Here is a 72,089-nt window from a genome sequence, read left to right on the forward strand (position 1 = left end):
ACAAACAGTAATAGTTCAGTACTGAACTAGCTTTCAAAGTGAGAACATCTCAAATAACTGGATTATATTGATTCAAGTAAAGGATTTGGTTTGAATTGGATATTTATGAACTGTGAGTAAAACCGGTCTACTTTAGTATGACTAAATTTATGTAACTATATGAGCGGATTAGTGTATTTGAACTGAATTGAATAAATTTGTTTCTTGCTCAACTATATCCTGTTAACGGGGGACAGTCACACACCTCCTTGGCTTTGAAGATCTGAGTGTCCGTACCGCATAGACGTAGTGTGTTGCAAATTTAACCTGAAGGATTTTATTGCATTATAAGCTTAATGGAACTGTAAATGCGACTTTTTTTGCCGTATTTCTTTTGGCCTTGCTTATTTAGCCCCAGACCTAAGGAGTGAGAAATGTCAATATTTATTTGTCCTGGCTGTGGTCGATCTTGTGGCAAGGGGGTCACCCTGCAATGCACAAAATGTCTCGAGATTTTTCATCCACAGTGTGCAGGCATTTCCCCAACTGAGCGTAAAGAAAAACCGAATTGGATTTGCTTAATCTGTTCAAATAACGATGAAGTTCATAAATCTTGGATCTCTAATAATAATTCCTGTATCTCCCCGATAATCAAACAGTTCGTGGTAGCGAACTGTAGTAAGGAGCGACCCGGCTCAATAGTAACCAAAAATCTAAAAATGAAATTTTAATATCAATAGTTACACCAAAAGAATCGTATTTTAATGCTAATTTTAAATATATAAGTTTAATCAAGTTTAGACTTACCCATCAAAAGTTATGAGCCCGAGAAAATTTGCCTTATTTTAGAAAATAGGGAAAAACAACCCTCAAAAGTCATAGAATCTTAATGAAAATCACACCATGAGATTCAGCGTATCAGAGAACCCTATTGTAGAAGTTTCGAGCTCCTATGTACAAAAATGCGGAATTTTGTATTTTTTGCCAGAAGGCAGATTACGGATTCGTGTTTTTAATTTTTTTTTCGTTTGTTTGTTTTTTGTTTTGTTTTTTTTTCCCAGGGGTGATCGTATCGACCCAGTTGTCCTAGAATCTTGTGAGAGGGCTCATTCTAATGGAAATAAAAAGTTCTAGTGCCCTTTTTAAGTTACCAAAAAAATTTGAGGGCACCTAGGCCCCCTCCCACGCTATTTATTTTCCCAAAGTCACCAATCCAAAATTCTGAGATAGCCATTTTATTCAGCGTAGTCAAACAACCTTATAACTATGTCTTTGGGGACGACTTACTCCCCCACAGTCCCCGTGGGAGGGGCCACAAGCTACAATCTTTGACAAGTGCTTACATATAGTGATGGTTATTTGGAAGTGTACAGACGTTTTCAGGGGGATTTTCAGGTTGTGAGGGGGGGTTAATAAGAGGGGGATATGTTGGGGAAACATTCCATGGAGGAATTTATCATGGGGAAGAAAATTTTCATGAAGGGAGCGCAGGATTTTCAACTATTATAAAAAAAAACAATGAAAAAATAAATGTGAAAAAGTTTTTCAAATGAAAGTAAGGAGAAGCATTAAAACTCAAAACGAACAGAAATTATTACGTATATGATGAGCTCACCTCCTCCTAATACCTCGCTCTTTACGCTAAAGTATTTTTGTAATTTCAACTATTTATTCGAGTGCTTTTGTCATTCAGGGGTCATTCTTAAGAAATTGGGACAAAATTTAAGCTTTAGTGTAAAGAGCGAGGGGGTGAACCTCTTCATATCTATATGTATAAAAATAAGTGGTCTGTCTGTCTGTCTGTCTGTCGAGTGACGTCATTATAAGGATTGAGCTGTATGCAAACTGAACAAGAAATAAAAAAATAAAAAAAGGAAAAAAATGAAAAATAAAGGAGAAAAAGAAAACAAAAAAATGAAATCTATATATATAAAAATAAGTTGTTTGTCTGTCTGTCTGCATATGACGTCTAAATTATTTTTAATTACGGTTCCGTCAATCACGTATCAAGGTCATTTGCTTATTCTATCCACCAAGCTTAATCCCGATTCCTCCACTCCAAGTGTTTCCCAAGATTTCCCCCCTCCAACTTCCCCCAGTGTCAAAAGATCTGGTCGGGATTTGAAATAAGAACTCTGAGACATGAATTCCTTCTAAATATCAAATTTCATTAAGATCCAACCACATGTTCGTAAAATAAAAATACCCCAATTTTCACGTTTTCCAAGAATTCCAGTTTCCCTCTCCAACTCCTCTTAGTGTCACAGGATCTGGTCGGAATTTAAAATTAGAGCTTTAAAGCGCAAAACCCTTCTAAATATCAAATTTCATTAAGATCACCCTTTCGTAAGTTACAAATACTTCAGTTTTCAAAATTACCCCCCCCCCCTCCAATTCCACCAAAGAGAGCAGATCCAGCTCGGTTATGTCAGTCACGTATCTTAGACAGGTTTCTATTCTTCCCATCCAGTTTCATCCTGATCTCACCGCTTTGAGTATTTTCTAAGGTTTCCGGTCCCCCCAACTGCCCCCCTCAAATTATGCTTGATCCGGTTGAGATGTAAAATAAGAGATCTGAGTTACGAGGTCCTTCTAAATATGAAGTTTCATGAAGATCCGATCACTCCTTCGTAAGTTAAAAATACGTCATTTTTTCTTATTTTTCAGAATTAGCCCCCCCCCCCAATAGAGCGGATCCGTTCCAATTATGTAAATCACGTATGTAAGACTTTTGCTTATTTTTACCACCAAGTTTCATCCCGATCCCTCCAATCTAAGTGTTTTCCATGATTCTAGGTTCCCCATCCCAAACTTCCCCCAATGTCACCAGATCCGGTCAGGATTTAAAATAAGAGCTTTGAGACACGATATCCTTCTAAATATCAAATTTCATTGAGATCCGATCACCCGTTCGTAAGTTAAAGATACCTCATTTTTTTCTAATTTTTCAGAATTAACCCCTCCCCCAACTACCCCAAAGAGAGTGGATCCGTTCCGGTTATGTCAATCATGTATCTAGGACTCGTGATTATTTTTCCCACCAAGTTTCATCCCGATCCCTCCACTCTAAGTGTTTTCCAAGTTTTAGGTTTCCCCCTCCCAACCCCCCCCCCCCCCAATGTCACCAGATCCGATCGGGTTTAAACTAAGAGCTCTGAGCCACGATATTCTTCTAAATATCAAATTTCATTGAGATCCGATCACCCGTTCGTAAGTTAAAAATACCTCATTTTTTCTAATTTTTCAGAAATAACCCCCCCAACTACCCCAAAGAGAGCGGATCTGCTCCGTTTATGTCAATCATCTATCTAGGACTTGTGTTTATTTTTCCCACCAAGTTTCATCCCGATCCCTCCACTCTAAGTGTTTTTTTCCAAGTTTCAGGTTTCCCCCTCCCAATGTCACTAGATCCGCTCGGTATTTAAGATAAGAGCTCTGAGACACAATATAATTCCAAACATCAAATTTCATTAAGATCACATCGCCCGCTCATAAGTTAAAAATACTTCATTTTTTCTATTTTTCCGAATGAACCGCCCCCCCCCACTCCCTCCAGATGGTCAAATCGGGAAAACGACTATTTCTAATTTAATCTGGTCCGGTCCCTGATACGTTTGCCAAATTTCATCGTCCTAGCTTACCTGGAAGTGCCTAAAGTAGCAAAACCGGGACCGACAGACAGACAGACCGACAGAATTTGCGATTGTTATATGTCACTTGGTTAATACCAAGTGCCATAAAAACTGAATATTTAAAGCTTCTGAAGAATACTTTCAGAATTTGTGAAGAAGACTCGGCCAGCAAGAATAGTTTGGTGCAGAAAGTAGAAAATCAAAGATATATAAATAAAGATTTAAAGGAAATGGGAAACTTCTGGGAGGGTGTTAAGAGGGAGGCTTTAAATAGATTAGGTTGGAGGAGGAGCGTGCGTAGCTGTGTTGGCCTCAGGCGGCTTGGTGCTGCAGTGAGTTATTAGTAGTAGTAGTAGTATTATCAGTTTTTCATGGTCAGAAGCATTCAACTGTAGTTTACAGTCCCGCAGCTTTAAAACCAAGGATCATCACATTTTATCAAACAGTTCGTGGTAACAAACTGAAAGTAAAAAGTGATAGAGGTGATAGAGGTCAATAGTGACCGGAACTCTAAAAAGTGGGATTTTGATACAACCAGATATATCAAAAGAATTGGCTTATTAGGCTGATTCCAAATATGTAGGTATCATTAACTTTAGTTTTATGCATTAATGGCTACGAGCCTGAGAAAATTTGCCTGATTTTTGAAAATGCAGAAACAGTCCCTAAAAGTCGAAAAATCTTAATGAAAATCACACTATCAGATTCAGCGTATGAGAGAACGGTACTGTAAAGGATTTAAGCTCCAATATACCAAAATCTTGAATTTTTTTGGCCAGAAGAGAGATCAGTTATGTGTTTTTATTTGCTTTTTTTCCAGGGGATTCATATCAACTCAATAGTCCTAGAATATCAAAAGAGGACTCATCCGAGCGAAAATGAAAGGTTCTAGTGCTTTTTTAAGTGACCAAAAAGATTGAAGGGAAACTAAGGTTCCTCCCACGCCTCATTTTTCTCCAAAATTGTTCAATCAGAATTTTGAGATAGTCATTTTATTTAGCATAGTTAAAAAGTCTGATTACTATGACTTAGGGAATAACACGGCCCTCCCCCCAGCTCCTGGGGAAAGGTCTTTAATTCATATAATCTCTCCATTGTTTACGTATGCTATTTATTATTGGAGAGTATGCATACTTTTTTCGTGTTGGAGGGGGAGAATGTTCTGCGAGGACATTTTCCATCGGGAGAATATTTCATGGAATCGGAAGTTTCCAGGGGATCAATGTTTCAGTGGAAATTTCACACTAGGAGAATTTGCCTGAATTCCTAAATAAAATTCTTTTTATACGTCTTGCTTTCTCTTTGCCGACTTTATTTTGTACATGGAGATATTGAAGGTAGTTGTTCGGCGTAAATTTTCACCTGGCACGAATTTTACAGGCGATATCTTCTTGGAGAGGGGAATATTTCCGTGGAGGCGGATCCAGATTTCTTGGTACTATTTATGAAACGATCAGAAAGTAAATATAAAAAACTAGTTTTTTTTCAAATAAAGTAAGGAGCAACATTAAAACTTAAAACAAAGAGAAATTATTTTGCATATAAGGTGGGTTTCCCCTCCTCAACATGTCTCTCTTAATACTAGAGCTTAAATTTTGTCCCAATTTCTTAAGAATGACTTATGAAACACATGGGTCGTTTAGTTAGAACAATACGAAACTTTTTTAAAAGTACTAAAAAACTTTAGCATTAAGAGCGAGGTGTTGAGGAGGGGGCAACCCTCATACACATGATAATTTATTACTTGTTTCAAGTTTTAATGTTGCTCCTTACTTTCAGTTGAAAAAACTTTTTTTTTTGTTTAATCACTAATAGCTAAAAGCGACTAGCAAGGTAGCAAGGTAGCCGTTCACATTTAGTAAAAACACCAGCAGTCGATTCATTGGAACCAGTTTTATATGTAAATGTCTATTAGGTAAAGAAATAATCATTTTTGTTAATTTTTAGATCAATGTCGCTCTTTATTTCCGTCAGAAACATCCGGTTGATTTTTGATTTGTAAATAATGCAACTGATCTGCATTTCTTTTAGGCAGGTGTTGAGAGTGCCAGAGAGGGACGATGGTACAATAACTGGATAACTAAATTATATAGAAGTATCGAGGTATGCATATTAGCTAAAGATAGTATTTTCTAAATTCCATTCGTTTATCTTTTCTTTATTGTAACTCTAGACTGTGTTTCTTTTTTCGGAAATACTTAAACGGTGAAGAAATCTACCTGTCAGCTGACTCTACATTCCTATACTTGCACCAGCCGAAGAAGCAGGAAAACATAGGATCAGACTCTAGACCAGGGCTTCCAAGCCGATTTTGAGTCATGCCCCACCTAGGAATTTCTAAAATTCGGATGTCTCCCCCATGAAATTTAAATTCTCTTATTCAAAATTTCACATGTTTTCACCTGAAGGAAACTTATAAGGGCATTAACTTAGTATCTTTTTTTCGGGTCGTCATCTAGGCATGTTGTATACTTATGAAATGTTTTGTCTGAATATAACATCCTGTATAGTTTTGCTCTTTAAAAGCATTTGAACGTGATACCATTCAAATGGCGCCCTTTTAAAATTAAGATTTTTAAGAGCCGTTTTAAGATTAAGATTGTTCAGACTTTTAAGATTTTTTTGTTAAGATGAAGGCTCTAAGGTATAGTCAGCTGAAGGGTGCACGTCCTGCCCATGACTCACCAGAATATATCCGTACCCCACCGATGGGCCTCTGCCCCAGGCTGGGAGCGGCTCTAGACTAATCAAATTGACGAATCTATGAGAAATTTTATCAGCTTCTCATAAAAATAAAGTCTTACCAAGATGTACCATCTTTGACTGATGCTGCAACTCACCTTATGCGCTTCTAATGCAACTTTGTGGCATCTGTTCGTGGTGCTAGCAGGGCTTTCACTTCTAGGGGGATTACCCTATTTTAGGGAGAAATCACTTCTTTTGTGGACACTTATTTTAAATTTAGGGATAAAGGGAAATCTGGGGTAAAGTAAGGATTTTCAGGGAAATCTAGAGTAAAATAGGGATTTCAAGGATTCGCAAAGAAAGAATTTGACCAAAAGTTTGTTGACAAGTGGCTTTAGTTCCAATGTTTAAAAATTGGATAGATAAAAGAGTGTCAAACAAGTAAAATAAAATACTTATGTACCATACTGTAGGTTATGTTTGAAATGTGAATATTGTGGGAAATCAGAGATGACCAGGCATGCTCTGATCAAGCAGCATATAAAAGCAAGCAATGAAATTGAGACGAAGGTAGGCAGCGACAGCATTGAAAAACTTTTGACTGTAGGCAGTAATTCCAAAAGAATTGAACAGCACATCTGCATATTTTTGGCAGAACATAATCTGCCACTACGTCTTGCAGACAGCTTGATCCCTCTCCTAAGAAAATTATTTCCAAAAGACCAGGCTCTAGCACGAGTCACTCGGTAATAAGAAAGCTAAGAACATTTTGTGACAGAATTTTCCTTTGGCAACACAGCCAGTTAGTTGAGTTCCTTAAAGCTACATTTTCTCTGTGATAATTGATAAGACCACAGATTATGGTGTTGACGAGCAACTAGCTATCATAATATTATTTTTTTTTACCGAGAAAGATCTAAAACTTCATGTCGAAGTATTGGACATGGTTAAGTGAACTGATCGATCAGCTGAGGGTCTGATTACCTGCATAAAACAAGTCATTGAAAAAACAAACAAAAAAAACTCGATTGTCTCACAAAATACTGTTGGATTTTGTGCGTATACAACTAACAACATTTTTGAAGCCAATAGATCTGCTTCAACGCTAATGAAAACCATGGACCACCATGTCACGAATGTGAAATGCTAACGCCATCTTATTCACTTATGCTCATCCTATGCATGCTTGTCACTTCCCAAGACACTAGAAAACTTGGCACCAAATATCTATGCCCACTTTTCCAGAAGCACTTCCAGGCGAAATAAGTGAGCTGAATTTCAGAAGTTCTTTTAATGCAAAGCACTCTCAATTCTTACACCAGGACAGACCCGTTGGTTGTTTCTTCAGGCATGCATAAAGAGACTTATTGAGCATAGGGTTTCTCTAACTCAGTATTTTACAGAAACCACGTTTGACGACACAACTGCAACCACTGACCTTTTTTGTCAACATTGCAAAGCGAGTTGACAAAGTCATACCTTGAATTCATAGACTACTCTCTCGGACTTTCCAACGAATTTAACACAGTTTTTCAATCTGAGCTTCCACTTCTTCTCTCCCTAAAGGCAAGTGTCAGCAAACTTGCGAATGATATTGCGTCTAACTTCGTGAACCTGGACTGTATTCGCGGAGTTGGTTTGTTTATTGAAATGGAAGTTTACCTTTCAAGTGAGTACCTGCCTTCAGACAAAAAATATGTGAGGATAGCTGCTACCGATTCAATGCAAGAACTCGTAGATGCTCAACAGCCAAGTGATAAAAATTGATCTTTTCTCTCAGTTTTGTCGAAAATACTATATAGTCTTAATCAAGCAGTTCCATGACCATTTCAAGCTCAAAGACGAAATTTATGAAATTTTTGCTTTGGTTGAACCAAGGAAGGCAAGAAATTTGAAGCCAAAATCTCTAAGGCTACTATTTGCGAAATTTTCTGTTCTAAGAGAAAAGTGTTGGCTCTAGAAAACGGACGTAGACCGGAGGTCACAGACAATGACTAATGGCACTGAGCTTCATTTGGGAGCTGCCCAAGTTCAAGACCTGTCAGTTTAACAACACTGGATGAAGACATAAAGTCTGGAGACTCGCAGTGGCGAAAACAAGTACCCAGAATTGCAGAAGTGCATATCACTGATCTTCTATTTACGTTTCAGCAATGTATCAGCTGATCATTTGTTTAATCTCATGAAATTGATCAAAATAGACATCCGAAATAGTATCAAAAATGTCACACTAGTCTCACTTATTCGAATCAATTACTGGTTGAAAAACGAAGATAAAACTTCATCAACTGTCAGCATACCGAAAGCTGTCGCTGGCTTCAAGACGGAGACAGACGCTACTTATGATGAAGCGCGGAGATGATACTTTTTTGTTTTTCATCCCACCTAGCAACACTATACTTAGGTGAATGAGCACAAAAATATTCCACGGCACAAAACATCAAGGGAGGTTGTTTAGACAGTTTAAGCTTTCAAATAAAAACCAAAATTACTTTCTGGACATTATTTAAACACATAGACAGAGAATGTAATAATGTGTATTATTCTTGTTTATACCCTGTCAAGAGATTCCCAGGAACTTGAGAAGTCTTGACACTTTTCCCGAGGCAAGAGTAGGTGCAGAATTGTAAAAAGGTTAAATTTTTATCAAAAACAGAGGATATTTATGACGGAAACATAAGTAGTGAGATGAAGATTGTTTTAAAAGGTGTCCTAGACGCTACTCTTTTCTTCCTTGATGGTTTAAGATCAAGAAGAAGTTAAACAGCAATTCTCTCAAGACACAGGTGTTGTTAATTTTCTTCAAGATGCGGGTGTTTGTTACATAATAGGGTTTTTTCTACAAGATGCAGGTGTTTGTTATATTAATTACTTAAAAAACCTACGAGAGCCAGGAATAAAGCCGCAGGGCCCGCCAATCGAGGTGCAAATGCTGATGTTACATCTTAGTTTTCCTTTGGTTGTCAATAACTTAAAAAACCTAAGTATGTAAGGAAAAACCTTCAGGGCGTCTAAGTGGGGAACCTCAAGACACTGGGCCCTAGCAACCAATCCATCGGGTGCCCTAGCGAGCAATTCCACATAAGCCCTAGCAACCAATTCCAGCGGCGCCCTATCATCCAATTCCACCAGGACCCTAAAATCCAATTTCACCGGGCCCCTAGTAACCATTTCCAATGGGAGCCCGCTAGTCAAGTTGAAAACCCTCGCTAGTAACTGAAAATGACGTAATCTCGCTTGAAGTGTTAGAGCTTCGGGCTCAATAGTCAAGTGTGGAATCCCTGCCTGTAACTGATGACGGTGCTAATTGGGTGCTACGTAGTGACGGGACACACGTGAGTGTTACGTAAAAATTTGATAGATTTATTTTCAAAACAGTGTTTTTTCTCTTCAAGGTGTTTTCTTTTCTTCAAGGAGTTTTTTCTTCAAGGCGATTTTTTCTTTCAATGAGTTTTTTTTGTTCCAGATTTCATTTTCTTCCAGATGTTTTTTCTTTAAGATTTTAGTTTTTCTTCAAGGTTTTTTTTTAAGACATTTTCTTCAAGACTTTTCCCTCAGGGAACATTTAAAATCCGTCATCAAAGATTTTGTCTGCTGTAGGAATCGAATGTAAGACCAGAGTTTTCCATCAATGGAATGCTGCTTTAACCACCTGTGCAAAGAAACCCTTCCTAATATTATGATTCGGAAAATACTTTGTAGTGGGAATGCTATGATTGTTTCCGGAAATCTCTTTGCACAACCCCAACAATGTGCATTGCGTGATGATATTGCTTAAATCAATTAGATTCCCTATTGCCATTCTCGAGTGAGGAATGGATTGCGTGTTTCTTATCCTTGGAAAAATAACTCACGTGGAGGGGGAAATTGATTACTGGAATAAGGTGTAGAGGGTATTAGTGTTACACATTTGGAACACAAGTGAATGTTACAAATGAATGTTACAGTGAATGTTACAGTCCCGATTCCACCAACGTCGCTCGAGTTCCACCAGTTCCAGGATTTCTTAGGTAGGTGCCCTCGTGGTATTATATGGCTGAAAAATCAACACTAGTTAGTTTATTGAACGTTTTCGTACAGTTCTATTTGTACGTTGGAAGGATAAACACTTACATCTAACTGTAAAAAGTGAGGATGAAAAACTTCAAGAAATTGTGCGCACATGATACAGTTGTTGTAGCATTGAATGTTGACAAAGAGAAATATTTGAACTATGAAACAAGCATTAATGGAGAACTTATTGGAAATGTATGCGTTCATCCTCATGACAATAAGGTGTTAAATTCCTTTGGAATGCCCAAAAAAGTTCAACATTACTGGTGGTGGTGGTGGATATGCCAGAGTAGCATTTCCAGAGATAATAATGCTCAAAGAGAATGTAAACTCAAAACTTTTAGTTAATGACGGAGGCCAACTTCTTGCTACTGCTGCTTGTAACATGTTTCTTGTTTATAGATCCTATCACCGTGATTCTGGTATTAGCATTCAAAAGAAGACAAGAAAAAGAACAAGCCTACTCCATCACCAAAGCCATTTGCCGTATCTTATCTACGTGCCGAAACTGCAATCTATGTAAAAATAATGTCGTAAAAGACAGCGAAACCTTAATTAAAATAAAAGGGGCATTGACAGACAGTACCATCAAGGAATTAAAAGATGAATTGATGAACAAAGCGCTGGCAAACCTTAGTACTACCGACGAAAGTTTGCCAACAGTGACACATTTAAAACCATAATAACGATTACGAAATGTATGGCGAGATTGTCAAAAGTTGTTATGACTGCAAATGGAATAAGTGCCTCGTCAAGAGAGAACATCATGAAGCGTTTTATGGATTGGATTCAGAACAATCATTTTCTTATGATGGTATTCCAAATACCTTTATTTCCATAAAAATATTCTACTGCATTACTTTGTTATATTATCATTACTTTAGTGTACGCTAGCAACTCCAACGTTTTGAACGTTTATTCAAAAGTCAGAGATGCAAAAAAGGAATTTTCAGAAACAAAGGTACTACTATCGGGCTCATAGGGGATATACTAGAGTCTGAAATAGTTTAACGGGGTATTTATTGAAGTCTGAGAGAGATGGGCAGGATTTTTCCCCCAAAGTCCACACACAGAGACAGGCAAACAGACTTTCAGAGATAAAAACACGCAGAGAAAGAGAGAGAGAGAGAGAGAGAGAGAGAGAGAGAGAGAGAGAGAGAGAGCGAGACAGAGAGAGAAAGAGAGAGATAAAAAACTCACACAAAGTCAGACACACAGGTACAGTGACAGATAGAGATAAAAAATCACACACATACACAGACACGAAAAGACCGATACATAGGCAGGCAACACAGTCACACACAGGCACGGTACAGGCAAAGAGAGAGATTAACGAAGAGACAAAAACACACACAAAAACACAGAGCTTTACACACACGCACACACACACACACACAAACACACATGCAAGCACACAATACAAATACACACACACAAACCCAGAGAAAGACATAGAGACAGGCAAATACACAGGAAGACACACAGGCCCGGTGAGAGAGAGGAAAAAACACACATAAACACACAGAGTTATGCACAGAAACACACAAAGACAGAAGCAGATACAGGCATGCACACAATTAGTCACACATGCACGGTGAGAAAGAGACAAAAACACACACTAACAGAGAGAATCAAACATACAAAGGCAGACAAAGAGACAGGCTGACACACATTCAGAAACACAAACATGGTGAGAGAGGGAGAGAGACAAAAACAGACACAAACTCACAGAGTCAGGCACAAAAACACACAGAGAAAGAAATAGAGCCAGGCAAACACGCAGTCAGACGCACAGCCACAGTGAGAGGGAGGCAAGAACACACACACACACAGAGTGTCATATAAATAAACACACAAAGACAAACCACGAGATAAGTCAAACACACAATCAGATAAACAGGTACAGTGAGAGACAGAGAAATACAGAGTCAGATAAACAGGTACGGCGACAGAGGCAGACAAAAAACACATGAACACACAAATTAGGACACAAAGAGACAAGACAGACAAAGTGACAAACAAGGATACAATAAGGCACAGAGACACAATCAGAGACAAAAACACACAAACTCACAGATTGAGACACACAATCACACAAAGACAGACACAGAAAAAGGCAAACACACAGTCAGACATTTAGGTACGATGAGGGAGAGACAAAAACACACAAACACACAGAGTCCGACATAAAAAAAACACAAAACCAGATATAGAGATAGGCTAACACACAGTGAGACAAACAAGCACGGTGAGAGGGAGACGAAAACAAACAGAGTCAGACGTACCAACAGACAAAGAGACAGGCAAACACGCAATCAGACACACAGGCACAGTGAGAGAGAGAGAGACAAAATACACAGAAAGACACAGAATCAGATACATAAACACATAAAGAGAGGAACAGAGATAGGCAAAAACAGAGTCAGACACATAGGCACGGTGAAAGAGAGAGATAGTAAGTGTCTTACAGATAGTAAGAAACTCAAACACACAAAGACAGACAAAGAAAAAGAAAAGCACACAATAAGACACGCAGACACGATGAGAGAGTGAGAGAGACAAAACACACACAAACGCTCTCTCTTTGAGAGAGCGTTTGTCTCCCAGAGTCTGACTCTGTGTTTGTATGTGTTTTCTATCTCTCTCTCTCTCTCTCTCTCTTTCTCTCTCTCTCTCTCTTTCACTCTCTCTCTCTCTCTCTCTCTCTCTCTCTCTCTCTCTCTCTCTCTCTCTCTCTCTCTCTCTCTCTCTCTCTCTCTCTCTCTCTCTCTCTCTCTCTCTCTCTCTCTGTTTCTCTCTCTGTGCTTATTTGTCTGACTCGGTGAATTTGTGTGTTTTTGTCTCTCTCTCTCTCTCTCTCGCCATGCCTGTGTGTCTGACCGTAGGTTTGCCTGTTTCTGTGTCGGTCTTTGTGTGTTTGTGTGTCTACCTGTGTGTATTTGAGAGTGTTTTTTCTCTCTATCTCACCATGCCTGTGTTTCTGACTTTGTGGTTACCTGTCTCTGTGTCTTTTTTGTGTGTGTTTACCTGTCTCTGTGTCTATCTTTGTGTGTTTATATGTTTGACTCTCTATGTTTGAGTGTTTTCCGTCTCTCTCTCACCGTGCCAGTGTGTCTGACTGTCACTGTGTCTATATGTTTTGCCTCTCTCTTTCACCATACCAGTGTCTCTGACTTTGTATGTCTCTCTCTCTTTCTCCCTCTCTTTATCTCCCCCTCTCTCTCCCTCTTTCTCTCTCTCTCTTTCCTTCTCTATTTCTCTCTCTCTGTGTTTGGGACTCTGAGTGTCTGTTAGCCTATCTCTGTGTGGGGCTTTGGGAAAAAATTCTACCCGTCTCTCTCGAACTTCGGTAAACACTCTGTTAACCTATTTCAGACTGTAGTTAATCCCCTACGATTCCGCTAGATTCTAACTTCATAATTTTTCAGTCCAAGGATCAAGTTGAGTGGATACATCAGTCCATTTTAATTTTCTTGTTTATCTTTACACTGTCTTTCTCATTCTTAAGAAAAAAGTATTCTTATTAAAATGATTTTTTTTCAGGATCCAGGCAATTCGCAGAAAATTGAAGATTTGGAATCCAGAGACCAATTAACAGCTAGTAACAGTAGTGCCAATGCTAGAGTGGCTCAAAAATATGCCACCAAAGGAGCCATATCCGCCATCATTTCTCCACAAACAAGGAAACGATCCGGAAATCTACCAGCGAAACGTATCATGGATCAAAATTTACAAAACGCAATTTTGGCTAAGATCACGGCACTCTTACCGAAAAGACCTAATCCACATGATACTTCTAGAACGACAGACGATGAACTGAAAAAACATCTGTTAATCAGTTCGATCAAAACAGGTCAAAATATCAATTTTGGTGCCAAGATCGCTGAAGATACCACCACAACTTCTGCATATTCTAGCAGTACTGTCGACGATACTGGTCAAGAGACAACAACTGAATCTTCTACAACTTTTCTATCATCATCTTCATCCAACCCCCTTCCCTCTGACAAAGAAGCTACGGTGAGTCAAACACTTAAAACAACTCAGTAGATACTGTATCTTAGGATTTATTCAGCCAAACAGAACCATCAAATTAAAAAAATAACTCAAATTAAATTAAAGAGATTTTAAATTTAAATAAAATTAAAATTAAATGAGGGGGTTACCTTCTTCTGAATCTCTTTTCTCCGAAAATACATGAAATTCCATATTTTACAGACAGTGGCTTTGGGGTTCTCATACCTGTTTAATTTTATTGCATAGATTCACCAAGATCATATTTCTTTTTGATAAAAAGAAACTTAAATCTGTTTTCATTTCCTAATAGCTTTTGAAGAGATACTATTAGATAACAAATTTTGAACAGTAAAAATCAGCATAAATATTAGATTTTCTTGTTGAATTTATTGAGCACAAAGCTACGTTTTCAGGGATTATATTCCAAGGGTTGCTCATTGCTTACAATTGTTTTATTACTTTGCTGATCCAAGACTCTCTTCATCAATCCTAATCTTTTTTTTTTATCAAGTTTATTATTCGTATAGCAATTATGCAGCTCAGTTCAATGAAGCTTTAAAGTAATTATCGATATTAATCGTTTATCAAACAGTTCGTAGTAGCAAACTGTAGGTAAACCAAATAGTAAAAAAAAACTATTGAAAAAAAGAATTTTGATAACAATTATCACACTAAAAGAATTGATTTTATGATGATTTCAAATATATAAAATTCATTAAGTTTTTGTATATGACACCATCAAAAAGCCAAGTGATCTTAATGAAAATCAAATCATCATTCATGGTGACGTTTTTGTTAGTTGCTTTTCCTTTCTAGGGATGATTGCGTCTAACCAATGGTCCTATAAAATTGGGAGAGGGCTCATTCAGCCGGAAATTAAGAGTTCTTATACCCTTTTTAACTGAAACAAAACTATTGGAGGGCAACTAGCCCCCCTCTCAAGATCTCTTTTTCCCCAAAGAAATCCAATCAAAATCTGTGGCGGCCATTTGTTTCAACATGTCTAAAAATCCCCTCTGGGGATAAGATGACCCAAACAGCACCTGGGGAATGAGCTGTAATGTCTATGATTTACCAATTTTTTACACATAGTATCTGTTATTGGAAATATAAGGCAAATTTTAGAGGGGAATTTTCAGCAAAAGAAGAATTTTCAAGATGATAAGTTTTGTTGTCAGGACATTTTTCAAGGAGGATGTCCCGGTATAATTTGGAAAATTATCATGAAAAATAGATAAGAGTAAGGAGCAATATTAAAACTTAAAACGAAGAGACATAATCCTGTATATGAGAGGATTACCCCACCTGACTTTTGTACCAACTCTTTAAGAGCGACTGCTGAAACACAAGGGCAGTTTAACTGGAGCAAATAGTCTTTTAAGGCACCACAAAAATTTAGTATAAGAAGCAAGGTATTGAAGAAGAGGCAGTCCCCCTTGCGCACGGAATAGCTTATGTTCGTTATAAGTTTTAATATTGCTCCTTAGTTTTAGTTATAAAAAATCTTTTTCTTTTTTTTTGTTTAATTTTGTGCGGACTGACTACGTACATCCTTATAAAAAACTCCTGCACAGAGTGACAAAATGGCTTCATAAATTGGGAAGCTTTATATCTATTTTTTACAATTTAAATTGATTTGCAACGTCAGAATTTTCCCTTGATACCATTTTGGCACCCTTGAGGAAGAAATTGTTGTTTTATACAGCAACACAGCAGAACGCGCAACTTTGATCTATTACCATCGCTTTACTGTTTAAGAGCCTCTAAAACTTTTAATATCCATTCGAACGAGCCCTCTGTCGATATTCTAGGATCAATTATCCAGTATGGTCACGCCTGAAAAAAAAATTATCAGGCGTATGTGATCATCCTACTTAGAAAAACACAAAATTTCGAGTTTTTTTACGGATCTTCAGTAGAGTTCTCTGGTACGCTGAATATCGAGATTATTTCCTGTTTTGTTGAGTGTTTTCCCGTTTCTTGGAAAATTAAGTAAATTTTGTCAGGCTTATAACTTACAACGGGTTTTGCGTTTTTTAAGTTCTTCCTGCAAAACATCCCAAAAAATGTCCCCACCTCAAATAAAAATCCTGTATACAGCTCTGGGACTGGGCTTTGAGCTCCACGTCCTAAGTGTAGAGATTAGAAATGGCGACCTAACACTGGATTGGGGATTAAAACTCATTGATCCAGTCATTCTGACTTGGATGCTTAGTGGGAATATATTGGGCTCTTTCCCCTACTATAAACTCCTATATCTCATTTGGATCATTTGCGAGATTCTCGCTTTTGTAGGCAATATAATCTTAATCTGGCCTGGCCATAAGGCCAGGTTAAGCGACCAACCGGTAGTTTATGACCCCAGGTGTACTTTTCGTACAGGAACAGATTAGGTGTTAACTCATAGAAATCTGAATTTTCTTTTGAGATCCGATTCCTAGCTGAAATATTTTGAAACATTTTGATCATAGTATTTTGTCGAACGCAAGCTATACTTCCAAAATAGCTGAAAAATTTAAATGTACATCTTTAAACATACAGTGAAAACATCAAGTAAAGTGCGTGTTTTTCTTATTTGTTTGTATATCTGTCTGTCCAGACAAAACAAGACATTTATATAATTAGATTTTTTTTCAAAAACTATATTAAACCTCAAGAAAAAATTCTTAGCTTATATTTTAGTACAAAAAAGAGGATACACTAACAAAACCACAATTGGCTTTACATAAATAGATAAACGCTAAATCATTAAAATTTAGGAAAAAAACTTTTGAAGTCGACACATTCAGGGCTATGCCTTGCATGCTATATTTTGCGTTTCAGAAAAAGGTAATAGCCTACTGACAGCATCACGACAATACCCGCTGCCTCAGGCTGACAATAATCTTTCACAGACTTTGTCTGATTTGAGATCTCTGTCAACTTTCAAGGCACGTGTTGGCTTCTTGTTCTCTCCATCTGCTCATTGATCTGCTCCATCATTTGATTGCTCGTGCCGTCCATCGTAGAAAACGGACTTCGATTTGCTCGGACGATGCTCAATCCTTAGGCCCTCATAAATATGGTTTCATTTTGTTGAGTCTCTGTACTGACATCCACCCCTTACAAATGTCCTCGCTTCATTTTGGCAGTTATTGGTCCTTCAATTCTCGTGAACTATACCCTTGCTTCAAACGAGAAGAAAATAGACGTTCAGTCCTCACGGTTTGGACTTTTTAGCCTCTGGAATTTTACCTTCCCGCTCCACTTCCTTTGGCTCTTAGGATCATGAGCTTGTAGTTTTAGCTATTTTTAAGTGGGGATCCAAAACCACAATACAATCCTCAATTTCGCATAAAAAAGTTAATATTTAATCGCTGAAAAACTAGGAATAATGTCCAAAGTTAACATTTAAATGACTATACCTCAGCCTACTTCTTCAACACTAGCTTCTTTGTCTTCAGCAAACTGTAATACTGACAGCCTCTCAACAGCTCCTACTTCTTTCAGGTATGATAATAATTTCTCAAGTACTCTCTCTGATTTGAGCTCTTAAACAATTTTTTAAGGATGACCCCAAGGGTCCTCCCCTCTCTCTTTGAATTCACTAACACTTGGAACTCGGACACGGGGCCATAGCAAAAGACCCTCACTTCGCTCAGATGGTGCAACAGCCCTAGGCCTTCAAAATATTCTCTCAGCTAGCTCAATGAGAGCCAGATATCCAGCTCTCGCAAATAGCCCTCAATTCATGTGGGTCCTTGGATCCAAACATTATGTCCTTGCCTCACCTGGAATGTGAATAAGCCTCCAACCCTATCAAAAGTCCTCATTGCACTTGGCCTTTCAGCCTTTGCGCTTTCTATCACTTCTTACTACTTGCTTTACTCACCACAGTCAAAAGCTCGGTCCTTTGTCCATAATAACTTCATCTCAAGTCAATTTTTTCGTGACAAAAGAATATTTGAATAGAATTCACTTTTCTGGCTTTAATGTTTTAAGTGGTTTTTCGGATAAATAAAATCTTGGTCCTAAATAAACACTTGATTTTACTTTTCTCGGATATATTTTTTTTTTTTTAGGACGAGTTATTCATCTCAGATTCAACTGTAGGGGACGAGACCACAATATCATCCACAAATCTTCGGGAGTCAACAACAATATCATTGACATTAACAGCAGATGGGAATGTCTCCACAGAGATGCAAGACATTTCAGTAACAAGTAGCACAGACTATCCCTCGACATCAGGTTTTACTAAACAAGAAACCAAAAGTGAAACCTCCTTTACTGATAGGACAATGTCTAATTCTGTAGATTTTTCTTTAAGTACTAGCACTTTTAGCCCCACTCTGGATAATCAATTGAATGGAACTGTAAGTAGTAATAAAAATAATGGTGAATATCCCACTTCTTCTAAACTGTCGACAATTATAACAGAATCTTTAGACTCTAATAGTATACCTGATGAATCGTCTGTTACAAATATATATAACAGCACGATTACAGGTGTTGATACAACCCCTTCTTATTCAAGCTTTAACCCTACTTCCTTGAATCAAACTTCTTCGCAAATGATTACAATCTCATCATCTTTCCATAGCAGTACTACCAAACCACTCTTCTCAACCACCTTGCCTTCTTCTGATTCTTCTTCATTTCTAAGTGCTGTAAATGATTCTAGTGGACGCACAGAAACAACTTTTGAAGTTGACACTTCCACGGCTACACTTTTTTCTGTTTCTGTGACACCTACTTCTTCATCTTCTATTAATACTATGATTTCAGAAACAGCTTCTGAAGCTGATATTCCATCCACTTTGTCTTTCTCCACTTCTTCGAAATTAGCTTCTTCATCTTCAACAAATAGTAAAACTGACACAAAAATTGGAATTGAAGAAGTAACTACAGCCAATATAATGACCGAATTAGACTACGAAATGACCAAGTCCATCAATACTGATTCAACAGAGTCAACAACACTTGGCCCCAAGGAAGGAAAAGAAACATCTTCCACTTCTTCTCTTGAATCAACGGTGAATGTAAGCAACGATATCAGTGAGAGTAACCCTTCGAAAAGTTCTATAATATATACATCAGTTTCAACTAAAGACCTCGAAATGACAACAGATAAACATTCTGACTTGACTAGGGAAAACACTGAATCTTCAACAAGACCTTTTGAAGAAAACACTACTGTTAATTCTTCTGATGGCCAGGAATTGGTCCAGTCTTATTATTCAACCACTTCAAGCGATATCAAAACAGTACATAGCACTACTGTTAGACTATCAGAGCCAACGACAAGTACAGAAAATATCATCGTATCAAGTGATGAATCAATAACTATTTTGTCTTCAGAAACTGAAACGCCTGCAGTAACGTTGAGTCCTGCTGAATCTGATAGTGATCTTTCTACAGCAAAAACATTACAAGACTTTTTCACAGAGAGGCATACCGCCACTGACGATTTAACAAGCGCATCTAGTAGTCTTCTTGAGCTCACTTCTGAGATTACTGACGGCGCAACAAACTTTATCACAGAAAAAGAAAAATCGAACACAATGTCTTTCACACTGTCAGTTCTATCGAACAATACATCACCAACAGTAACCTTTTCATCAAGTGATAGCAAACTCATTCCTTCAGCAAATACTACAACTGAGTCTTATTCTTATTATACTAGCAAAGACACCAGCATTACAACATTTTCATATGAAAGTTCAGCCTCACCAGTTTCTGATAGCAAGACACTGACCAGTACGGGCAAAACCACTGTAATTTCACAAACTGAAAATTTAAAAATAAATAGTGAAGCATTAAGTACCGAATTTGTGTCAATAACTGATAGTGGCACATCTGTAACATTTGTGTCAGAATTAGTGACAGCCACCAAAAATACACCTCCATCGTCAACGGAATATACGCAATTTTCAACATCAAATGCTTCAATGCAACAAACCAGTGAGCCTGCCTCTCTTAGCACTATTCTTGGAGCTGATGCGACAGCTGAAGAAGCACTAACCGACGCGTATAGCAAAACAACAACTTCAAAACTATCGAGCAGTACCAAGAGTTTTGATACGCTTAATTTAACAACAGAATTTCAAAATCTCGAAACAACAGTTAACATTGGAGCTTCCACAGTAGCAATTATAAACAACGAAGAAGAAAATATGTTGGATAGTGGAACTACAATAAGACATTCCACTATTCCTTCAAAATATGACTTTTCTGATGGCCAAACATCGTTGAGCAGTCAATTGTTTTTCTCAAGCACTTCAGATGATGCAAAAAGAAACCAAAGCACTACTGTTGGACCATCAGAATCAACCAAAAATACAGTATATACCAGTATGTCAGTCGATGGATCAACAGATACTACACTATCAGATACTGAAACGCCTACAGTAATACCACATCATGGAGAATCTTCTTCTGTTTTGCAGACTACAACAGCAACACACGACTTTACCATGAACAGCAAAGCTAATGCTGATTTTGTAGAATATTTTACAAGCACAGCAAGTAGTCTTCTTGAATTTACTTCTGAAGTTACTGACATAACGTCAAATTTTAATACAGACAATTCTGAAGAAGAAGTAGACACTATTTCTTCAACTCTGCCAATCTTATCGGACTACACATCACCAACAAAAACTTTTTCTTCAGATAAGGCTGATCTAATTCCTTCAACAGACGGGACAACCGAGTCCTCTTCCTCTCGACCTAGCTCGGTCACCGATACTGACAAACTTTTATATGAAAGCACAACTCTACCAACATCTGGCACCAGCGAGATACTGCCGAGTACGAACGAGAATACTGTAAGTCCACAGGCTGATGATGAGAAAGCAACACAAGAAAAGTTTACTACCAAATGGTCAACAACAAGTGAAAGTGAAATGTCAGCTACCTTTGTGTCAGAAGCAGCTATAGTCTCCTCGAATAAGCTACCCTCTGTAACAGAATATTCAACTCTATCAACACTAGATAGTTCAACGCACCAAAATAGTGAGCCCACCTCTTCCAGAACTAGTCCAAGCACTGACAAGGTAACTGAAGAACTAATAACAGATTTAAATTCCATATCAATCACTTCAAAACCACTGAGTAGTACTGAAAGTTTTCTAACTTCAGGTTTTACGTCAGAATTTCAGGATTCTGATGATGAAGAAAAAATCTTGGGTAGTGAAATCACAGTAAAATACTCTCCCACTTCTTCGACAGATTATTCTACCAGCCAAATGCCAAGCTCGAGTACACTATACATTGTAGATACGTCGGAAACAGAAACGACACTTATTCCTAGCAATGCTACACATGATGCTAACTTAACGACTAAAAATAGCGAGGAAATTTTTTCAGCTTCTACATCAGAGTCCATTTCAAGCACTCAAACTACTACTCTACTTCCCGCTGAAACACCAACTGAATTTCCCGCTACTTCAACCATGAAAACAGACAATCTAATGAGTTCTACGTCTAGCATGCTTATTGAGTCGACCACTGATCTAGGATTAAGCCCTTCAACTGACACGAAAAGCATAACAACCACTTTAGCCTTAGAAAATAGCACAAAAACACCCAATACAATAAGCTTAAGTTCCGAATATCCAAGCTACAGTGCAATAGGAGATGTCGATACTACCCAGACAATTGAGACGACTGATGAAAAAACGATCTCTTTAAATCACATTACTACGTCTAGCTTTTCTATTTCCAGTACAGAATCTTACACCGAAGCTACCAAATTGGAAACAAGTACTCCTATAGCCATTAATATATCTGTCACAGAACCGTTATATCAGTCAAAACCTACTGGCTCCGTAATGACATCAGATACTTTAATACCGGACGAAGCAACAACAAGTAATTTCAGGGATAGTTCAAAATTTTCAGATGCCTCTGCTTACTCTAATGAAATATCAACCGTAGACCCAACTTTTACTGGGAACGATTTTGGATCAAGTAGCTCTAAATATGAAAGTGAAAGTCTAAATGAAAATGAGGGAACCGAATCTGGGCTAAGCGTTTCAGAAACAGATACTGATGAATATATAAGTACAACTCGAGCAATAACAGAAAGCGAGTTGAATTCAAAAACTACCGGAAATGTTCTTCATTCAAGTGACACATCAGCCAGCTTCACGTCATCGACGAACTTTGACATGTATACAGAATCATCAGTTATTACTAGTAAACCAACTTCTGGAATTGATTCAACTACAGAAAAATTAGCAACCTTCACAACGATTTCCACTTCCTCAATATCGACACCAGAACATCCCAGTTCAAAAACAGAAATGACCGAGATTACAGAGTCAGCTTCTATTATTGACACGGTTAGTACGCATCAAAGCACCACAGAAGATGACTTTGTTGCAACTACTCTGCCAAATAATACTGAAACATCAGTTATGGAAACAAACTATCTTTTCACCGACAGCTCATCTAGTTTGAACCACAATGAGATATCGTCTGAAAGTTCTACAAGTATTAACAACTTCGAGACTGAAAATACGGTACCTACAAAAGCCTTCAGTCAATCAAGCAAAACCTCAACTGTGGGCCCAACCACAGCTGCAGAAAATGTTGATATAATTAGCAATCCGTTTCAAGAAACAACAGTGACCCCTGGCGACATTAGCTCTACTCAGATACCAATAGTTACGAATAATGATGAAACTAACTCACCATTTCCTGAGACGACAATAAGTGAATATTCAAAAACGGAAGAATCGACAATCCATAAAACTGAAAATATATCTAGCCCAACAATGGAGGTACCTGCAAGCAGCACAGAAGATTACCCTACCACCCTTGCGTACTCCCACCACTTCACTGGATTAAGTACTACAATTAAGGCTGAAAATTCTTCTTTCCCTTTTACTACTTCAGAAATCTATTCTACGGTAAGTCTTCTTTCACTAACTTTTCATATCTTCAAACTATCTCAGCTAACAGAGCTAAGAGCTAAGCTCAGCCAATTAAATGTTAAAATTGTTTAAATAGGTAAAAGATACCTTTCTAACATACAAATTTGTAGAAAATAATAAGTATGAAGCACGAAAATTGCCAACTAGACTGTTCCCTGTTGTTTTTCATTCTACTCAAAATTCTTCCTCAAAAAACAATTTTCCATACTCTAGCAGTCCAAGATGTTTTAAATTACAAACAAAACACAAAATTGCGAGGGATTTTCAATAAATTAAAAACTGAAATTATTGACAAAAGACAAGAGTGGCACAACTTCGGAATTTCTTATGATGAATTGCATCGTTTTTTCCTCGTCGTCAATTAAAATTGCAAATTGTTACCATAAAGTTTTACCACACAACAAGCAATGGCAAGACATTTAAGTTTTCTGAAAGAAAGACTACTTTTCAAATGCAGTCAGTAAAATATTAATTATTGCTTTTTCTTTTAAAGCTAGAAGAAAATAGCATATGTATCAAAGTACTCAAGTAAAGAAGAACAGAATAATTGTTTTCTTTTTGCTTTATTGGGTTCCTCTCGGAATCTAAAATTGGGGTATCTGGGACACAAATTCTTCTAAATTCCACATAGTATCTTTCTAATTCTGGTAGCATAAGTAAAACAATAAGTAAAATAAATGGTATGATAGTACTTCCTATATATAAAGTATTGCTTTGCAGTAGATAAGGTGAGTAGGGCCTCTAGGAACTTTTTTTTCCAACAATTTTCTTCGGTAAAACCTACCATGAAAACTTGAATAAAACTAAATATTTCTTGTTTTGATTTTATATTTTCAGTATTTAAGAGGGAGGGGTTGAGATTATGCATCAATAGCTCTATCTTTTTCCTCTCTTTGTCATTGGGTTCTGTTTTCCTAACTTAACAATTTTACTAAGGAAGGATCGCACTGGTAACCTGTATCCATGGATATGATACAATACCCTCTGCATTATTCAACAAAATTACCTGAGTACAAAAAATTACAAATGATGACCCTGAGGGCACCATGTTCTTTAAATCACGCCATCTACATTATCCTGCTGATTCTCCTGAGGCCTGACAAAAGTAATAGACACATACAATTTTAGATCCTCTTAAATTTCCTGAACAGCAGCCCTAGACAGCAGCTTCCTAGTTTTGGTACCCAAGAGATTCAAAAGTATCTGAAATTGGGGATACCACTTGGAAATTTTGATGCTCAAGAAAATCCATCAAGTAGTATATATGGCCTGATATTAAGGTTAAAGAATACAGGGTACCGCCAGGATCAATACTTGCTAATTTCTGCTATAAGCAAAATCATTAAAAGTAATGCAAAACTTTTAAACTAGAGAACAAAGTCAATATTGCAGACGGAAGGGAACTTGGTATAAATTTTTGGTTAATATACTATCCTCCCCAAAGAATAAAAACAAATTTAAAAATGCGTGAATTAAATACATCTTTTTTGTTAAAAGTTTTATGTCTACCTTATATACACGGATATACATATTATTGTGTCATCCATTTTATTTATCGATTTTCTTAGGGTACCGGAAGTAGCAGGCTACTATCTTGATTTCAGACTCCGAAGGAGCACTAGCCAGTAGACAAAAGTACCGATTTTAGGGAGGACCCTAGTTTCAGTTATGGAGATTTTACCGTCAATGCTCTTCGTCAACTCTTAACTTCTTACTCTCTTAAGAATATTTCTTAAAAATAAACTGTAGCAGTCGAATCTAAACTTAAACTCAATTTGTTGATTGAATATTAATTTTTTTAGGATCTTTGTCAATCCTTGTAATTTTGATCAGTGCTCTTTTTCCTCTACCAAGAAATCGCGAATACTAGCCTTACTAGATTTAAGCAATTTGAACAGGATTTTTTTCCTGATAATTTCTGATTTAACAAGATAAAAAAAAAACATTGCTTTCGCTGTTGAAATTCTGGTCAAAAACAAATCAGTTTATTTGGATTTGTTGAATAAAAACATAACATACGAGAGATTAGACCTTTTTTACCCGGTTCGACCAAAGTTTTGGTGAAAACATTTTGCATTGGAAATCTTTTGAGATAGAAAAGAACAATTCTTGAACTTAAATACTTTGGTTGTAATCAGTAGTAAAACAGGTAGTAAAAATTGCCGTAGAGACTAGAATTACTAAAAACTATAGGTTTCACTATTGCTGAAAGTTTTCAAGCAGTGGCGCTATTAAGTTTCGCCAAATATCTTTTAAAAATTTAGCGTGAATAAAACTGTAAATTCACCTTATCAGAAACTACATTCAAATGTGCTACAGCATATTTTACCAAACAGTAACAGAAAAATCTTAGTGTTGGTCAAAACCCGACTAGAGGAAAACTTCTTCTTACTGACCCCCACCCCCTCCATTTAAATTTTTTATAGAAATATGGCACAATCCAAAGAAATTTCACAGAGACAAAAACAAATAGTTTTGGAATAAATGATTTTTCTATGAGAAGCCAAGTACAAGCCATAAAACTATATATTTAACTTAGATTTCTATATTTAAGAAATATACGTAATTATGTTGAAATGTTCCCCTTTTAAGCTTGAACCATGGTATTTTGTTTTTCCTCCTCTGTGGTCATGCCTAATGACCATTTATGTCTTTGCAAACCAAGAAACGAAAAAAATGTTCCTGTTATCATTGCTCTCTCTCTCTCTCTCCCTCTCTCTCTCTCTCTCTCTCTCTCTCTCTCTCTCTCTCTTCTTCTTCTTCTTAGAGGAAAGACACATTATTTTCATTTTGCATTTCTTGATCTTCATTTTATCTTTTCTTTGATGGCAAACTATACATTGCAGAGCAATATACCCACCGGATCCACTGAAGCCGTAATATATTTGACTACAACTACTGGATTTGAACAACCAACTGAAAACATCAATTTTGACAGTGCTTCAACGTCTTTCATACCTAAAGACGCAACCACCGACTACACCTCAGAGATATTAATCACGAGTGAAATATTTGAGACGACTATTTTGCCTACTAGAGAATCTAACACAAATAGCGATAAAGACCCCTCTGATCCAGAAACTTCTTCAATAACAGAGCCAGTGTCTGTATATAGCAGAGGTTCTACTGCTACAGGCTATGCTGGGTCAACAATTACGAGCAGCATAATTTCTGCAGAAAGCAGCGCGGTATCAAATGAAATATTAGAGACAACTACGACGTCAACAAGCGAGCATAGCCAAAACACAGATAGGATTGACTCACAATCCATGTCTGCAACAAGCTCAATTACAATAAGCAGCTTGGACGGGGTAACCATTACCACAACTGGCGAAACATCTGAAACAACTACACTGACAGATACTAAAACGTCTGACTTTATTGGATTTACTTCAACACTATCGAGCCTAAAAGGGACGAAGAGCTCTACAGAAACAACCAAAAAAGCAACAGAACGTTCAACATCGCTGAACCCAATTACGGCAGCTAAAACTAGCAACACTGCAACAGTATTTTTAACTGACGAAACGAGCTCGTCAGTATTTACAGAAACTTATACGACGAATGATGTTGACGACGTTAATGGATCACCAGCCACGTCATCTAGTGGATCAGAAATTCCATCCACAATTCACTTTATAGATTCAACCACCAATACTGAAGTTACTATTACGCCAGATCAAGTTACTGATAACAAAGAAAGCAGTGACACAACACCACCTCCTCCGACAAGTTCCGGTAGTACAGCATCTAAAGCGAAGGACACAACTGAAACGACAAGTGAAGCAACAGATATTAGTATAATGGAGGAGACTTCATTTTTTAGTAGCACTTCAAGCACCCCTAAGTACAACACCGAATTTACAAGGAAACCGGATCCTACAGTTGAGGACGACGAAAGTACTTCAACAGGATTGTCAACGTTGACACTAAATAATATAATAACAAGTGACAGCAGCCAGTTCTACGGAATATCAACGACAGTATCAACGTTCTTCAATGAGGTATCAAGTCCTAAAACAACAGGAAGTATTTCAACAGTAGGCGAATCTATCACTGAAGATTCAAGCATAGCAAATTCGAAATCCAGTTCCAGCTTAACAGGTAGAACAAACACATATTCTTCATCTTTAAGTACAACCACCGAAAAAGCTCTACTTACGACAGTGTCAGTAGCTACAGATTCAAATTCTACGTCTTCAACAGACAGCAAGCACGAAGGACAGACTAGCTCTCAAGCAGAGTCTACAACCACTTCATCCAGTTTGTTCCCTATTTCTACTATGCCCGATGAAGATACAACAATATCAAATGAATCCGAAACAAACACCTTATTAACAGAAATGGTTCCAGGAGTGACATCTCAATATTCTTCTTCGACTTTCCTTCTTTCTACACCTTCAACATCCGATGAACCATCTTTAACAACTATCAAGCCTGAAGTCAGTACTAAATTTGACGATCTATCTTACTTTACTAGTACTGAATTCGTCCCGAACAGCTCCTTAAGTTCGACTTTGTCTTCTTTATACACTGACAATTTCTTGAATAGTACTTCGTCACAAAGAGAGGATAATTTCGCAACATCATCTCTATCATCTTTGAGCGAAACGACAGCTGAATCTACCACACTTGACAGCCTATTTGACTCTAGTAAAGCATTCGATTCCTCTACAGCTGATCCCCTTGAAGAAACTATACTTTTTGATCTATCTTCACAATCTACTGAAATTACAACTTCTTCTTCGCTATTTTCTGAAACTTTGAATTTCCATGAAAATAACTTCACCACTCCTTATTATATCTCTTCAATGTCAGAATCAATTACAAACATGACATTTGGTGGGTTTTCTGACACATCAATTAGCTCACAAATATCATCTTCAAAGCCGAACCATACGTCCATAGCTAGTTTCGTAACTCCTTCAACCACACCTATATCTGTCTCGACAACTAAAGTTTCTTCTGATATCTCGGAAACCACACTACTCTCTTCGACTGTTTCTGATTCTTTGTCTTCTAATGATGCTGAACATCAAAGCTCAACAGTATCATTAATATATACATCAAAAGATTCAACCGGTTTAAGCTACAAAACCACAGAAGAAAACATAGTACAATCAAACTCAATGGGCTCTTCTATTAATGACGAAATATTCCCTTCTTCTTCTTCTCTTTCTTACACGTCTCCAAGAGACAAAACCACCTCCGAAACTAGTTCCACTACCATTTCCTCAAATGAAATCTCATCGACAAACACTGTTACATCAGTAATAACATCAGAACCAAAACTTATTATAAATACTACATCTACTTTTCCTTCGTCAATTATGCACACCAATTCTTTTCAGGCTACTGAGATCTTAAAAGAGGCTTCAGAGACAACAGAAGATTCATTTCGACGTTCCACATCTCATATTTCGCAAACTACTCCTGACTATACAACCACAATTGTTTCTACAGCGACGAATCACGAAAGTACCAGCACTGAAACTACTAAATCTTCGACAGATATACATTTAACGGCGGACACTGGCCTGAATTTATTTAGCGGAACTGAAACCACGTCGTTTGCATCATCAACATATTTTGAATCAGATGCAACAACAGTTTTTTCCTCATCTTTTGTTGAAAGCACAACTGATTTCGCACATTCAAAGACAGGAAAACCTACAACACTAGACAGTGGAGTGACTGGCACAGTTACGACAAGTGATATAGACGTTTTTACAGATACAATGTTGCCAACCACTATGACAATCACCACAACCTCTAACGAACTAGAACCTGAATTTTTAGTAACAGATGTAACTGAAGCCTCAAAAACTACTAATTTTGAGCTTATAAGCGAGTCCCCAACGCAAGAAGACGAAACCACTTCTGCTTCAATAAGTGTTACAGGTACTTCTACAACCCTGGTACCCACTGTAGGAAATATTACTTCAAGTTCAAAGTTTCCTACTTCTCAGCCTACAACTTCAGCACTACACTTTTCAACTGTTCAAACAACTACAGAAGATGCTGGCGAGACAAATAATTTCACACTAAGTAGCTTGGAAACTGATTCAACTGTCTATACTGTTGGAAATGCATTATCCGAAAAAGATTACACAGATAGTGAAATTTTAGATGAAGCAACAACTATCAATCAATCATTATTTAATTTTTCTAGTAGCTACACTACAAGCTCTACCATTGATATGGACATAGATTTTACTTCAAAATACTTCAATGAGAACATTACGGACATAGCAACACAGACAAATCCTACAATAGAAACAACTACTTTTACGCCCATGGAAGAACTGCTTATAACCTCGCCTGGCTTTGAAGATGCAACTGATATAGCGGAGACAACAGAGTTTACATTGTCGAGTACAGACACGATATCAACTACGTCTTATGTTAGTAAAGATCCAGGTTCTTCTACTTCTGTAACATTCTCAGTACAAACCACAAATTATGGGACTCACACACCTGAATCAAACTTTCTTATAACTTCTGAAGGACCTTCCAATACAAATGGCGAAACAAAGCCAACACCCCTTGAAAGCTCCTCAATTGAAACCTCTACTTACTCAACTGTTGCATTGGAACAAGAGAACTCCACAAGTTTGAGCGACTTAAATACAGAGGCAAGCAATGGAGTCACTTATGGTTTGACAGATATTGAAACAAACTCGTCAAGCACAGATCCAGCAACTTCAAGTGGAATGGATAAAATGACAACAGATCTAATCTATTCAAATTCTTTTGAAGCAGAATCCTATACCCAGGAAACTTTGCAATCAAACGAAACACCAACGGAATCCACTATGTCAACTACAACGGCATATATAGCATCTTCAACAGTTAGCGATACACTTACCACACAGGACTACCTAACTAATAATAGCAGCAGTAGCGCTACGCCAACGTCTAATGAAACAATGTTTTCAACAGCAAGTAGTTATACAGATACAATAACGACTTCTACTGCAACAATAGAAGAGGAGGCTGGATTAGCCGAAGCAGGTGTCTCAGGAACAACAAAAGACTATACTGACTTGGCTCCTTTGATTGTTAATGGCACCACCGTTGATATCTTTTCAACTCATAAAAGCTCGACAACACAAGAAACAACGGTAGTAATGCCAACTGAATCAAATATTGATACCACCTTGAACAGCAAATACATTAGTAGCAATCTACCATATAACACAGACGTAACACCATTTTCTACAGCAGAGTCAACAGACAGCAACAGTTCATATGAAACACCGGCTATTGAAATGTCAACAGCTTTGGACATTTCATCGTCGACAGAATTCATTTTTTCATCAGTAAGTTCTGAAAAGGTAGAAGTCACTACATTTGATACATTATCAACAGGGCAAGATTTCTCATCTCCCTTTCCAATGAATTCTGATAGTGAAATGACAAACATGGAAACTTCAACCACTGAAATGATTGATAATGCCACTACAGAATCGACAACAGATTATAGTGACAAAATAATTTTAATAACTGATAGTACAATCTCAGATTTGGTGAGCTCGACTCGGGAAAATTCTCCACCTTTAGGCACAGCCACTGAGAAGACAACAGATTCAGACATCGATACGACATTAAGCACCACTTATTTTACTACTGATCAGTCACCCAGTGCAGATTTACAACAGCATTCTACAATAGAACCAGTACACAACAACAGTCCAGAGCTAACTGTTTCTCATAGATCTACTTCAACAGAATTTAGTGTGTCTTCAGGGACTCTCGGATTTACGGAAATTAGTCCAATTTCATCCACTATGCTTGATGCCTCATCTGTCTTTCCTACAACTCTTAATAAAAATGAGATTATGTTGTCGACTACAGAAATAGCATACACTACTGATGAATTAGAAAACGAAATAAACCGGACACAACAAGCAAGTACAGTTAAGTACAAAACTAGCACCACCACTTTTGGTGAAAGTACAGCTTCTTTATCGCCAGAAGATACTACCACTGTCATAGATACAGACCAGGTCACTGAACTGGAAACAGACGGTATAGACACAACTTTAGAGTCTAATGGAGGTAAGGGGACTAGCACAGAAATTATGAGTACTACAAGCATACAAGGAACAACTACAGGACCCCTAAATAGTGTCTTTAGCACACAAAGTACAGATAAAGTCCCCAATACGGTCGTAACTGAAGAAACTACAACACCTGTAACAGAGCACCTCTACAGCTTAGTCTCCACTACTGGCACACACAGTCTAGATTCTACCTCAACTAGCCCTACCGCTAAAATGACAACCGAGTCTCCCATTGCAACATCTACCGTAGCGGGAGAAAGAACTCCAACTAACAGCGACAATATAGAAACAAGTATGTCTAGTTCACTAACATCCAGTGTAACAGCCTCAAATGAGTTTGGAAATAAAAGCTCAGTAGATGCTACCACAGACGAAGCTATTGGAACTGACAGCATCACAGAAAAAAGCAGTACTTTTCCATACACCCAAAAAGACAAAACAGAATCAGAATATATAAACCCAACAAATCTACCTTCAGGCAATGAGGCTACACATAAAACGACATTATCTTCGACAGAAGCCCCGGATACTTCAACAACAAGACCATCTGGTTTGGGTATCTCTGATACCATTGAAGGAAATGTTACACAAGAAACTTTGATATCAATAACTTCCCTGGCAAGTACTTTAAGCAACAATGAAGTTTTTACGACGGAATATTTGACTAGCCAATTTTCACAGCAAGGAATTATTTCCAGCACACCTCAAATTATAGATGAAAATACAACCGTAGGAACGCAGGAGACCACTTTACATCTATCCACAAAAGCACTTCCTTCAACAGCCACCACAGTGGCAGCTACAGACTTGACGACAGAAAGCATCACAGAAACAGAAGGAGTGGCTGACCCTATCACAAGCACAAATTCACCTGAGATAGAACTAGAAGAAGAAAAAGATGAAACTTTGAGCTTTAGTACCAGCTCCCCAAGCTCTAATATTACTCCTTCAGATCCAATGAGCGGGATAACCATTCCTCCTGGGATAATTTCTGGAGGCAGTTCTGACACTGGTATTATTACAACGGCTCCACCAATAATAGGAGATGTTACCGAAGAAACCATAATAATGGATAGTACTACCCCACCTTCCATCAATACTATTGGCCCACAAGATGGGATCGTAGTAAACCCAGGTGGAAGCATAAGCATACCCAAACCAGTCAAACCAATTAGACCAAAGCCGATCAGGCCAAGACCAAATCCTAGTGGCAACTCCGGTGCTGCTCAAAACCCAGCACAAGCATCTAATGAGTTTCTGCCAATTGTTCCTAATGCCTTTATTACGGGAGGTAATTTAGTTGATGCAGTTCCGCAATTGGTTGACTACCCACCAATAGGACCCCCAAGCGATGGAGTTAATGGTGGAATACTAGCTCCTGGAGACACTTTTGTTCCATCTATAAACTTTCCTCCAATTCAAGCTGGATCAGGAATTACGGGAGGAATATTGGATCCCAGCAACAATCCAGATTCATTGGTGAGGAATCCCACAGCTCAGGCACAGGGTCAGAACTCTTTTTTTGGAACACTGTCAAGTTTAGCGCGAGGTACATTCCCTGGGATTGCTACAGCTGCAGTGCTTTTGTCTGCACCATTTGCTTTTGCAACTGGTTTTGCGCCGTTAAACAGAGACGATAATGCAAAACCTAGCTTCGACATACGTAAAGTAATTAAATCTAACAAGAATCACTTATTAAGAACAAACTTCAAGTTGCCTATTAAGAAGAACGATGCGACAAAAATTCACAAAAATTTAAAAAATTTGTTCAGAAATAAGGTTAAGGATGAAGCCCCATATGTTCATTTCTTTCCAGAATCGCTAGTAGAAAGGCAACCGTTTTCACTTCAAGAAGAAATGGATTACGACCAAAATTTTGCGAGAATTGAAAAAGCAACCACAAGTCAAAAACATGAATCCATATCAAAATCTTATATAGGAGATGCAATGCAAGATGTTTCAAGAGGCAGTCCAGAACAAAACATAGAACCAGACCACACTACAAATGAATTAAAACGCTTCCGCCTTAGGGATCGTAAGAAAACTATTTCTAAACAAAGGTATGACAACAGTGACCAAATAAAATATACGGACATTCACCAGGATAAAGAAAGTTTTTATGACCATACCAATAATCAAGAAGTAATCAATTGGCAAAACGAAAATGGAAACGAAGAAGTAGAAACAAAGCTGCATAGAAAGAAGAAGAAGAAAAGGAAGAAAAGACCACATTACTACCAGTCGGAAAAAAGTGTGAAAGAGCCTCTAACCAATCAAAAATTTGATTCGTTCAGTGCACAAATTTGGGACGATCCATGGAACGGCAGAGAAGATACATTTCATCCCTCGTTATATCCTTATGATCGTGAAGAAAGAAAAAGGGATATTCTTGAAGAATTTGCAACCCAAAAAAAGGAACCGAAATCTAGGAGCATTTTTAGCCATTTAAATGGCCCCATTCATCTTGGTAAACGGTCAGTAGATAAAAATGAGAGAAGAAGAGCATCGGAAGCAGCCAAATTTTATCAGCTAACGCCAAAAATCTGCAAAACGCAACCACGGTTATGTTCGATTTTGATGAAAAGCTGACAACCCCGTGTTTTATTAACTAGTTGGAAATACCACTGAATGACAAACTTAATCCTTGAATTTGATGACAAAGCTTATAATAAACATCCCGAATTTATTATACGGTAAAAAGCAATGTATTGCATAAATATGGTTGCAATATTAATAATGATTACCGTATAAGTGGTGTAACAAACTAGTAGTAGAACTTCAGTTTTAAAATTATCCTTAAAGAATTCAGGTGGTACCCTCGTTTTCACTTTAGCAGCTGTTTAGATCAGATAATCTTTGATAAAAGGGATCGACATCGTACAGCCTACCTATCTTTAAATGTACTACACGTGCTTAGAGGATTACTTACTGACTTTAAATTGGAGTACCTAGTACCAAATATTTTTAATTATAGAAAGTTAATGTTGTGATTATTTATAAGTTATTTATTTATTTATCTAATTTATTCTACTGCGAAGCAGTTTAATCTGGGTTACATGGTGATTGTTGTTGTTGCTTTTTAATGAAATAAATGTATGCTATACACAAGAAAATTTTTTCAGAATTTAGCTATTTCTTGGTAAAAATAGAGTCAGCTCTTTGGCACCAGGTCAGGCATCTTTCCATCTTAACTCAGTGCAGCGGCTTCCTAATTTCAGCACCCATGAAATATAGACGTCCCTAAAACTGAGAATACCGACATCTATTATAGGCCCTTAGGTAAATCAATAAGTAGTATAGATAGCAACAAATTTAAGGGAATGAAAACAGAGGCATCAGTAGAAATATTACATAATTATTTCTGACTACATATATAGACAAAAGAAAACTGTGAATAAATATCTCTTGTATGCTAATCCTCTCCCCTCCGCTACGACCAAAGAATCAAGCTTGAGAAATTTTAAGAAGCCAACATTATATTTTGCCAAAAAGTATCTTATATACTTTTTAAAAAGTATATACTTTATTTATTGTCCAAGGTAACCGGGATTAACAAGTCGCAATTCTAATTATACACCCGACAGGGCACCGATCCTGATACCAAGGGTTTATTTTTTAACATGAACCACTATTTCTTAGGAACTTAAGCTTAAGATTTAGGTAATAAGTTTATTAAAAGGTTTTCAGGGAGAAAATGAAAAAAAAACTTTCTTTCATTAAAAATAATCAAATTAAGAGAAAACAAAAATCACAAGGGAACAAAAATCATAAGAGAAAATTGATTTTCAAACTACCGAATAGTGATAGCCAGCCAGATTATCGAAAATCTCGAGACGATGGACTCAAAGAAAGTCCGCTAGATGACATTCACGTAGCCCATGTAGTGATTGAAGAATATGCGAAAGCTCATTGGGCGTTGTAACCATGGTACCAAATTCTAAAAGACAGTGGTTACAGTTCATAATGATTTCAGCGGTCTACTGTTTACATTTCAATCAAGCTTAGCTACAGTATCCTGTCCGGCAGCCAATTTTCTTGATACACAAAAAAAGATGTGCTTAAAGAGATTGGAAATAATAAAGTATTTTCAAAGTCCTATTACAGAAAAAAATAACTGAAAGAAAGGAATTAATTAAAATACCGGAATACAAACTAGCTAGAGGCTACAAGTCCTAAGCCCAAGAAGATTGTAACCGACCCAAGGAACAAATAATATTAGGCAATTACAAAAATTCCCTATACTGCAGATTTATCGGAGCAAATTAAAAAATACAAAGTCATGACTCCATTTGGTTCTTTTCCCAAAATAATTATTTATTTTTCTTGGAGCATTAAAAAAAAAAAAAAAATCAACATTCTTGTGTGTGGCTTCTTTGGATTTTTAGCCAAAAACGCGCACACGAAGACTTCAAAATTGGAAAAAACGTCAACAAGATACCGAAAAAAACTATGAAAAAAATCACAATGAACAATAAAAATACAGATTTTCTAAACTAAGGGCTGGTGATAGCCAACCAGATTAGCAGAAAACCTCCAGACGAAGGGCTGGAATGATATCCGCTAGATGATGTCCACAACCCCATTCCTCATTGAGTGATAGATCCATGCATGTTGCCACCATGTTAGCACAGCACAATTCTAACGAACAGTGGCTATGTTTAGAGCCGTTCCTAGGGAAAGTGGTACAAGGGAAAATTATTTTACAGCACACCCCCTCCCGAGCAAAATAAAAGAACGAATCAAAGTGAAAAATTTGATCAAAGTGGGCAACCCCCAGCCACGGTACCTCTCCTATCCACAGCTTTCGGGGCAGCTACCCCGATTTCCACCCCCCAGCTCTGGCTATGGTTCATAGTTATTTTAGTCAATTTGCGGTTTACATTAGATTTATGGCTAAATTTCTAATTTTATGAAGAGATAAATAACTCACAGATATTTTAGGCATAGATTAATAACTAATGAACAGAAGTAGTTTTGATATAGAAGATTAGAAGCCAACCGTAGAAAGAGAGAAAGCCGAAAGGGATTTGAGTCAAAATCCTAGGAGATCAGCGTCACCTCGTGATGAAAACATCTTTGGAGGCCCGTTCACCAACAGGAAGAAGAGGTCGTAACGGGCAAGTGAAGTCCTTCGACCAAAGCATAAGGCAGAAGAAAATCATTCAAACTTATTAGCCATAAAATCAATCTATATATTACTCCATTAGCATTTGAGTTGGACCTCTTAAATGCGGTAATGTTAATCAGATAAATAATAAACGCACCGATTATCGTCAAGGCCAAAACAAAAGGGAGTGTCAAGCAATTATTTTTTTTTGAAAGCGAGCTATTGTGCTCTTTAAACACACTTTGTTGCAGAATGTTTCAGCTCTTTAAGTAAAAAGTTAAAACAAAAGTTATCATTTTTTGCTTATTTTTAAAAGTGACAGTGAATTTAAAACGTAGATTCGAGCTTTGGACCAAGTTGTTACCGAAAAGCACTCAGTTACAGTGAGCTGGTCCTGGGAAGAATTTTGACTACTAATAAAAACCTCATTCAATATTTGTCAAATACTTAAATTCTTGTTTAAGGACAACGTAGAGCATTTAAAAGTAGAATGCTTTAGAAAATGAAGTGGAATACTTTTATTGCGCAACACCACGGATGTCTCCGACTTGCTTTTCGTTGTTAGCAGAGGGGTTAAAAACTTAGAAATGACAAAATCTTTAAACTCGGTCCGAAACAAGGACCTAAGCGGCTGTAAAATCTCTATGATCCTTTATGGAAGAGGTAGATGGTGGTGAACTCAATACGTTTTTTTGAGTTTCTCAGTTGGTGAAAATGCCTCTGATAGTGATGTACCTATCATAGTCCAGGCGTTGGATTACTTCACTGGCAGAATAAAACAGCTGAATATCTTAGGGTTGAATCCTATAGCCAAAGGCCTTTCTGAAAGTACGTCGCAGCGTAAAGATCTTTCTGAACAGAAGGGGACATCTCCACTACAACATCAAACGTATTAGATGACGAAAAATCGGAGATGCTACTGTAACTGAAAATAAACCAAAGTTGCTGAAAATCAATGACTCCCGAAAATACGGGGGGGAGATTTTTTTTCACTCAAGATACAAAAAGGATATTTTTCGATATCTAGGGGCCAAAAAATCTAGGGGAGAATTGTAACCTATTTCTCCTATTGTCGCCCCTGGTTAAGAAGCAGTTTTAATCGTACACGAGTAGTTCTTCTTTTTTTTTTACATCGAAGACACAACAGAAACCATTCAATATCAAAATTTGTGTTTTCTAAAATATTTATACGAGCGCAAAAAAAGAGTATGAAAAATTTCGGAGAGTAACATACACTTCTCATAGCCTTGAGAACCAAACAAAGTAGGAAAAAACGGATATTAAACATATAATGAAATACCAGAGATGACTTCAAGCGACGTACAAGCTCAGCAATGTACACAATTTTCATACACCCACTTCCCTTCCATTCAGAAATAAAATAAAAATCTACAGATGGATGGCAGAGCTTTAAGTTAAGATAATTAATATATATATATACTAATACATACCCTTACATTTCGACTTCATCTTCGGAAGCCTCTATCAATGGAAAAAAGAATTAAAAACAATAAATAAAAACTAGATCTTTCTATTCTGGTTTTATTCAATTCTTTAAAAACAACTTCCTGACGTAAGGCCGAAATGTTTGAGAACTATTAGTACATTCCAAATCAAAAGCTTGCCTTAGTCAAAAGGTTTACTCATAGTATATATACATAAGTATATACTTTATAAATATATAATATATAAATATATATATATATATATATATATATATATATATATATATATATATATATATATATATATATATATATATATATATATATATATATATATATATATATATATATATAGCGACAAAGACCACACCCCCTTTCCATCACAAACACCAAAAACAAGAAGAACAACAGGGAATTCTTTTCGCAAGACAGTGGGAAACTAATTAGAATGAATATTTCGGCCCTGTGTCCAAGGGCCGTCCTCATCAAGACATAAACATATAAGAAGAAAAACTTACAAGATACAATCAGTGTAACTAAAATGATTTTTTTTTTTTTTTAACAGTCCTGGCATCCTTACTTCATCGAAGTTCAACCAGGACTGATAAATAAATTGTGATGAAACGAGGCAATTCATTGAAATGAAAGAGAATGATTAAAAACACGTCTTTAGTGCCAATCTTGCTTTTTTGGCTGCTGATCTTATACGTCTGTTTGTGAAAGGTTCTGTGTTAATATCTGTTGGTTTTTTATAATTTTTTGTAAGATCGTTTTTAATTAAATCTGTGTATAGAGCATTTAGTGAATATTCTCCCAAGTCTCTATTTAAGAAAATATTATTATTAATCTTAGATCTGATTTCAATTGCTAATCAAACTACTTGCTTTATACCTAGGTCACTGCTAATATTATAAATATATTTCATAATTTTACACTGTAATTTTTTTATAAAAACAATATAGAAAACCAATAGATATAGCACAGAACCTGTCACAAATAGGCCTATGAGATCAGCAGCCAAAAAAGCAAGATTGGCACTAAAAACGTGTTTTTAATCATTCTCCTTTATTTCGATGAATTGCCTCGTTTCATCGCAATTGATTTATAAGTCCTGGATGAACTTTGCTGAAGTAAGGATTCTGGGATTGTTTTTTATTTATATAAAAAAAAAAAAGAAATAAGAAAATCATTTTAGTTACACTGTTTTTATCTTCTTGTAAGTTTTTCTTCTTATGTATTTATGTCTTTCTGAGGGTGGCCCTTGGACACAGGGCAGAAATATTCCTGTTCTAATTTTTCCGAATTAACCATCCCTCCACTCCTCCCAAAATGGTTGAATCGGGGAAACGACTATTTCTAATTTAATCTAGTCTGGTTCCTGATACGCCAGCAAACTTTCATCATTCTAGGTTATCTAGAAGTGCCCGAACTAGTAAAACCGGGACCAACAGACAGATAAACCGACAGAAATTGCGATCGCTATATGTCACTTGGTCACCAAGTGCCATAAAAAACACGTTCTAAACGACGGCCTAGTTTACCAAGTCCAGGGATCGCCGTAAATATTTAGATAGAAAATAAGAAACACTGAAAAAATTAAAGTTATGTCATAATAGAATTCATCAATGTGTCATCCAGGTTTAGCATGAAAAAAAAATAAATAAATCAAAGCTAAACTAATTTTGGGATATATTTCTCAGCACAAATACAAAGCATTTGAGATCTAATTCAAATATTGCATTACGTGTGTAATATTACCTGAATTTATGGATTTTATGAGCTCGCACTTGGGTGCAGACAGCAGTTGCGAGCCTTTCCTTGCATCCAATAGTTTTTTTTACGATCAAATTGGATTTTTTCCATTCTTGAGTCGGCTTCATCAAGATTTTGAACCAATTTTGGTCCAATATCAACCAAACAGCCAAATGTTTTTTTTCACTTCGAAGTCATCTATAACAAATGTAAAAAAAAAACCTTTTCGCCATTCCCCTTGGCTTTTTTTTTCTATCAGGGAAAAGATGGCAGCGAAGAGGGTTTTGAGTCAGCGTCAAGTGGTTGGCGTTGAACATACCTGTAGCAGCATAACCAATCTTCCTTGATTATCTTATAGCATTGGAAGCAGGATCAACAGACCTCTACATTGCAATAAAATAGTCTGTATCAGATTTATCGCACTTGAAATGATGATTGATGTTTCAGGAATACAGATTTTAAGGCCCACTGGTTGAAAGTCACTACTTTTGTCAGCATGACTTGGACTTTTATGACGGTCCCAGGTATGACACCAAGGTCGACTGTACAATCTGAATCCATCAGTTTAAGATAAGGGCTAACTTGCACGCCGTCAAAGGCCAACATGGCCCTGAATATAATCCGGTTTATCACAAAGCTAAAAAGTACAGCAGGATAATATGTGGACAGCCTTCCGTTAACATAGATTTGGACACGTGCATTACGGAAATACACTTTCAGTAATCTTACCATCTGGCCAGGTACTCTACCTTCAGTCATAATAACACTGTTACCATATCTTAGGAATTGGGTTGAATACTGTTTTACAGCTCTAATTGTAAACTGCTGGTGCTCTTTCTTGGTGTTTAAGGATTTGTTTAAGCAATAATAGGTGACCAGCCCATCCTGTTCCGGGTTAGTAATTCGCTAGATTGAGCCTAGCTCTAGTATTATGTAAATCGGTTGAGGAGCGCTAGGGGAACTTTTATGCAACGTACATCGGGTAAGTCCTTCTACATTTTTGATATTGGGAGGTATCTCCTTTCTTGAAAATAGTCATTCTGTGGATCTCGCTAAAAATTCCTGTAAGATTGGAGCAAATGGTAGCGTTTTTTCTTTATCCATAAGCTGAAGGTCAACTTTGGCAGAAATTTCGACTTACCAACTGGTCTGCTGTTGGCAAACTCCCAGGATGAACAAAATGGCATAGACATTTTTTTTTTCTGGCAAAGAGATTTTAACCACTTTGCATCAATAGATAGATTTATGTACTTGCGAAGCGCTGTAAGAAGGATCAAGAGGATTTGATTTCTTCAAACAATTGGTAAAGTGTAGTAGTAATCGGTCATATTCTTATTATCATGAGCTGACAGACTGTGGTAATTCAAAGGCGTTGTAGAAAGGCGTTGTTAGAAAGGCGCTCTGTGAAAGGTGTTGCATAAAAATCAAAAGGCGCTTCAGGTTTTTATATTGTAATTGAATGCAGCTGTTTATGCAAATGAGGGTTATAGTCATTTAGACTTGTTAACAATAGAATAAAGGCGTTCTTATCTTACATTTTAAACAAGTAATAATTGTGTATTTATGTATATAAGTATTTTTTTCTCAAAACAACTCTATAGTTTTTACCTGAAATTTGGCAAAATAGCATTTCCTGGCCCGAAAAGAACGATCTAGACAGGTCACAAATTTCGAAAAAACTCTTTTTACCCTAGCAGTGCCATTAATATATTATCCCTAAATCTTTTTTGGAAGTGAAATTAGGTGACCGAAATGCCAGAAAGAACTGTCAACTGTCAACTGGGCTTAAAATCATAGTTTAATGAAAACCGATGGAACGAGAAATTTAGCAGCTCTATAGATATCATTTATCGACACAAGAGAGTCAAAACCCTTAAATCGCACACATAATCCAATAGAAAAGGTTGTAATAACCTCTATCTACGACCGTCATATGAAAATCCTATATCCAATTAAAACCATGAGTGGAAGGAAGTGGATTTAAAGTGAGGGATATGCATAACCTCTTTTGATATTGGACGGTCACAAAGTTTTCAGCATCTAACTTTTTGCTCGTTACTAGCAGTAGGATAAGGGACATCCTATTGCGCTTCAAATAATTTATATTCTACGGGTAACTTTCTTATCGCATGCATCTCTGAATATTTCTTTACAAAAAAATCATTTAAATTTTATATGCTGTCAAAAGACAGCGTAGGAAGTTAATTAATAAAATGTTTGTGGTCAATCGAAAAAACTTTTGAGATTTTAGTTTCTTAATAGATAGCTGGAGGATAAATGCACCTACTGCATGTAATTTTTTTTTGACATTTTTGAAACGAGAAAACTGTTTGTCACAAAGAAACAGGATGACAAAATTTTTTTTACGTTTATTGTTTATTTGTTGATTGTTACAATTGTTTATTACTATTATTATTATCATTATTATGTTATTATTATTATTGTTATTATTTGTTATTATTTATTATTGTATAATTGTTTTTGCGTTTATTTTATCAAGACGCAGCTTTCAGTCAATGTTTACCATATGGCCGAAAAATTAAGCTAAAAATAAGAGATAAAAAGAAATTAATGTTTATTCCCTTTTAAATCTTTTCTCTGGATAAGGATCTGTTGATATTCTTGCTCGTTGTGGCTGAACTTCTTTTCGCTTTCTTTTCCCCATTTTCTTCTGTTTCTTCATTTGAAGCATATATTCGGGCACTTCACATCCAGAATCTCTCATAACTTGTGCAATACTAAAAAGAAGTAATTGTCAAAAAATTAAAAAAAAAAAGCACATTGTTATATATATGCCCAAAACGGAGATCACGCTACTGAGACTTTTTTGCGCTTAGAAGACACATTTATTGATATTCCTTTAAGCACTTAAAGGCAGAAAAGCACTTAAAAGCACTTTAAGCACTTTAAGCACTTATTTAAGTAATCCAAAGTCACAATACTTTTAGAAACGTTACCGATCTGTCGCAATATTAAGACACCTGATGCCAATAATGTGAAGAAAAAAACTCCCTTCATTTCACCATGGTTACAATCTTAAGTTTGACCTTCTCCCATGTAACCTTCAAAATGTTGCGACCTTTTCCTGTTTAATCTGGTGTCTTTATACTTATTAAAATTAGACTAGGATTCATATTTTATGCTTTAAGCATTTCCGAACCACCTATGATGTTATTTTATTTTACATATAATGTTATTCATTTTATATTATTAACAGGTTATTTTATACACTGAACTGGTTGAATTTTCAGCATTCCCCTCTCAAGAACCAAAGTATTTTTTGTTCCTCGTTTTATCAAAACATGTTTTTTTTTCACATGCGCCATCTAATTTAAAAAAAAAATTAACACATTGGATACAAAATAAAGTTGAAGAATTGCAAAAAATTAAAAAAAAATTGGTGGTTTTACAATAAGACTCCCATCACGCCTTATACTATAAGAAATGACAAAACAGGAAGCTTAAGTTGGTTTCCGAGGAAAAAAAAACAATCAGCACCATTTAGCGTTTCTTAGGAAATCTTAAAGCTGTAAATACTTTTGAAATTAATTCTGTACCATGATACTCTTTTGGTATAAGTGTCATAGACCAAGCGACTAGACGCCGAGTGGGCCCCTTGGAAGAATTTTTTGCGAATTCCGTTAAAGAAACAAAAACGGAGAAACATGTACCCATTGTTTTCAAACAGTTATTATCTATTACTTACAAAAGAGAATATGCAACGGTTTTTTTTTCTGTTTAGGCCTTTCGTACGGCAGATTTCCCTGCTAGTATATTAAAAGATTCATTATATGATCTTTAATTTTCAACTTCTTCAAGGATGCATCACACCCCCCCCCCCTCCAAGAATTACATACTTGATTTACTTATTACATTTGATAGAATACAGTAAAAAATTAGTAAAAACAATTTATGAAAAAGAAAGATACAAAAACAAGAAGAACTGATTCAAAGGTAAATTTGCACAGTTTATAAGGATAAGAAGGAATAGCAGATTCAAGCAAAATAAAAAGTAGGGCCGAGAAACATAATAAAAGAGAAAAAGAACTTGTTCAAAGAAAACTTGCACAGTTTAGAAGGATAAGTAGAAATGATGGAATAAAGTGGAAGAAATAGTAAAAAATAATATAAGAAAAAGTAAGACAGAGGAAGATACAAAAAAAGCAAGAAGAACTGATTCAAAGGTAAACTGGCACGGTTTGTAAGGATAAGAAGAAATAGTGGAACAAAGCTAAAGAAATAGTAGGACCGAGAAACATAATATAAGAGAAGAAGAAGTGATTCAAAGAAAACTTATACAGTTTAGAAGGATAAACAGAAATGAAAAAAATAAAATAGAAGAGATACTAAAAACAATATAAGAAAAAGTAAGACAGAGGAAGATACAAAAAAACCAAGTGGAACTGTTTCAAAGGTAAACTTACACAGTTATAAGGATAAGAAGGAATGGTAGAATAAAGCAAAAGAAATAGAGCGAAAGCAAAACAATTTTTTTTAATTGTGGAAAAATCGTATATTTGAGGGGTTTTCACTTTTTCTTTTTGCATTTTCTTTTTTCATTCTTCTTCCTTACTCAAATCTTCGTTTTTTTATTCTGTTTTATTCAATTTGACCTTATATTTGATTTTTTCTTTATGGTATAAAAATGTGAAATGAAAACTCTAAATAGTAGAACAAAAGAAATTAACATAAGAAAAAGTGACTTATGAATAGGATTGCAGTAGACAAGGAAATTCAATAGTTCTAAAAACATACTTAAGAATTACCTACACAAAGGGAAGGTGGGGTGAATCCCCCCTGATATTGGTCTGAAGGACCACATTTCTTTCACATGTGTAGAAAAGTAAAGAGTGGATCGCTCATTGTTTTGTCAATTCGAAATTTTGCTTTAATAAACTAAAATGATTACAGTTGAAAAACTTCCTTATTTTATATTTCGCCGAAATTAATCGTTACTTCAGCGACTGAAAATTATTCTCTTTTTGCTGTGTCTTTTTTTATTCTTAGTTTTTTTTTTGTCCTGTTTTTTTTTTCTGAAACTAAATAAAACCATATTAAATATTTAAGATAAATATTAAATAAATAAAAAATTGACAAAATTATACGTTTTGTTATATGGAACTTTATAACTGCCTTATTTATTGCTTCAGTCGGCAAAATTGTGTTGAAAATAAATAGAACCACTCCAACTTATCGAAACAGTTAAACCGCCTGAAAAACAAGCAAATGTTTCCCAAAATGAGAAACAATTGAGAGCCAATTCTGGCGTCCTTTTTGTCGGTTTTCATGTTGGAAAACCATGAATTTTTAAGTTTTTCTCTTATTGTTTCTAATTATGACATTTTTATGCCATAAAATGCCATTTTATGACATTTTATGACATTTTTATCTCATTTTTTCAGTGTTGCCATGTTTAACCATGAAAATAAATAAGCATAACCGCTAAAATAGTTAATGATAGTAGCCTTAACCTCAAAAGCTGTTGAGAAAGCTTTTTGTCCGTATAAATTCAAACAGCAATAATCTGTTGATTCACAAACGTCTTGCGAATTCGCAATCGCTACGTCTTCAAAGGAATTTACACCTTCCCAAATTGTTTAATGCTGTATACTTTGTTTTTTGGCTGATTCACCCCCTTTTTTTCTTTTCTTTTTTAATTTGCCACCCACTATTAACAAAAACTGCATAATTGAACATGAGGATCTTCTTCAGTAACATTTGAATTCCAAATTTTAATACCGTAGAGGGCGTCCTTTTTTTTAAATTGAACATTTGACTACGCCTTAGATACAATAATTGATCTTTTTAATCATGCCATCAAGTTAGAACAACGAATATTTCACATCTAAAATTATTTCAAGCATTCCCTATTATTTTAATTATTTCTTCTTTGAAACTTGGCAACAAATAGTTTTATTTACCTTCTTAGATTAGTGCGATCTTCTTCAGTAAAGAAAGTTACCGCTCTTCCAGGACGACCAGCGCGACCAGTCCTACCTGAAAAAGAATTAGATTAAACTTAAAATAAAAAAAGAAAAGAAAAGAGAATGGCCAGCCAGTATCTAGAATCCAAGCTAAAAAAAAGTAAAAAAATAGATCGCTAACAATAACCTTAACATGAAATATATCAAAATAACTTCTAATATTTGTAATAGCTTATTAACTAATAAATATTAATTTGTACTTCCTGATTGTGCCAAGAAACGGATATCAGCACCGCCGATACAGGCTGTTAAGTCTAATACCTTCACATTTTTTTTACCTTTTAATATAAGTATATTGCCTTATTAACACGTTTATGAATATGTTATTATGTAACGAGTATAATAATATTACAAACTTAAATAAGTTTGGGTATTCTACAATATTAAATCTTTCAAAAACCTGCGGTTAAAAAAGATTTTTGACTAAAGGAACTCTGCTTGAAGGGTAAGTTAACAAACGCAAAAAAGTAGAAAGCAAATCAAAACCTAACATCTAGTTAAAATTTGCAAAATAATCAGTTTGGCTTTTGAACTACATGCAAAAAGATACTAAAATGATGTTTATTTTTTTCTTTCGAGGCTAAATAGTCGTTATAGATCGTAGGATTAAAGAAAAAAACACTGAAGTGTTATTCTGTGCAGTAAATTTGTTCCAAATCCCTAGTTTGAGCTAGGCGAAAGCTATTTTTTATATTTTCCAAAATAAAGGTGGAAAAACCACGCTATTAAAGTTATGTTACATAATGTGAAACTTCATTAGAAAAGCACAAGCTTTCAGAGCTTTATCCTGGGATTTTGGCTATCAACACTGCTGAGTATATAAGTCTTGTGGTAATTATTGTGGTAATGGTCTTGTGGTAATTATTGTGGTAATGGTCTTGTGGTATTTAAACCATGAAGCAATCACTGGAAAATACACACTATTGGTCTAAATGACAAATAAAATTTTAAAGAATGTTTAAAAACATAAGTGTTTTATATGGTCTTATTTGAAATCTTTTAAGACGAGTTATGAATTACAACGTTAAAGTATAAGTCAGCTGAAGTTTAGTTATTGCTTTAAAATATTTTGTGGGACATTGCCCGCCATTAAAATTCATTCATTCCTTCATCATTAACTTATTCATTCATTTGTTTGTTCGGCATTCAAATTCATTCATTATATTTCTTGGCATTAAAATGCTACTGGCTTGGTTTAGCGACAATAATTTTTTGGTATATAATGAGTATACATACTATGTGTACAGCCCCTCATAATACAATCTCTCCATACAAGAGATATTAGCAAACCAGCTCAATAAGATAAGTTTGGACCTCAGGTTATGAAAGCTATTCAATAGTTTTCTTACTTACCTTTTCTACTAAGTCTGACATCAAGACCGACACATACGAATTTTCCAGGAGCAACGTATTAGAAGTCAATAATGAGGATTTTTTTCCCAAGACAGTGAACAAACAAAACCTACTTGAATATTTCGGCCCTATATCTAAGGGCCGTCTTCAGCAAAGAAAATAATAAACAATAACACACTTACAATAAAATTTATTGGTTAAAAATCCATTTTTTAAAATAGTCTTGGCTGAAAAAGTTCAGTCTTGGCTGAACTATTCGTTAAGAAGTAATGATGCCTAGGCTATTTTAAAAAATGGATTTTTAACCAAGAACTTGTATCGTAAGTGTGTTATTGTTTATTATTTTCTTTGCTGAAGACGGCCCTTAGATATAGGGCCGAAATATTCAAAAAGGTTTTGTTTTGTTCACTGTCTTGGGAAAAAAAATTCTTTTATTATTCTCTCTTCTGCATTTGTATTATTTATTAGAAGTCAATGATCGGCATGAGACTCGTAATCTCTTCTTTCACTGCCCCCAGTCCAGAGACCAAGGAAAGTAAAAAATAAACTGACTTTTCAATCTTAATTTCCTAAATTCAATCGAATTTAAAAAACAATAAATATTAAAAACACTTGTCATTATTGTCATAAGAAATTATGAATAGCGTATATATAGGAGGGGTGGTTCAGTTCACTCACTGCAAGGACTACCTTAGGACAATGTTCTGATGTTAAACAGCACCAAAAAGTAGATTTTAGGCCCGTTTCTGCCAACAGCTGATGTAAATTCATTATTTCGACAGACAATTGCAAAATGACACCTTCAAATATAAATAATATTATTTATAATATTCAAATCTTCAAATAAATAATATTCAAATAATATTTTAAACAGTGTCTAACTTCAAGACAAAAAAGACGATATGAAACTATGAAACAAAACCCGTCCAAAGTCGTTTTTTAACAAAAAATTTGCAAAGTTGTTTTCATTCCTCAATTTTTGGAATTTCACATTTAAATCCCTTTCTACAATTTTCTACAACAAATCCTTTAATTTTTAGAAAGTTTCACTAACAACTGTTAACAATAATTTTCTGTTAGCTCGCATTAACATAAGTGTATGTAATGTTTCTTACAATATTTTAGTAGGATGGTGTATACCATGCCCTAAATCATCAAAAGTAATTTCAGGATGAAATTTGAAAAACTATTACTCATAATTTGTACATAAACATGGGAATTAGAGCCATATTTTGCATGTATTCCTGCTTAATAGCGGAATAGTTTTTCTCTGTTTTCCGAAAGATTGGGTTTCTGTAATGTATTTTTTCCACTGACCCGTTCATTCCTATGTAAAAATAATAACCAACTTGAGTTTTTTATCAGTGCGAAGAAGTCACATGTAAACATTGCTGCACTATCTAATGAAACCCCCTAAGATAAAGAAAAATGATTTCTTTTTTTAACATTTTTTTTCTAAACTATTTCCTATATTTTCTTTTTCCTAATGTTTTAAAATTGGCACCAAAGTGCAGAGCCATTCCTAGGATTGTTGGTCCCCGGGGTAAAAATTAATTAGAGCGTCCCCCTCTCGACTCCAACATAAGCAAAATAAGCCGGAACGAAGTGAAAAATTGGAAAAAAGTAGGCAATTCCACAGCCGCGGCACCCCACAAGCCACAACACCCAGGGAAACTGCCCCAGTCCTCCCTCCCCTCCTGGGGAATGGCTCTCCCACAGTGTATGGAAAACTAATAAGAAAAGAAATTCAAGTTTTCTCTCCGAAGAACAAGCAACGCCATCTAGCCCTACACGGCCAGTTTATAAAGTTGATTACTAAAATAAAAAAAAATGTTACTTGCATTTTTCTCTTTTTTTACTTTTGCTTTATATTGGGAAAGACACAAATATGTCTAGTTTCCTGTGTGGACTACCATTTTTTTATTTTTTTATTTTATCTCTGAATTGTTTTTACTTTTAAATTTGTCGGGTGGCATGTTAGGTTGATCAACCATACTTTTTTATTGCACCCTACTCTTTCATTCTTTCTTTAGTTTAAGTGGATAATAAATGACTATCTTTTCTAAGCAATTTCGCATAAAATACACAAGCATAACCTAGACTTAAACAAAAATACTGGCAATTCCTTAGAAACATATCTTTTAACTCTAACAGCTTTTCTGGGTTGACACCATTCGACCCAGCCAGAAAAAATCTATACGAACGAAACTTTAATAAAGTTCACCCAAAATGACATATATTATGTATGCATGTAAGGGCCACGACATGTGCATCTCTAATAGTTTTAAGCATAAATTTGTAGTAGACAAATAGTAGGGAAACCTCTGTTTTTTTGTTGTTTTTTTTACAAAGCAAACCTTGTTCCCTTGAAAAGTTAATACCTTACAGCCTTCGTATCGACTATCACTTCTATAGAAACATCAGAAACCATTTCTATACAATTATCAAAATACAGAGACACAATTGAACATAGAGGGTGGGATGAGAGCTATGCATTCTTTTTTTTAATTTCAACTAAAAAAATTGACTCAGTAGCGTTAGGTTGTCTAGGTTGTTTCTTTATTTTATATAATTGGGTTTTAATTGCTGTTGAATTAGAGGGTTTAATCCGTGTATTTTTAAAGTTATCAAAGGATGATGCTTTCTAAATATCGCAAAACCCAAAAGTGAGAGCCACCACCACAGTTCCCGCTTTCTAATTCTTCTCTCATAAACAACAGCCAAATGTGGGAAGCAGGTTCCAAACGTGGTCGTATGAGAACAGAATGTTAAAGGGAATTCACCGGTTGAAAACATTTTCTGTCCTTAAACAGATGTTAAAAAATTGTTGGTACATCATTTTTGAGCCGAAATTTTCGAGTTTTCCTCAAATTTCCCCTAAAGAAAATTTGGTTCTCTAGAATCTCCCTGGAAATTAACATTCGTAAATCCATAAATGTCAACAAAACTTTTCAATCCCCTATTTCAGCTAACGATAATTTCCGAGGCGTTCATTGTAGAGGCTAATCCTCACATAAAGAAATTCAAGAAAAACCCTTAAAATTTGGAAATAATGCAAGCAGTGTATAAAAGTAAGATACAATGATGCAATTGCTATTTTTTTAAGGATTGGAAAAAAAACATTTTTTTCATTTCTAAAGGGAGTGCATATGGTCTAAGATTTAAGCTTTTGCTTCCGCCTTGAGCAAAGTGAGGAGGTGATTAGGACAAGTGAGGAGATATTTCTTTACCAGAGATGGACACCTCAAAACCCATCTGCCACCTTTTTTGGGAGGAATAATTTAGCTCAAATAAGTTTTACCAATGACTGCAAAATATAACCTATCTTTTTAATAGAATTATTATAAACACTACCACTACCAACAACTCATCGCAGCACAAAGCCACCTAAGGCCAAGGCAGAAACGCGAAGCCGAGTCAGTTTCTTCATTATATCTACATCAAAGATGACCACGCCATGCTTTGCAACAGCATAGCAAAACTCCCCGATTGGAATGAGGGGATAAGTCTCGAAAAAAGATAGAGAGAAAAAAATCAGCAGCAATTGGAGAAATTATTAAATAATTCCTCAGAGCCTGATTGATTGAAGAGGTAGAAAATTTAATAAAAAAAGTATGAAGGTAGAAAATTTTACAGAGTCCGATTGAAGAGGTAGTTGACATTGCTCGTATTTCAGGAGAAGTGCACATTATAATTCAACTTAAATCTTCAATATGAGAGAATTATCATGGTGATGAGAGCCACGTTTGTAGACTGCAGATCTGCTATTTAACTGCATGGAGCAATATTCGTCTTCGTGTGAGTCTAGCCCAACACATTTCGCGAAATTTTGTTTATGTGGACAAGACAACGGTCCATACCAAACACGCCCAAAGCCAAAGAGCAAAAATTGATAAAGAAGCGAGGATCAACGGAAAAGGAGGGGAGAGACAACAGTGAACCTTTTTTGAACAAAAGGCGCAACAACAGCGCTTGCAAGCCTAAAAAAGACATATGTCTTTAAAAGTTTTTGGATGAGGTGCACAATTCCAACAAAAAGTATTAGATTAAAGCATTTTTCTTCTTCATCATCCTTTTGGAAGCAAAAAACCTTGAGGTTCTATCTTAAGGGCTGGACTCACGTAGCTTTCAGTGCCAATTTGCAATGAAAACGGAGCCGTCTTTAAAAATTGGGGTATTTTGGTATCCCATTTTGAAAAGTAGATATCCTTAAACTAAACTACTTAAACTATTTTAGGGTCCCATTGGCCCCAGAATTCGCGATTTTCCAAGCCACCAAGAAGTATTTTTACCTCTTTGTCAGGTCCCGTTTTAGAATTAGAAACTGTAATAAGAAAACCACCTAAGAAATATCACCTGCAAAACATAAGTTGAAGCACTAGGAATTGATTACCCAGCTTTCGGAGCCAATTTGCAATGAAAACTGTGCTTGAAATACTTTTTTGGTTTTTGGTGCCGATTTACATAAGCAGCGCCAAATTTCATTACAATCATTAAAAAAATTCGCTTCAGCTGGAAAGAACTAAACAATAATAGTGATAGTTAAGTATTTAATAATAAAAGACCTTTATGATTTCATAATGAAAAATTTTGAAATTTAGTTAAATTTTGTTAAAGAAATAGAATTTTAAATATTAAAATCTTCATTATAAAATAAATTAATGATAATAGTAAAAGAACCAACTAATAAGCTGAGATCAATCATGCAACAATCTATAACCTACAGTAGACTAATGGTGTCCATGATGTTTAGTTTTGAAAATCTCGCGAAAATGGAAATTTTTTTGTACTGCTATCATTTGCCCACTCAGCACCTGAAATCGGTGCTCGAAAAAATCTACGTGTATCCAGCTCTTTAATCCGTTTTTTTTAGGTGATTGAGGCAAGAAATCCTTGCCGCATATCAAAACAGAAGAATATTCGAATTAACCAAATGAATATAGTCTACTCTATTCATATTTACCTATTTTACATATTTACATACCTATTTTACATATTTACATACCTATTTACCTATTACATATACCTATTTACATATTTGTCTATATTATTCATATGTACCAAATGAATATAGTCTACTCTATTCATATTTACCTATCCTATGAATATAGCTGATAGCACTGCTTGGGAAGTCGTAGTTGATGACTAAATTTACTCCTTTGAAGTCGATACCTCTGCCCATCAGTTCTGTAGAGATAAGAATCCAAATCTTTCCAGTGCGAAATCCTTTGACAATATTCTCTCTCTAGAGGAACAAAAATTCGTTAAACGGAAATAAATGAAATTATACAGGTAAGGTAGAGTGTCATCTCAATACCTACATCTGATGATAGAACATAAATGAATAGTTCATAAAAAAAACAGGCAAATTAGTGAAATCGGAACATTGTAGAATGATACAAATTCTCGAGGTTCTATTTACATAAAGGAAATTGAGAAAGTCCTGCGTTAAAGGTTTCTCAATCGATACTGTATTTCCTCTCCTCTGTCATTCCCTGTATCTCTCTGCGTCACTTTACCTGTATATTCTTTTGCTTTCTATCTTTGTCTCTTTCTTTCTCTCAATCTCTCTCTTCTCTCCCTCCTTTTCTATCTCTGCGTCCCCTTACCTATATATTCTTCTACAGCACAAATAAACATAACTCGTAATCAGATGTTAAAATCAGATTGAAAGGCTTGTTTGTAAAGTCAGATGTACGTACGAAATACTATGGCAGATAAATCAAACATGAAAAGGAAATTTTTTAGCAAAATAACGAAAAAAAAACCCAAAAGCATCGATTCCACAGCTTTCAGGTAGCAAATGAACTATTCAGACTTCCAATGGATCAAGTTAATTAAAAACGAAATAGAAAAAATCCTTGCTGGTTTGATTTATATGAATTAGCGTACTCGTTTCTGTACGTTTCACTTACTCGTTTCTGTATGGAGAATCCTTTTTAAGAACCCTTTAAGACGGACTTAGCCTAATTCATTCGATGTCTTCAATTGAACTTTTTCATTACTCTTTATTTTTACGAATATCCTTGAATACAATCCATTATCTCCACCCCGAAATAAACACAAACAAAGAAACTGAAAATGAACTTAATGAGTCGATTATGAACAGTTTGGGATGATTTTCTCCTACAATTAATACAGTTGATATGTTAAATGTGTATAAAACAGTCCTTATTTCGAGCTGAATGTTTCTATTTCTTATAAATCGAAAAAAAAAACGCACCATCATAACCAAGATCACTGAAAAAAAAAATAATTGTGGACTGACAGTTTGAAATACATATACTGATATTTACTCCATAAATTCTTAATAATTTTGGACTCATTAAAGCTTTAAAGAAAAGTGAAAACATTTAAAATGTATTTTGTATTCAGTAAGGTGCAAAGTATGTTCTGGTCTTCAGAAGGCATGGGGTGTCAGGCCTACTCATGCTTAGTTTCTGCTCATTTTGAGTTTGACTCGGTTATTTATTGTAATTTCTATTAGTTTTGGGTTTGATTGATGTATTCATGGGGATTTGTGTTTGTTTTGCTTGAAAAATTATTTGACTTTGAATCTGCTCATTTTTCGTTTAGTGCAGCTCTTTACTTTTCTTTGAGTAACTTATTTTGTGGAAACGGTTTTTTGAGATTAATTCTGTTTCTTTTTATTGACATAGTCTTTTTCATGGGAAAAGGAAAGAACCCTTTTGACAATCTTGACACACATAGGTTTAACTTAGTTTTGTACCTCCTCAAGTTTTCCAAAGAAATAAAACTTAATACCCATCCCAAGAGATTGTATCCATTCTCTTTTGACAACTTGGATGAACTTACACTCTTTGAGTCTATTTTAATTGCAAGAACATAAGAAGTAATAGTAGTAACCCTGAAAGTTTCAAGTTAATACCCTCAGTCATTTTTGGAATATTGCTGACACGTCTTTTTGACAACCAGCATTCACACAGTGCCCTTTGCTGTAGTTTTAAAGTAAAATAAACTTTCCATGAAAGTTTCCGTTTTATACCCTATCCTAGGGCATATCCTTTATACCCTATACCTAGTAGAAGTAATAGTAGGAAAAATATGAGCAGCATTAGTGCTAACAATAGTAGCATTAGTAGTAAGCAGTAACGGTATTCACACTCTGCCTTTTTGGTCTAGTACAACAGCCCCTCCTCATGCCCTGGTAGTTTCTACTTAATACTTAAAGTCGTAGTAACAGCAGTAGCAGCATGGACAGTGCCTTTTGAGCAGAAGCTATTTCTGAAAAATTGTTCATACATCCCCTTGGAAACCTGAATATACACAGTGTGATTTCATTTACTTCAACACACCCTAAATGTTTCATGAAATTTTCACCTTAATACCCTTAACCTCAGTAGGTGTAGTAGTCATAGATGTCGTAATAGTAATAATAGTGGTAACATGCCCATAATGCCTTCTGGTTAGTTCAAGGTCACCCTCGACATGTTCTTGGTCAAATGATCATACCCCTCATCATTCCCTTAACGTTCCAACTTAATACCCGCAAGCATTCCAAAGTTTCCACTTTTTGACAGCCTGTATGGAGATAACCTATTTTGATTTAGTTCAAAACTCCCCTCAACGTCCTTTGAATGATTTACTTAAATACACTTGGTCTTTTCGAACACCAAAGGTCAAACATGCCTTCTTTCCCAATAACAAATACTATGTATAAGCAATGAGCAAATTGCACAACTGTATAGGGTTGACATACCCAATATCCCAAGAAACATAGTTACTGGGTCTTTCAACTATGCTGAGCAAAATGGCTATAGATATAGTTACCGAACGGTTCTAGTCTTCTGAAAAAAGGCTGCCTCAAAATTTTGACTAAACGTGTTTGGAGAATAAATGGGTTTGGGCAGAGGGCTACTTGCCCTCCAATCACTTTCGACTCTTAATAAGACACTAGAACTTTCAATCGAATGCGCTCCTTGAAAAGTTCCCATGATATTGCTATTTATGATAGCGCTTCGCTGCCTATGATAGTGCTTATATGCTCTTTTGAAAACCTGCATGCATATAGTTTTTTGTTTAACTGAAACTCCTCCTAAATATTCTATAAAAGTTTCACCTTAATCACCTTAGCGTCATTAGTTAAACCAAATGTAGCAGTGGTCAAGTTTTGTTTTTACCACCGTAGTTAAAAATAAGAATAGTCTAATTTACCTGCAATGGAGTTCTGTAGTCTTCTAACTTTTTCCGAAGATAAACAGTAAATTATGTTCGAAATTATTAAGCTCTCCATTTATTTATTATTATTTTCCGTCTCTATCTCTATTATTATTATTATCTGTTATTATTATCTTTTATCTACTATTATTATTACCTATTACTATCTCTAATATTAATAAGCTCTCTATTTATTATTAATTTTGACCGCTGAAGTAAAAACACCAAGTTCAGAAATCGACTTTCCTTCATTTCATTTATTACTTTAATTACTTTCTTTAGTTACGTTTTATTATTTACGGTACGCTTTATTATTTTAGTCACGTTTATTATTTAGTTATGTTTTATTATTTTAGCTACGTTTTATTTTTACCCGCACAAACAAAAACAGGAATAATATAATTTACCTGTACTTGAGTTCTGTCCGCATGAATGACATCCACATTTATTCCGTCATATATCAACTCGTTAAATAGTTCCTTGGCCCTCTCTTTAGACTCTACGAAAACCAGTACAGGAGGTGTCAATCCCTGAAAACAAATTAATCTCTATGCCAAGTTCCATTATTCGTGAATGATAAAAAGAAATAAAAGTAGAAACCCTTTCCACTAAAGATACAAGAAATACCAACCTCAAAGCTAAAACAATAGTGCCATTTGAAATTCCAATTAAAATACCATAATAATTACCATATACTATATTAATTGTAATACTACTACAGTAACAATAATAACATGATTTACCATCTTACAATATTAAATACTACATACCTAATAACATTCTCTGTTGTAAAAGGTGAATTCTTCCTTAATTCACCAAGTAAATAGTAAGAATATCTTTGTCTTGGGATGGATTTTGACTTTTTAAACATGCTTTTAGTATTTTGAGCGCGTTTCGGCGTCACAATCGTTACTTATTCAACTAACTCCTTTGGATATATTTACACTACCATCTAGTTAAGACGAAAGCAAAATTCTTCATTTGATAGATGGCGATATCAGCAGTGTTTAGATGCAGGCCTTTTTTGACAATCCAATGCTGACTTGCATCTGCACATTCTTTCCAGAGTTCTCTGAGAGCTTGTCAAATAGAAGTAACTATGGAAGTTCACCCGAGTAAAGCTGAAGTAAGTATTCTTCAAAACAGAAATAGATTTATAAGCAAAAATAATACAAAAAAATCTGACGTTAATTTTTTTTTTAATTTGGTGCTCGAAAAAATGTCAATTAAATATTTTGAAATAATCAAAACTGCACACAAAATTTAGGAAAAGAATTTTTCGGGAGTAATAATAATTCATTGGTTGGTACAAAAGCACCTAGCAGAAGATAGCGAAAACAAAGGGTTCAGATAAAAAGGACTGAAGCTGTAGCCTTTTACTACCACCATAAAGTTTCTTTTCCTTTCAAGTAATTTATTTTTCCTCCTCCCTTGCCATTTGAGTACACTCTTTTTTCGCTGGTTTCCCTGCTACGTTGCCAAAAAGAACGATTTTTCGCAACTTACTATCCTTTTTGCGTAAAATACGACCAAACCATCGTAACTTTTTTTTTTCAAAACAGTCAAAAGTCGTTCAAAACAGTTTCAAAAGTCGTTCAAACGAGCGCTTAGAAATGTCCTCTTTGACAATTCCACTAGGTAATATCTAGTATGTATTTCTCAATTTTTGGAAGTACCAATGTTTCAAAGCAATACTTGATAAATGTTCACTTAAGAATTTCGTCAAGAATTAAGGATTTCTGATGGATCCTTGAGGAATTCCGACTATTTCTCATTTTTCAAAGTACCAACATTTCAAAGAAATATTGGATAAATGTTCACTTACGAATTTCTTCAAAAAATTAAGGATTTCTGACCAAGGGTTTTTATTTGAAGTTTTCCTAATATCACCAGGTACTTTCCCTTTATCAAGAAACATGTTCATGGTTTTTAGCATCTTAGTTTATAACTAAAATAATTCGAAAAATTATTTAGCTTTAGCATTTTCCAACTTTTGTAATGGTATTTTCAACTTTTACATACTAAATGACGTTTTAGTCCTCTTAGTTTTTTCTTTATCATTTTTTTTAGTAATAATAATTTATTATAAAAAACAGAGACAAAATCAATTGGTAGCACACCAAAAGCGTCACTTGCAAATGTGTACTACTAATAAAAAGAAGAAAAAAAAAACAATTTCAAACATATTCTATAAGAAGTTGGAGGTTTGAGACCGTGTATCGAAAAAAACCTATATCCATATTTCATACACAGTAAAACTACATACTGTCATGATCCCAAAGCAAAAAAAAACTTGTACATTCATCATCATTTTTAATTCCATCAATCTAAATCTCTTTCGAAGGTATACTTACCAGGCAGCCCCACAAGTAAAACAGATTTAAATCGACTAATGGGTAATTCCTTGTTGCTTGAGATAAACTTATCACAGTTGATTCGCGCCACCCCAACAGCTACATATATATAAAAATAAGTTGTTTGTGTGTTTGTGTGTCGAGTGACGTCACTGTCTGCATATGACGTCTGAATTATTTCATCACATACCAATTAAAAACGAATGTATTCAAGCCGAAGTAGCTCAGTTATATAACTATCTGTGTTGGCGCAGTGGGTTTGACCTTAGCGTGGTAATACGGGACCCAGAGATCGAACCATGCTGCAGGAATGCACTACAGGGCTGACGCAGGGATCTTAGTAGTCAAGAAGCGTCGTTAATCCGATACAAACACAAATACAGTAGCTAAGTTGGTAAAGCGTTATGTTCCCGGTTCTAGGTCCGAGAGGTTCCAGGCTCGAACCTTGGCTTTAGCATTAATACAAAAGAGAAAAAAACTAAAAAAGATAAAAACTACGAAAAAAACTAAAAAGAAAATACTAAAAAAAACTAAAAAAGCTAAAAAACTAAAAACAGGGTAAAAAACTAAAAACTAAAAAAGTAAAAAAACTAAAAAAGGTAAAAACTATAAAAAAACTAAAAAGAAAAAACACTAAAAACTAATAAAAAAAACTAGAAAAACTAAAAACTGAAAAAGAAAAACTGAAAACTGAACTAAAAAAAGTAAAAAAAAAACTGACAAGTAAAGGAGAAAAAGAAAACGAAAAAGAAAAAAAACTAAAAAAGGTAAATGTATTCAAGCCGAAGTAGGTGAGTTGGTAAAGCGTTATGTTCCAGGTTCTAGGTCCGAGAGGTTCCAGGTTCGAACCTTGGCTTTAGCATTAATACAAAAGAAGAGAAAAAACTAAAAAACAAAAAAAAACAAAAAAAAATAAAAAACAGGTAAATACTACTAAAAAAAACTAAAAAAGGGTAAAAACAGCAAAAAAACTAAAAAAAAAAACAAACTAAAAACTAATAAAAAAAAAGTAAAAACTGAAAAAGAAAAAACAAACTAAAAAAAGGAAAAAAACTGAAAAATAAAGGAGAAAAAGAAAACTAAAAAAAATAAAAATAAAAAAAAGAGAATATAAATGACGACCGGGACACTCAAAGAGAAATTACAGACTGGGACATCGGGACACAAATGACGACTGGGACGTGTGTGTCGACTGACGTCATGTTTGTGTGTCGACTGACGTCATGTTTGTCGACTATAAATGACGACTGGGACACAGGGACACAACTACAACGGGTACGCCGGGGGGCACAGGGGGATATATAAGGCCAAGAGTTTACTTGGCACTGAAGTCAGATTGATCCCCCCTGTTGTCACATTTAAGAGCATCTCCCTTCTTAAGCAGTTTGACTAGAATACCTCTATTCCAATCACGTGGGACTTTTCCCATGCTCCAAACCGCTACTAGGAGAGCAGTCAATACATTTAAGTAGGCTCGAAGGGATGTCTTCAGCATCTCAGCCGTTATCCCATCGACTCCCGATGCACGCCATCTTTAAGCTTTTTAATAGCTGTTTCTACATCTACAGTGCTTGGAGGATAAGCTCTTACGTCAATTTGTAAAAATAGGATGTCAGGTACAGTTTATCGGTCATGGAGTGGGGGACAATTAATTATATTTTCAAAATGGGACGCCCATTTTTCGTCTACTTTCTTAGGATCTGAAATTATGTTCCCGTTTTTATCTTTAACAAGTGATGAGCGGTTCACTTTTTTCCAACTATCTCAATGGTTAGTCGGTAAACCATCCTGGAGTCACATTTCTTTGCAGCCTCTTCGGCAAGTGCTGCTTTCTCTTCTATCTGGTTTCGCTTGTCTCTTCTTGTACTCTTTTTGACAGCTTTATCCTCTTCTTTACAGCGTAGCTGCAGACACTATTTATCTTTAGGTCTTTAGTTCCTTTCGCAGTGATTCCGGGGGCCTGCAGGGGTCGTCATCAGGGAGGTTGAAGTATCCGAGGCTATTGTTAACGTTTCAGTTACAGTTAGTTTTCCCAAGTGAAAACTAACCGCTAAATCCAATAAAGTGACACAAATAGTAAAAAAAAAAAATAATACTTCTCGTGACAATAATAAGAACAAAAAACTGGAACGACTTTGAGCAAAAAAAAGGACAAAGGAGGCTACCCCGGCACAGCAAATTCCAAAAAAATTCAGTGCTAAAATATTCCAAGTGTAGAAAACAAAAATAAAAATATATCCCAAAAGTTAAGTGACTAAAACTGGATCACTAAACTTGGATCACTTCCCACAATTCAACAGGGCCACTAAACAATTAAATAACAATTTCTGTTGAGAGTTATGATAACTTTCAGGCAATACTAGTACTAATAGTACAGTAAATTAGTAATAGTATAACCTAAAGAAAGAAAGTTGATTTGGTTCATTGTTTCTCTACAACATAATCAAATGTTTTTAGGGCACAATACCAACTGCAGTACTATATCGCCCAGTTCGTAAATTGTGACTTGACTCATGACTGCAGTGAAGTAACTGAGTGATTGAATATTCTGATAAGTTAGTCCGTCACCGCTTTGAAAAAAAAATATAAGTTGACTGTGTCTGCATTAAGCATGATGGAGGAATATTTATGGCAAAGTAGTTCAAGCTAAAGAAAAGAAAATTTGAAGAACAATGGTGAAGGAATACTTACTTTTATTAAAAGGTTTCGGAATGCCATCAACTTTCCAGATTCACTTCCAACAAAAACAAGCTCTTGACCTACGATATCAGTGGCAGCGTTTCTAGAAAAAACAAGAAGATTAAAAAAACGTTAGAAATTGCGAACAGGATAGGAATGAAATGAACTTTTTTGGTTGAGGGGGAAGACTTTTTTTGATAAGATTGAGTTTTAGATGGGTAGTAATTTCATAGTACGTGAATGGTCTATCAACACTATTAATTATTTAAACTTTGTTGCAGAATTAGAAGCATTGTAAAAATCGCCAGCAAAAACCAACCTAGGAATAAAATATATAGCAAATAAAAAAACAAAGCACATAAACAATCCTAATATTTAAATGACAATACCTAACACGTAGATTAATACAACACTTTTTTCCAAAGAAAAAAATGGGCAATTTAACTGCTTCTTAGTCAATCCTAAATTAAAATAATTGATACTTGAACATCAAGTAACAGTAAATCCTCAAGCAATTTGTCCAGTGCAATTTCCTTCAATCCATTTTCTTTTTTTTCAAACAAGGATTAAGTCTTAAAAAAATCAAAAATTCAAACCAAAAACTAAAATTTACAAAATGCGAAAGAACTAAGATGAATTTACTCCAAATATACGTTAGTTGAAGCTGTCTAAAAACATCATTTCTATAGACTATTTGGTCTAAGCGATCTAGAGAGTAGTTCAAACCATAATAGTATATCCTGACAAGAACACTCAGGCTAGTAAAACAGATTTCAAAGAAGTCAGGCCTAAAGTTAGAAACTATAATAGTAAAAGGGGACGATTGTTTTTATACGGCTTTAGCATTTATATCCAGTGAAAGTTGCTCTCGATTGTCTGGAAAAAAGGAAAGTTGCTCTCGATTATCTGGAAAAGAGCAACTGTAAAAATGCTGCATGTAGAGACAAGGCCAAGCTCAGGGATTCTGCGGGTGGTTCTAAGCACATTCAGATTAGAGAGTGATTCAAGTCTTCTACAAAAAAGAAAAGGTTTGCAGGGTTTATCAAAGTCAGTAGAAGAATTCGAGCGAAGAGCAGAAAAATGGGTGTGATGCTGGTGGTTTTAAGGATTACCTTATAGGAATATATAAGGGAAAAATAAATCAGAATAAGTTTGCCCTCTTTAGTTGTATTTAAAAGAGGTTTTCAGACGTCATCGCTGCAGCACCAATGCGAGACGAATGGAGAGGCTTTGTCGACGCCCTATGCGCCACCGATGGCTCTGGAGGAACTAAGGTCTAAGGTAAGGTTTTCACCTTAAGGATGGATTATAGCTCCTAAAAGATATTGTTTAGGGGATTGATGCTAGCTTGTCCAAATTTTTGATTATCGATTACATTGTAGTTTGTATTTTTTGGCCCAAGTAAAGATAAAAAATAAATATTCATGCCCCAAGGATAAAGCAAATTGGAGACTTTGCTCCTTCGTTCATTCCGAAGTCTAATGATTTAGAATTTTACCTTTATTTCTAAGCTTTCAATAAAGAGAGCCTCTTCTTTTCTACTTTGCAGAATCATCCCTACCCATAAACCTCCAAAAATGAAAAGAACCTCTTTCCAATAAAACTATTTAAGCATGAATCTACCTTCAAAGGGAAAAATAGCTGAAACCAGAGCAATAATTCAAAAGGCCAAAAACGTCTAAGATCCAAAAATTCACTTACTTTGCACCAACCGTCACCATCACAACATTATCCAAGTTTAATTTGCACCATTGTTCGACATCATAAGCAAAAGTTGCACTGAATAAGGCTCTTCGAACCTGTGTTGACTGGCATGCCCGGTAGATGGTAGCCAATTGGTCTCTAAAACCTTTCGGACCGTCTTCAAATAGCTTATCTGATTCATCAACCACCAACCACTCAACGCTACAAAGATTAAATTCTATCAACTGTACTTTATAAGAGTAAATTCTTTAACTGTAAATTATATTTTTAGAGGGGCTAAGCTATGGAATACGTTAAATGAGAATATTAAAAATAATAATTTCAGTGAATTTAATAGGCTGTTGAAGAATGAATTGTTTTCTAAATATCAGTTCAATGTTTAATGTAACAGGATGCATAGTTGATAGATTAAATTGGTATTAAATCATAAGTGTGTTATTTTTATTGAGATGTGTTAAGGAAGGAGTTGAGTGTTAAGCGAGTGGTAGCAGGGTATATGATGTTGTAAGTTTTGTTTTGTTTTTAAACCCCCTTCTGAAGTTAATGCTAAGTTATTCTTTTTTTTTTCTTTTTTTTGATTATCCCTCCTCCATATCATGCTGTGGTATTTGGAGTGAATGTGTTTATTTTAAGTTTTTTGTCAATAATTGCTATTAAACAAATACAAGAAAAATATGGAAAAGAAAATGATCGTATCAGCAGCACGCTCTCTGCCACCAGGGCCATATCACAGTGCACCCATCTCACACCACGCGAGGTAAACTTCCACAACGCATGGGAGGCACATTAAGATATTCATGATTTTTGGATGGTTGACCCCATTGGATTACATAAGAAGCTTGACTCGGGCTCAACTCGGTAGAAAGAAAGCAAGTGAAAAACCAAAGCTGCTGGAAACTTTCAGTCAGAATCATTCCCCTGACCGTTGCAAATACCAAAACTATCAAACATTTCAGCTCACTTGAACATATCACTTGAAAACAAGCAATTGAACATAACGATAAAAACAAGAAACATCGAAAAACCAGTACAGTATAAATTTGAAAAGAACACGGAATACTACAGTTTTTCCTTCCTGCGATAGGGACTAATTTTTACAAAAGGGGATGTCACCCTCTCAATAGCGAGTGCAAAGCTCAGTTCTGTTAGGAACCTATAAATCCTCCCACCATTGCTGACCGGTTGCTACCCCGAGGCAAGACACCTAGCTAAGCCCATGCTCACCTACTTCTTTTTTATAGAATACAGTCAGGCACCATAAAATTTAAAGCCATCCACAGATAAAAATACGCATATGAGCAGTTAATCACCAGATCGCTTATTCATTTATACAATTTTTCTTTTTTTGCAAATTATAAAAATCCGGCAAATTATATGAAAAACAAAAAGTAACTGTGAAATGAATAGCATAATCTCTGTATTTATGTAGACAGATATAGATACCCTCCTAGTCTGCATCAATGCTTAACGTCAATGGCCTTACCTGTGTCACATTACGGTGCAAGGATTTATTCTAGGAAGACCGCCGTTTTCTGTAACTCTTTAAAAATACACGTCAAAATTCAACTTTAAAAAATCATGAATATAGCACTAGATACATAAAGAGTCGCCAATCTATTAGAAGACGGGGGGGGGAAGTCATCAAAAATCCCAGAAATTCAAACTGAAAATACGCACGAAACAAGAAAACCTGGACATCTCTTAAGACATTAAAAAACCTGGGGGGGGGGGGGGTTAAGAAAAAATGGCGAAATCAAAAGTAAATAAGCAAGAAACTAGAAAAATTTGAAAGAGAAGAACAAGAAACTAGAAAAAATTCGTAGGGTTCAAGCTTATTACAAGGCGCTACACACTAGAGTGTGTCCTGATCACACTCAGGATATCAATATGGTGGTAATAATAGTAATGTTTATAATGTGATGAATATAATAAATACGATAACAATAATAAAACTACTCAGCTACAAGTCAAAGATGTTTCTTTAATAAACTGAAAGGTTTGTGTTTATCAGGGTCAAAATAAAAAATCCGTATACACTATGCGAATGATGTGTTGTGAGGTATTTAAGGAACAGGGGATTCGTTGGAAAAACACCGGCAATGTTTAAAGGTATATAATAAACGATAAACAGATAAAGGATAACGGATAAAGGATAACGGATAAAGGATAAACGTGACTATGGCAGATGTAGAAGCTGAGATTAGCAAGAATTTTGTTGAAACTATTTGAAAAAGACGTATAAACAATTGAAATTAAACATTTTTGATTTCTTTATGATCCTGCTTTGGCTATTTGATTATTTACTCATTGTTTTTGAAGTTGATTCAATCTTTACGTTGCCATTCTGTCTCCTACATTTCATTTTCTTTTTTGTGCTTCGTGGTGACACTTATTGTAAAACATACACCTGTATAAAAAGTATAAGAGTTAAATTTTAGGAAAAAAAATTGAGACTTAGTTTTATCTGAAACGGGCTATTTTAGTAAGTACTAAATAACGATCCATTTAAAAAGAAAAAATTTAGTAAAACAAACTAAATAACAATACTAACAATAACACAAAACTAAATAACAATCCATTTCAGAAGGAAAAAAAATCCTACTTACTTTTTTAAATTAATATCAGAGGGATCTTGTTCAAGTAGATAAATCAAACGATTTGGTGTTGTCACAAGAATGTCTGAAAAGTAAAGAGGATTTATGCTACTCTTATTACAGAATTAAGATAGTTATGAAAATTTTACAAAAACACATAAAAAAATGGTGATTCCCCGAAGGTCAATGTTTTTAAAGATTGGAAATTTTTATGATTCCAACTAAAACTCTGGTAAAGAGATTTGACTTCTTCGACGTTTGTATTGAAATCTGTCAGATACTTGTGGAGAACATCCGATGTCTTCTCTGGAGGGGATATAAACAAAAACAAAGAGCCTTTAGACTACAATTAATGAATTTATCCTTAAGGAGTTTCCATATCACCCCTCTCCCTTCCAGTAAGTATGATATGAGCACTTCTTAATGTCCTCCATAGAAAAGATCTGACGATTCTTTGAAAGTCACGTTTATACACATGGATGAAGATCCCATTTCATTAAGGATCGGACTCATGCATGCTCACCCGTAATATTTTTCCCTTTTAACAGTGCAAATACATGGGGGGTAAATGCTCAAAAAGTTGCAAACCTCCAAGGGAGAGTACATGTGAGAATTTCCAAGCGATCAGGGGGTGATTTGAATCATGAAAACTGCATTTTAAAACACAATGTCTGGAACACTATTATAGTATTGGTGTAAGCTATCGTCCCGTGGATACAATTTTTTCTTCACAGAGTAGGTGATTTGGTGATAAAATTTATAAGGATACAAATTGAATGAACATCGAACACAGAAAAAATTTCAAGCAAAAATTCCGGTTAAAATAAGACAAAACCTAGAAAAGAAGCACCCTTTCAATTCATGACTTTATTTCTTCTCCAAGGCCTTAACGAGAATAAATTCTCGTTAATTTTGTTATATTTACAAGATTTCAATCACTCTTAATTCTTGGCTTTAATTTTGTTTAGGCTAGTTGATTATAATTTCGTTAGTTGACTTTTATTTGTTGATTTATATTGATAATTGAATATTCGACAAAATATAAATTATTTTCAACCAGTTTTAACCTCTGGAACAAAGAGTAGGGGTAACTTTTGAGTGTGGAAACTAACGCTAGTGTCTAAAAAAAATATCAACGCCATCTAACGTTTTTTATCAGACGCTTTTTATTACTCTAATTTTACCAATTACACTAACTAAATTAATCATTTTTATTATTGCACTGAAAAAATGCCAAGCGTCACCAACGCTAGATGGCAATGATGTCTTTTGTTGATACTAGTGCCAGTTCCCACTCTTACAAGTTACTCATCCTCTTTGCTCTGGAATATTACCGAGGCCTCAACTCGAAGCCTAGGCCATTGATATTTAACTTTCAAGACAAAAAAGAAGAGAACAAAATATTTCACGACAACATGCTGATACAAAAAAAAGCACCCAATTAACAGTTAACAGTTGTAATACCTTGCTTTATATAATTAGTAAGTGCCTCTTACTCTACAGAAAACTCGCTTATAGGAAACTCATTCATTTTTCGTAAATAAAAACATTTTCAAAAAAGGAGTTTTTCAAAGAAAAGCAAAGAATCATATTAAAACCTAAGACGAGCGGAGACAAAGCTTGATAGTAATTCGAATTTGAAACGGACATAAAATGATACTGATTATTTAATTAAATTTAAAACAAAGAGAATCTAAAATAAATAATCATACCAAATATACAGAGAACAGATACTGCAATAGATGGATTATTGAATCCTAAAGAGAACATAAATTAGAATGGATATTCAAGTCAAACTTAAAACAAACTGAAATTACCCACAAACAGGAGTAGGACTACCGCTCGTCCTTAAGGCCATAGTAGCATTTGTACTTTGCTGAAAATTAAATGTATTTTCAACAATGATTCTTTTTAAATTCAAAAATTGCTGAGATTTCTAGTAATTCATATAATTATTAAATAGTTAGGGCGAATTTTTTTTTGATGTTTAGACAAATAAAAACTAAACTGTTCAAAATAAATGTTGTTCTCAATAAGACGCAAATAAAACCCAAGCTGCTTGGAGGCTTTGGGATTGAAGGGGATAGCACCACTCTTATTTGTAAGCCTTGTGATATTATTTGTGTTGTTGTGTTTACATCGATGTTATGACAAATAAAAACAGATTGCATGAAATACAAACCGTTTTCAGTAAAGGGCAAGTGACGCTATGACCTTTAGAAGGATTAGATCGTAGCAGTCTTACTCCTGTTTGAGGTAATTTCTATTCTTTTTAAGTTTAACTGGAATACATATTTTAATTTCTATTGGTTTAGGACTCAATTATAGCAGTATCTGTTATCTTTATGTTTGATATGATTATTTGTTTTGATTTCTCTCCACTTTGGGTTTTGTTTTATTTATTGATAGTAATTTCTGCTCGTTGTAAGTTTGGCTTTCTAGAGGACTTTATGTCTGTCTCTATGTTCACTTGTCCATTTTACTCCATCCTATAAATCCCTGGAATTTTCAACTTCATCCGCAGCCGTTGATACACATCATCCTGAACATTCCCTGAAAGTTTCATTTTCACACCTTTAGTCCTTCCTGGCACATGGCGGATACACCATTTTAAATACCTAGATGCAAACAGTGCTTTTGATTTAGTTCAAAATTACCCTCAACATGGTCTGAAATTAATACCCTTAATGGTTCCTGAGATATTGCAAGTACGTCATTTTGACAACAAAGATGCACAAAAAAATTTCTCATTTAGTTCAACATCACCCTAAACATTCTCTGAAACTTTCGGCAAAATACCTTTTGAGTGTCTTTTCATTTAGTTCATTATCCCCCTCAACATTCCCCTTAAGTTTCAATTTACTATCCTTGACCGTTCCTGAGACATTACGATACGCCATTTTGACAACCTGGATGCAAAAAAAAATTTTTTTTATTTAATTCCCCCCCCCCCCTCCTCGTCAATATTCTCGAAAGTTTAAACTTAATACACAGAGCCACTACTGAGACATTACAGATATACTTCATGGAAAACCTCCCCGAAAGTTTCAATTTTATAACCTTGGCCGTTCGTGAGACATTACCGACATGAGATATACAGATGGCTTTTGGAGTTGCAGAACAGATACACAGCTTGGAGGTTGGGTGGCCTGAAGTTTATAAACAAAGCACATCTCACATAGAATGTATTCAGAAATGTGATATTATGTAACTATATAGCGGACTGAATATATTCTGCAACATTACGTAGGGGCCTACTGACAATCTACACTTAGAATTCACTAGTTGAAATTGGGTCAGTCCGAAGGGTACCGTCAGAATCCTAGTAACGAGCAATTTTGTCCCTAAGACATTTTTTAATAAACTTTTATCTCACCAAAATTCCCCGATGACTGTGGTCCAAACTTTTTAACAGCCTTGCTAACATTCTCAATCATGTGAATTCGTAGACCAATTCCTTCGCTTAATTTTTGACACTCACGATAAGTCTGTTGGGCCAATTCTCTAGTTGGTGAGACTACTACAGCTCGGAAGCCTTTCTTTTGAGGTTCACCAAGACAATGAATTAAGGGTATGAGGAACGCTGCCGTTTTGCCAGAGCCAGTTGGGGCACATGCCAAGACCTCACGGCGCTGAAAATAGAAGTATCTAGCTTTAGTCTTTATTTTCTACATGATTGTAGAAAATAATACAGATTGCACATGATTATTTTCTACATGATACCCCAACAGCTAGTATATATATATATATATATATATATATATTATATATATATATATATATATATATATATATATATATATATATATATATATATATATATTTATATATACGCCGCCAAGAAAACGTGAATGAAAACAGTTTTGGCTCCGAAATCAGCTTAATAGCACTTTAGTGCAAATTTTTGTCCTGAATACGATAATTGAATCAGATTTTTTTATACCACAATATAAGCGTTCCAAGTTTTTTTTTTGCAAAATTTAGGACTGTTTAAGATACCCGATTCTTGAAGAATTTTTACTTACACAAAGTTTTTTCAAAGTGTGATCAAGTTCTGTCTGGCACCAAAATAATTTTTTGTTGCACTAATTAAAACTGGATCTTGAAAAACAAAAGTTTTGAAAGAAATTGCCTTACGAAAATAGTACTGTTTGAAGCTGATCATAAATGGTAACCGTGACCTAGGTTATACTAAATAGTAAAAAGTGACAACGAAACGAACTTTCTGGAACTTCAAAAAAGATCTTGAGAACCTTCGAAATGAATGCTTATAAAATCAAAAATACAGCATTTAAATAGTAATATTGGAAAGCCATAGCCTGTAATAATTGAGATTATTTATAATTTATACGTTCGCAAATACTAACTTCATTCGATCTGAACCATTTCGATTAAATTTATTCCCATAAAAATATTTATGTCAGTTAAATAACCCACCGAAATCAACAGTTTTCTTGAAAATTCAGCAAATATTATCCCCGAGACAACATTTTTGACATAAGGGTTTAAGTTAGTCAGTGTTTTAGAATGTTCAAACACAGCTTGAATAACATCTCGAGTTCCAGAAATTTCTACAAGATTTTTTAATGTAACTTAATATTATAGACGAATGTAATTTTTCAGTTTAATTGGTATTTTTGCTAAACTATCAATTTTTGATTAAGGATAGAACAAGGAATGTTACTACAGTAGTAAGTTGTAGGGAGAGCCTACTTAAAACTTAAAAATAAATGCTTACACTGTTTCATTTCCCATTTTAACGAATAATTTAGTTTTATTATCCACAGCTAATTTTTTATTTATGACAACCATTTATCATGTGTTTCGGGACTTCTCTGGTCACATCTACCGAGTAAAATAAATGTTATGCTCTCCATTAAGTTATAAAATGGCAGTTTTAATTTGTTCCTAACCTTCTAAAAGAAAGAAGTTTTCATTTCTACAGTTTTCATTCATACTCTGTTGAAAACCCGAGAAAACCCTATCTTACCCTGGGTAGCACTTATTAATCCTATTTTTTTCTCCAGGCACTAGCAGGCCACTGGAGCTTCGAGACGGTTAAGACGAGAGATGGTTAAGGACTCACCCGAAAGCTGATGCTTACATCTACGTGTTTCTTATAAATTTTTCCTCGTAAGACCAGAGAAAATACCATGTAGTTCAGAAAACAGCACTTTACGGTGCCATTTTCTAGAATATCAATTCTATACACGCCATCTGTGTCATCTCCTCCTCATGTCCTCTCGTCATTTCATAAAAGTAAAATATTTATATTGGCAAAAAGACAAGCCCTATTCGACCCATAAAAGGTCACACTGCCAAAGGATTCAAATTCTTATGTAGGAAATTGAATTTCCATCCTTAAATAGGGGTTTACGGTTCCCTTGTGAAAACTGAGGAAAACCACATTTCAGCATCGGTAGCAAGACTGTTGCTTCTCCAGCTTGGACGAGCTCTACAGGCATTATTATTATCCAGAATTATCTGGCAATCGAAGAGGGGCGATTCAGAGTCAAAGGGTTAGAAAAGGGAACTGATAGAGATGAAAACAAGGATTCATGACATCATGAAGCTGGCAGAGAAGATTTAAAGGAAAGTGTTAGACTAAAGAAAGGTGGGGTTTACGGTTCCCTTGTGAAAACTGAGGAAAACCGCATTTCAGCATCGGTAGCAAGACCGTTGCTTCTCCAGCTTAGATGAGCTCTACAGGCATTATTATCTAGATTTAAAGTAAAGTATTAGACTAAATAAAGGTTCATAAGTCATTCCCGGAGCACAATTATTAAAGCCAAGGCCATATCCAGTAGAGGGGGTTACCAGTTTCAACGCGTTTTGTATTTTTTTTTCTGAAATCCTGGATATAGCGTTAATTAAAGGATATTATTTGAAGAATCTAAAGAAAAATTCGCACACTAACGCAAAATTAGGAGCAATTACTAGTCGCCATCTACTCCTTATTAGGTCCTATTTACTAGTTAATATTCTTAAAAGAACCGAAAGCTTCCGGGGAAGACAAAGTAATATTTTCCTTTCACTGGAAGAAGGTGATAGACAAAAAAAAATAAAATAAAAAAAATAGGTCAGGCTTACTAGAACAAGGAGTAGATTCCACTGTTGTAAGAATCGAAACTTATAATGATAGCCACCGTGTACTTATAACCTGTAATAGCTCAATTTTAAGCCATGTAGAAATCCTGGTAGCCACAGGTTCTTTTGATCACTTCGGGCTGCTGGCAATAAATGTAACAACTTCATCTCTTTCCTAGGCCTCCCAAACGCATAAAGAAAGCAGAGGTTTGCTTACTCTTCTCTATTTGCTACTGTTACTTCTGTGTCTGATGCTTCTGTGAGCTTCTCCTTTTTTTGGATCCTTCTCTACTGAAAGAACATTATTTTTTCGGAAATCCTCTGCATTTCTCTCCCAAACAAAATACGGATTTCTATTTGCCAAATTATGCAGTATGTTGAATTAAAGATTGACTGTAAACTTACCTCCATCATTAGTGGTATTGCCTGCATCTGAATAGGTGTTGGAGCAACATAGCCCGATGCATTTATATTCTGAATTAGCGTCGAATTCATTCCGTATCTTGACGAAAGTTCACTAAAATCTTCAAATGGCTTGGATACATCACTTCCTTGAATATAGATGCGATGTACCTTTCGGAAGTGATTTGTCTGAAATAATAAAATAGTTTTAGAAGAAATCCATCTATATTGCATCAAAATACGCTGTATCCTTAAAATCACTCTGTTTTCTCATACCCCAATCAATTTTGTTAATTTTAGAATCCGCTATCCATGAAGGCTTGTCTTTCATTTCTTTTTCTAAGAACATAAAACTTAACACAATTTACGTTATTATTTTCGAACTGTGGCATGTACAAGCTAGTCTACGTCACTTTGCCTCAAAATATAGCACCTATTAATTGTATCATATGTATTATATTATGATAACACTTTGATTCTATGTGTATCACCGACTGATCGCCACATAGAGATTTTACTAGCAATTCCAAAACAACGTCATTGCGTTTGATTATTAATGATAATTGCTTCACAACTGCATTCATAAATACGGGATACCCTGGGAAGCATAGGAAACAAAAAAAGGTAGCAATTAGTATCAGCATGTGACCCTTCGTCCTCTAAGAAGAACAGGTATTAAAATTCTCCTTTACAGGTTATTGTTCGCGATAATAAAAGAACCCGAACAATGGAAATTTAAAGCCTGGTATTGCATGGGTTGTATAGTTCAACATCTAAGATTTCTTGAGCAGCGTTTTATTGGCTCTACGAGCACTCCTACCGGATTTCAAGTAATGTGACACTTTAATGGCAAAAGTAGGCAGGGCTCAGAAGTGGTGCACACCTCTGAAAGTTCACCTGCTCTGTTTTCTTACTCTGTGCCCAAAATAAATTTTACAAAATGCTCAAGCAGACTGGAGATCGGAAGAGGGAAATAGGTATCTGAATACTTCTCAAAAGAATTTCAAGCCGTCCAGTGAAAATAAAATATCTACCTAACTCTCTACTGTAAATTTATTCATGGAATATGATCCGGAGGGTTGAAGGCTTCAGTTTGTGCC

At 35.4% G+C, this 72,089-nt stretch overlaps 2 protein-coding genes across 2 annotated transcripts in view; one reads left to right on the forward strand and one right to left on the reverse strand.

The window, feature by feature from the left end:
• Positions 1-6,806: 6,806 nt before the first annotated feature.
• On the forward strand, positions 6,807-34,463 carry LOC136028437 (serine-rich adhesin for platelets-like). The gene is made up of 6 exons (XM_065706280.1): positions 6,807-6,866; positions 7,863-8,049; positions 10,752-11,011; positions 13,893-14,369; positions 18,428-23,260; positions 26,131-34,463. The coding sequence occupies exons 1-6, from the start codon at positions 6,807-6,809 to the stop codon at positions 33,937-33,939; spliced, it is 13,626 nt and encodes a 4,541-aa protein (XP_065562352.1). The 3' UTR covers positions 33,940-34,463.
• Positions 34,464-42,212: 7,749 nt separating this feature from the next.
• Positions 42,213-72,089, reverse strand: part of LOC136028076 (probable ATP-dependent RNA helicase DDX52) — an 83,719-nt gene continuing 53,842 nt past the window's right edge. Inside the window, exons 4-12 of the mRNA XM_065705685.1 lie at positions 70,993-71,178; positions 67,877-68,132; positions 64,513-64,585; positions 61,904-62,107; positions 60,215-60,305; positions 55,577-55,699; positions 52,086-52,236; positions 45,576-45,651; positions 42,213-42,392 (exon numbers count right to left, since the gene is read on the reverse strand). Coding sequence (XP_065561757.1) covers positions 42,230-42,392; positions 45,576-45,651; positions 52,086-52,236; positions 55,577-55,699; positions 60,215-60,305; positions 61,904-62,107; positions 64,513-64,585; positions 67,877-68,132; positions 70,993-71,178 — 1,323 coding nt within the window. The 3' untranslated portion in view covers positions 42,213-42,229. The remainder of the gene's footprint in view (positions 42,393-45,575; positions 45,652-52,085; positions 52,237-55,576; positions 55,700-60,214; positions 60,306-61,903; positions 62,108-64,512; positions 64,586-67,876; positions 68,133-70,992; positions 71,179-72,089) is intronic.

This window comes from Artemia franciscana, chromosome 6 (genome assembly GCF_032884065.1).
Source record: "Artemia franciscana chromosome 6, ASM3288406v1, whole genome shotgun sequence".
NCBI lineage: Eukaryota > Metazoa > Arthropoda > Branchiopoda > Anostraca > Artemiidae > Artemia > Artemia franciscana.

Coding starts and splice junctions, on each gene's coding strand:
- LOC136028437 (XM_065706280.1), top strand. CDS start 6,807: ATGACCAGGCATGCTCTGATCAAGCAGCATATAAAAGCAAGCAATGAA. Junction 8,050..10,751: donor CGTAGATGCTCAACAGCCAA/GTGATAAAAATT, acceptor TCTTGTTTATAG/ATCCTATCACCGTGATTCTG. Junction 14,370..18,427: donor CCTCTGACAAAGAAGCTACG/GTGAGTCAAACA, acceptor TTTTTTTTTTAG/GACGAGTTATTCATCTCAGA.